Source organism: Cucumis melo, chromosome 8, assembly GCF_025177605.1.
Source record: "Cucumis melo cultivar AY chromosome 8, USDA_Cmelo_AY_1.0, whole genome shotgun sequence".
Lineage (NCBI taxonomy): Eukaryota > Viridiplantae > Streptophyta > Magnoliopsida > Cucurbitales > Cucurbitaceae > Cucumis > Cucumis melo.
The window spans coordinates 26,032,459-26,104,547 of NC_066864.1; the positions used below are offsets into that span (position 1 = coordinate 26,032,459).

At 32.4% G+C, this 72,089-nt stretch overlaps 1 protein-coding gene across 1 annotated transcript; it reads left to right on the top strand.

The window, feature by feature from the left end:
• The first annotated feature begins 20,782 nt into the window (after positions 1-20,782).
• LOC103501479 (uncharacterized) lies at positions 20,783-24,294 on the top strand. Its single transcript, XM_008465062.3, has 5 exons — positions 20,783-21,195; positions 21,375-21,480; positions 22,143-22,266; positions 22,509-23,435; positions 23,547-24,294. Exons 1-5 carry the CDS (start codon positions 21,021-21,023, stop codon positions 23,946-23,948), a joined length of 1,734 nt encoding a protein of 577 aa, XP_008463284.1. The 5' UTR covers positions 20,783-21,020; the 3' UTR covers positions 23,949-24,294.
• Positions 24,295-72,089: the final 47,795 nt, after the last annotated feature.

The following is a 72,089-nucleotide window of genomic DNA, read 5'->3' on the forward strand; positions in this document are numbered from 1 at the left end:
TCTGATATTAAAATTTTAAATTATTAATCTTGAAATCATAATTTTGTTTTATTTTGGTATCAAGGTTTCTCCGATATTTTTTATAGAAAAAGAAAATTTTATTAAGCCTTGTGAACCAAAGAGTGTTAATAATTCTTGAAGGAAGCATGAGTGATAAAATCATGAATAAACTTTAACCAAACTATTTTTCTAGCCGTTTTTGTTATGGTGTGCACGAAGTTTCTAGAGTTCTTGAATCTTTGACTTTAATGTCGATGAATTAATTTAAAATAGCTATGAAGTGAAATTTTCACATTAATTTCGATAGTATTGAAAATAGCGTGAAACTTAAATAGTTGTAATTAAAAAAAAAACTAATTAATAGATATTAACATCAAAGATTGAATAATGCAAGATTTAATAAAAATCGAAGTTAAAATGTATAAATCTTGAAATTTAAAGATCAAATTGAAACAAAATTAAAATTTAAGAAGGTAAAATTGTAACTTTTTGAAACTTATTCAATAATCGAGTAAAAAAGAAAGTGTAATATCTTAAAGAATGAAAAATATTTGGCCTCCATTTTTGCATAGCTTTCTTAAACATGGAAGAAAATGATTTTATTGTTGAAGTGAAGAAGAAGGAAGTATAATATAATATGATGGGCCTTTCCATTTTTGCATTTGTGGCAATGAAGGGGACTTTAATACCTACCTTTGTTTTTATTTATTTTTAAAAATATCCAAATAGTTAAAGACGTCTTGGAGTTTTAATTATTTAAAGGAAAACTTTAGGTTTAAGGACCAAAAGTGGTTTTTAATCTTTTAAATATCTATAACACACCTAAGTAACTTGATGAGAGTGTAAACAAAAAAAAATATTTTTTTTAGTACTACAATACAATCATGGGGATCTTAAACCTCTTGACAATTATTGTTTTACTAAACTTAATTTTTGCAACATAAAAATATTATTACTACGTAAGTGTGATCATTTTATAATATCGTGACTACATGGTATTGATCTCAACTAAACTTTACTAACAATTTTAATTTAAAAAACAGAACAACCAAGTGCATGTTTGAAAGTGACGGTTGGGCATGGTAATTTTAGAAGATATAAAAAATAGATTTAGGCATATACCAAATTTGTAGGATGAAGGGAGTAAAAGGAAGAAAATAGACTAATTTATTTTATTAGATGATTCTCGATTAATAAGCTCATTTTAACTTGTTGAAAAACCAATTCTAAGTGTGATTTTAGCTTTTTCTAGAATCTATTTATCAACGTTTACTAATACCAACTCATCAGGTAAAAATGATTTTGACAATGACAAAAGTGATTATATTTATATATATAGAAATGATTGTTTTTAGAATATTTGTTTGTTTCTTTTACCCATTTGAATTATTGGTTATTAAATCATATAAAGTAATTTACAACAAAACTTTAGGGTGCGTTTGGTGGAGGGAAAGTGTTATGGGGGAAAAGGATTATAATAATCCTAGTATTATGATAATATGTGTTTGAGGGAAATGTTATTATTGGTAGTATTATGATAATATGTGTTTAGGGGAAGAAAAATGAAAGATACTGTTATGATAGTATGAGTTTGGGGGAGGAATTATGATAATAAGGTTATAATAATATGTGTTTGGGAAAAAGGTTATGAGTGTAGTAATTTAAGAACTAATAATAAAATTTGGATTAGGTTATTTGGATAGGGTAATATAGAGTTGTAAGAAAGAAGGATAGATGAGAAAATAGGGTTTATTTGGGGATTAGGATAACTCTAATCCTCATTTATCATAACCCTTGGGCCAAATACGGTTTGACCCAATTTCCTAATTTTTTTCCCTTAAAATCCCACCCCAAACATACCTTGTATAAGTTCATAGTATGACATATAAATTGAAGATTTGGATAGATTTTAAAATTTGGTTAAATTTTATAATATTTGTTTCTCTAATTTTTCCTTATAATTATAATTATGGTGCATCTACTATACTTTTATTTAATGTTTTCTTATTAAATGCAAAGGTTTAAATTCATAAGAAAAAAATTAGTTTTTTTTAGAAGATATCATTTATAGTTGTTTTCAATATTTTACTTTTAAGTAATTAAATTTACTTCATTACATTTTGTATTTATGTAACTTATTTCAATTTGTGCACTTAAATTTCAATAGTTTTAACTATTATATTTATAAATATAGCAAATTTTATTTTCTATTGGAGATCGATCGACTTGGTAGACTATTATCTATGTCGCGATAGATAGCAATAGACTTAGATAATATTATCTATCGTTGTTATATTTGTAATTATTTAAATTAGTTTTGTCATTTAAAACAATTTCTCTTTTAATTTAAAATCTCTTATTTTGTTTTCTTTTTATCTCCTCGTTCTCATGAATAACCTATTTTTCAATATAACTTTAGAGAGAAATTGAATTACAAGTTTAAGCCAAATTGTTTTTGTTTTTAGGGAAGCTTAGAAAAAAAAATTAAATAATTTTTAAGATAATTAATTTTTTGTTTAAGTTTAAGGAAGGGAAACTTACATAGATGTAACAAAACACCAAACTATTCACGCCCGTGTAACAAGCCCATAAAGTTAGCTATTTTTAAATATTCCAAGTTTGTCCTTCTCTTCCTCGCGATTTCTTTTGTCGTCTTCCTCTTCGATTTCTTTCATTGTCTTTTTGTTTTCCTCTTCTTTTTTCTGCGATTTCTTTCCATCACCTTTCTTATTTTTCAATTGTTTTTTACGTCGCTAAATCTTTCCATCGTATTTCTTCTTTTTTCTTTTCACTGCGATTTCTTTCCATCGTTAATCCACCGTTAGGAAGCTGCTTCTGACTTAATCCACCGTTAGGAAACTGCTTATTTCTTCTTTCCTAACGATATCGTATTTCTTCTTTTCTGATTTTATGAATTTTTTCAATCGTCTTTCTTCCTTTTTGATTCATTTTTACATCGTTTAATATTTTTATCTTCTTCTTTTCTAATTCTTTTTTACGTCGTTTAATCTTTCCATCGTCTTTCTTCTTTTCTTTTCTGTTTACGCGTTTACATTTGAATAACCAAATCTAAACGACTGTGTATAAGACAAAAAATTTTGAAAAAAAATCATTTAGATTGGAGTAGCCAAATGTAAACGATCATTTAAAAAAGTAAACGATCGTGTAAAAAAATAAAAGATGGTGTATAAAAAATCTTGAAAAAAAATCATTTGGATTGGAGTAGCCAAATGTAAGCAATCGTGTAAAAAAAAGTAAACGATCGTGTAAAGAAATCTAAACGATCGTGTACAAAAGAATTAAAAAAATCGTGTACCAAATTTTTAAAAAAAGTCATTTAGATTTGGGTCCCCAAATCTAAACGATCGTGTAACAAAATTAAACGATGAAATTTAAAAGATAAATTGTAGCATATCTAAACGATCGCGGATAAATTGTAGTCATATCTAAATGAGTGTTGTAGCCATATTTAAACGATCGCGTATAAATTATAACCATATCTAAACGATCGCCTTGTAGCCATATCTAAACGATCGCGTATAAATTATAGTCATATCTAAACGATCGCGTATAAATTATAGCCATATCTAAACGATCGCGTATAAATTATAACCATATCTAAACGATTGCGTATATATTGAACAATATCTAAACGATCACGTATAAATTATATCTATATCTAAACAATCGCCTTGTAGCCATATCTAAACGATCGCGCATAAATTATGATCATATCTAAACGATGGCGTATATATTGAACCATATTTAAACGATCGCGTATAAATTATAGTCATATCTAAACGATGGCGTATATATTGAACCATATCTAAACGATCGTGTATAAATTGTAGCCATATCTAAACGATCGCAAATATATCACGAGCGCATTATTGACGGTATGGTTGATGGGACATTTTCGGTATCTTACACGGTGGGAATCTTTGAGTTTTTTCCGTTTTTGAAATTGTTCTTTACAGTGTAAATATTTTTCCACTTTTTTATATTTTTGAAAAGAACCCTTTAAGGAATCTTATTTTTTTTTGAAAAAAAAATTATAAGTTATCATCAAAGAAAAAACCAAAGTATTTACAAACAACACATTAATCTTATACAAATTTGAGCTTAAAAAAATATCTCTTCTTCTCTCTATCTTTCTATGTGGGGATGGTGGGTGGCCATGAAAGAGGAATCATAACTATAACAAAACATGCATCCCACAAATGGGTCAACATAAATTATTTAAATTTGGATACTTTGTATTTTTTTTATTTCTCCAAAACATATTGATGAAGAAGGTAGCCCCTCCTCCTCACATTGTTAAATCTTAATCATCCACTAACCTTTACGTAAAATTTTACTATACATCTAGCTTTATAATTCAAACGCACATGAGTGTATCCTTTTCTGGATGGGACACACTGTCATCTTCTATTAAATGATATATATCATGCTTAACTTTTTCTAATCAATAATTAACACTAACATTCCAAATGTTTAATGTGTATATAAAGATAGTTTAAATCTTATTCTACTCTCTATCTATATTTTTCATGTTTATTTTATTTTTTGGTCCATTAAAGTTCAAACATTCTATTTTTTCAACTCCTTTCAGTTTCTTCTACAATAAACTTTTTATTGGTCATATTGTCGTTTTATGTAATTATTTGATAGAATCACTATAGCAACATTTTTTGGGGTCCATCTATTATACATAATTGTACATACGTGACATGTCTACATACACAAACATGTGATAGAACAAATAAAGAGAGGATGGACAATTGACCGTAGGTTTATTTTAATGAAACTATAATTTCCTTGAAGTATTTTCTCTAATTCTCCCTCCCCTCCAAAAAAAAAAGGACTTTGAACATATAAAGGTAGAGATAGAAATGTTAATTAGTTGTTGAACTTTCAATAGTTTACTTTGTTTTTAATTTTTACCTACTTTTGTATCGATATATAAGTGATTTTACTTTTCATGAATTCTGTTTAAATGTCCTTGTTTCCCTTCTACGGTATTTTGAACGAGCTACATAATTTTGTTATCTTTACACAACTTTATTAATCTCTTAATATATACAATCAATGAAAACTACCAAACCAAACACTATACATCGATAAAAGGATGAGAAAAAAAAATTAATAAAGCCAAAATAGAGTATGAACTCGTGAAAAGTGTATATAAAATAATTAAAAGGATGGTAATGGGTGTGGTAGGGAGGAGAGTTTGGTGGACATATAATTGTAGGGATGGAGGGTTTGTTCAGATTAGGGGGATGTGCATGTGGGAGAGACTATGATGATGATGGAGATGCACGTGAAAGTAAAGAGAGAAAAAGGGGAAATTAAAGGCCAAAATTTGGAGATTGTGACTTTGTGAGATAGATAGAAAGAAAGAAAAGAAAAATAAAAGGCCAAAATGAACAAAATTTCAAGTGGGTGGGGGGCTCTCAAGGAGCTCCTTTCTGTCTAATCTCCAAAAACCCTACTTCCAATTACCATCTCTACTTCCTATAACTTCCTTTTTTTCTATACTCCAATTAGGGTAGCCGAAACAAATTAGGTTACTTTATAAATTTTTAATCCTACATCTATATCTGTATGTTGATGCTGTATTTTCCTTGACTTTCAATTTTTTAAAACAATTGTTTTGAGAGTGTTGTCTGGGTGCAAATTAGTTATTATATTTTAAACATTATAATATATAATTTGTGTTTGAGATGTAGAGTATTTTAGTATAGACAAAAAATAGTAAATTTGTAATCCAAAAAAGAAAAGAATACGAAGAAGAAATGGTAAATACTATAACAAATAAATAAAGAAAATAGAATTTTTAAAAATATATAATATTATAATTAATAGTAGATTATATAACCATCAGAAACACCACCTATTATAATCAAAACTATAATAATACACTCCACCTATTTAAAGTAAGGTTGAAACACTAACTTAGACTTTAAATTTTGTTTATATAATATATATATATATATATATGTTTGTTTGTTGTTAGGTTGACAATTGAGAAAAAAGTGATTTGTCATGACTAATGACTAAGAGTACTTTCCACTCAAAGTCACCACCTTAAGAAAAACATAGAAAGGTTTTCTAGTCATTTTAATTTCTTGTAAATGTGCTTTTTACCCCATTTTTATCTCATTACTATTTCAAAAACACTTTTTTTTAATAAAATTTTTTTAAAATAAACTTCAAAAACTTATTTTGGATGGTGGTCCACCACTTTAATAGTTTTAAAAATATTTTATTCTTTAAAATAAACGCTTAAAAATGTATCATAAACTAAATATATGCTCTTCTCAAAATAACTTATAGTAAAAGCACTTAATATTTTAAGTTTTATACCAAAGAAACCCAGATGAATTGATATGATTTAATATAAAGCATATGATTATGAAATGTGTGTGTTTAATAATGTTGGGGTATAGGATAAATAGGTATTGTTGTATATTAGAAGATTGAGTAGTAAGAAGTAAACTAAGAATATTGGACCACACGTAGCCTCCCTAAGTTTGAAGGGTACTGATGAGTCCCAATTCACCCGATAGACCCACGAAAGCAACCACACTATTGCAACCATATATCACTTCAATTATTATTCTCTATCTCATTCACTAAATTAAATCCGTATATATTATCTATTTTTCCTTAAACCTAATAATTTTATAAAACCAAACTCCACTCTTTAAACCAACAAACAAAAAGTGTCATTCATCTATTCGACATTTTAAAACAAATTCAAAGTTTTGAGTCTTATTAAACATGTTTAAGTTTTTACTTAGTAGGCGTAATTAAGATTAAAAAAAATATCGTTTTTCCTGGACTTGTACACCCAAAATTGAAAGCTGAGAGACATCTTTACTATTTTTATTTTTTTTTTTAGTTTAGAACCTAATAAATATTTTTAAAATTTTGGTGTTAAGACTTGTATATATTTATTAAAAAAAAAAAACCAACATGCAACATTGTATACTAATGATAGATGTGTATGAAGGAGAAATTGTAAAAATATCTCAAACATATTATTAATTAGTTTATATATATATAAAGTAACCTTAAATACTTTTTCCATTTGCACAACATAGCAACTAACAATAATCATTTTTACATAATTATTGTTAGATATTTTATAGGGAAATTACAAAAGTACAAAAGTATTTTAGTTTTAGTTTTAGTTTTGTATAATTAAACGATTATTAGTAGGCAGGAACAATTTTGAATTCATATCCAACCATTATTATAAGACCACGGTATCATCATAATATGTCTTTAAATGAAAGGAAATTAATTGAATTCCATATGATCACATTAGTTAATTATTCTTGAAACAATTAAAAATAAACAAGAAAAAAAGATTAAGTAACAATTGTAACAAAAACTCCTTTTGATACGTTGTCTCTGAGTTCCACGAGATGATCTTCCTTGCCACAACTCTGACAAGGATAAGTAATCTCAGCATGCAATTAGAGAGTGTGTTCAATGAGGGCTCCCAAGAATTCTATTTATATAATTCTAGGGTTACTCCTCAGCCTATTAGGATAACCCGTTATAGATATTTTTAAACAAAATTATTTGATTATATTCTGCGTAATCTTTCAATTTAAATCTCATCCAAATTAAATAATTAGTCTTTCATTTTTTTTACAATATTAAAATAGTTTATTTTTATTTACATAAACATAAAGATAAAAAATTTTCTTTGGTATTTAAAGAAAGATAAAAGATTCACCGTGTATCTGGAGATCTTTTTCAAATATCTTTTATCTTTAAAAAGAGATGTGTTGTGTGTAAAAGGATTTTCCAAGTATGTTAGTTTCTCTTCCGATTTTATCTTTCTCCTTATTATAAAAGGAGAAGGTCTTGGCCATCGAAGTTATTCTTTTCGCACAATTTCAGAAGTCTCATAAGTGTACGTGAAAGAGAAGGCACGTAATAGATATTTTATTAAGATTACTCGATATCTTCATTACTGGTTTCAGTGTATTATTGATAAGAGATAAAAAAGTTGATTTAAGGTTATCTACTTCAGGGGAGCCTGTTTTATCTTCGTTAGATTCAATACAATTCAGGGGAGCCTGATTATTTTTAATTTCTATTCTTAACTAAAAAGAGTACTTATACTAGGAGGAATCTCTTCTAACTTTATTGAAAGTTGTTCTAACTTTATTGAAAGTTGTTAACTCATTTGAATCTTAATAATATCTACTTATAACTCTTCAAAAGTTGGTGGAGTTCACTGAATTAGCTTAACAAAATTGTTCCTCTAGCTATTATTCCAATTGTCACTAACCAAAATAATAGCTAAAGGAAATTTACAACTATTTCAAATTTTCAATTAGTTATCCGAATACAATTCAAATTAATTAATTAATTCTCCTCCGATTATTCAACTAACTTAATTATATGGATCTCATCCAAATAATTATTTATTTGAATCTCATTCAAATAAATTAACTCTCTCATTATTTATTTAATTCAAATCTTTGTTTAAATTAAATAATTTATTTATTTATATAGATCTCATCCAAATAAATAAATAATTATTTAAATCACCTTGATATAAAATTAACTCTCCATATTATAAAATTTTTATTTGCATCTCATCCAAATAACTTGATAATAAATTATATTTAGATGGGTATATTACACGATTAGTATGTTTCCTTAAAATACGAACACGTCAAATTTCTCTTTATTAATTGATACTCGTTGGTTTATGTTGGACTAGCAAGATAACTTTATAGACCCAGAGATTATAGTTCTAATGATCCATGATTAATTAATTAAACATGATTAGTTAATTAAACTATTTAATTAAATTAACCTTCATTCATTAACTACAAGACAAACAATTATAGATCCATAGTTGAACTCTTACGCACTGTAAGACAAGTTGTGTCCATGAATATGATCTGTATAAGCAAGTTGATCTTCAACGAGTTGTTCGTAATTATAGTGGGGCCTAATGTATGTTTTACCCCTGTAATTAGCTATTTTACTTAAGTACAACTAATTTCTTTAATGAATAATTTGTTTTTATGGTTCAACAATAAACAAAGTTTTTCTTCTGTGGGAGGGTTAAAGCCTCTTATTCGAAACCTAAAGTTTTCTTAAAGAAATGTTCATCTACTTACCCTGTGAGGAAAGGAGTGAATTTTCATCTCATGAAGTTATATATGTTCACGGTTCTCCATTTAGTCCAATCCCCACAACTCGAAGCACTCTCACCCAAGCAAATCAAAAAGACTGACCTCACAGAGAAAAGAGTTCATGAAATACTCAGGATTAAGATTGAATCATGCATGATCATCCTATAAAATATTAATCTCATCAATTAATAGGCTTTCACTGGGAGTTGAGATGCGCTCAATGATTTTTCCCCATTCAATTCAGAGTTGTAACTGAAGTAAACACTTGACAAATCGACTTATAGTTGCTTCGGATGAAGCATTTTTGGGTGACCGGATGTAGACAAATATATATAGAAAGTGTGTGTGGAGAGTTCAAGATGGTTAACCACTTTTTTAACCGTAAGTAGTCTCGTTTCATTTCGAGAGCCTCCTCCAAGCATATTTTAGGAGCCTTACAAGGAATAAAGGCGATTTACAAAGATGAATTATACATTTTGTGGTTCGATTATTTGAACTCTTTGTGTAGGTTATCCCTACTCATATGTCTTTACACGATCGATTTTGATTAAAGTAGTTAGAACTATTACAAAATGGATCGTATTCATAGTGTAACCATGATGAGATATTCAACCTAATCCATATACTATAGACTTTTAGATTATTTCTTAAATATGATCCATCTTGTATGTCAACTATATATTATTCAGATCGCATGTAAAAACTTTGATTTTTTGCTGTTAATGGATAAAGTAAATATAGCATAGCTAATATTTAAATTAATAAACTACTAAATGAGGAGGTTTTAGGACTCAAATCCCAATACTAATTTCAACTTTCATCCTTATACTTTGATTAGCTAAAGATACATAAACTAAAATTAAAACATATTTAAAGTATTAGAGACAATATATATATATATATATATATATAAACCATTATATTTTCATTTTAAGCGCATTATTTTCTCTAATTCCATCTCTACAAATTCTCTCTCCTATATCTTCTAGTAAAATTTAAGGGCATTTCACTCTCTCCCCAAATTTAATGGCTTATTACGGGAGATATGGTTGTGTGGGCAATGAATGAGTAATAATTATTAATCAATGCTAACATGATTTGTGTACAAATATGGTTACTTTAATTATGAACACATTTGCATTTATTTATATATATATATATATGTGTGTGTGTCTGTGTAGAGAGAGAAGATTTTACCCTAAAATAAAATAGAAATTCCAATAACAAAATGTTGACCCAAAAATTAAAATTGAATAAGTTGTTGAAAAATATGATCGTTTTGGTGTGGTTTTAATGTTTACAAGTAAAGGTAATTGACTCAGTTCTATATTTGGTTTCATTTCTTTAAAAAATAGGTTAACATATAGTTTGTCTCTGGATGAGCTTTTTTTTTCTTTTTTTTCTTTTTAGTTAATGAATTACAAGTTTCATCTATAAAATTTGATATTTGTATCTATTTAACCTCTAAACTTTTTAAGTGTTTAATGTATTTGATTAATTAGCTTTTAATTTTGTATTTGTTCACACAAGATTTTCAAAAAAAATTGATTCGTGAAGTTGAACTTGTGTTGATGTTGTATTTATGTTAGACTTTTGATGCGATGTGGTTCGATCTTTAGATTTTGATCCTTTGATTCTCTCTTGGTTGGATGCTTACGTTCGAAAAAAAGCTTGTATTTCAAATGAGCTTCAATTTTCAATTTTCGAGGGTGGTCGACTTCAGTAGTTGGATGTCTTTTAGGTCTTGGGGAGAATTCTCTCCAGACCTTCATTTTCAACCCCCACATAATAACTCTCTATTTATAGAGTGGTCTTTTATGGACTTGAGTCTGGTCTAATCCGTGGATATATCCATGAGCTTAATCACATGAATTTGAATCATATTTAATTTTGGACTAAATTAAGCTTATTTTTTTTTTCTTAATTGAATTTTATCCCAAATAAATAATATTTAATTGAACTAAAATAATTAATTTGATCCAATTATCATAATAAAGACATTCGACATCATTAGATTGGTTCAATTTATGTTTAAATTTAATTTGGGGCATACACCAATTTTTAGTTAATCCTAAATACAATTATTTTAATAAATGATGTGACAATTTGTAATTAGTTCCAAAATTTTTGATTGAACGTGTCTAATTAAAGTCATGAAAATTTAATATTTTCTAGTTTTATTTTTTAATCATTTGATTTCTTACTTTGGAATTTATTTTATTTTAAATCGTATATTCTTCACAATGCATTTTCAATAAATCCTAATCTAAAATCTTAAAAATATATCTGAAGTTTTTATTTTGTTATTTTTTTATTTCGTTTAAAAATACTAATAAATTTTTTAAATGTTTCACATATATACTTAAACTTAAAAAGAAAAGTTAGAAAAATATCCTTACCAATTAAGTTTGGCTTAAAATAGCTCGTAAGTAAACAAAAAGAATATATTTTTGAACTTTCCAAATTTCTTTTCAACTTTTAAGAAGCTCAAACCAACTTTTAGATTTAGATTTTCTAAAAGATAAAAAGAGTCCCAATTTCAAATGTTTCATTTCATATGATATTAATATAATTTGTCCCACCTATCCTCAAATTTTAATAACAATTATTTGTTATAACATTTTAATAATTTATAAATGAAATATCCATATGAAAATAATTGAAATATTATGTGTACTTTAGTTCAAATAACTAAATTACCAAATATTTTAACTAATTATTTTTTAATTTAAAAGTAAAATTTTTGAAACAATATTTTACTTCCTTTCGTAATTAAATTTTGTAAAGCCACAACTACCAACAATCAAAATCTACGAAATTAAACTAACTTTTTTTTTTTTATATTTATAATTTTTGGTAATTATTTCCAAAAATGATGCGACATAAGAAGAAAACCAAAACAAAGAGAAAGCCTTAAATTGAGTAAGTGAGTGAACAAATATTTATGGAAAAGGAAATGAAGAAGAGAAGATGAAGAAGAGAAGAAGAGGAAGATAAGAAAATAAATTGAAAAAGAGAGAGAAATTTAAAAGGATTGGGTCAATAATCACGGCGAAGGCACGTGCTGTCCATATACCCCAACTTTGCTGGACCATTCACATGCATCTCCCTCCACGTGTCTCACCCTCCTTTCTTTTATTATTAAATTAACTTTTTTTTTAAATTCTTATACCATTTTTATATTAAAATATTGGATATTTTAAAATATATAACAAAACCGCAAAATATTTGAACAATTCCAAAAACGGATAAAGCCCACGGATCCATAATGAAAAATATAAAAATAGTCAAATCTAAACAATTTATTTTTTTAATTCTATTGTTTAATTTGGTTACACGGTTCTTTAAGATTTATTTTTTCAAAATTTGTTATATTATCATTTAGATTTGGTTAAACGATTTTTTAATTCTTTAGTTTAGATTTGTCTACACAATATGGTTTTATTTTTTTTACACGATTGTTTAGATTAGCTACCCAATTTAAACGATTTTTTTCAAGATTCTATATACACAATTCTTTATATTTGGGTATTTTTTTTGTATTTAGATTTGATTACCCAAATTAAACGACGTAAAAAAGAAGAAAATAAAAAGACGATGGAAGAAATTGCAGCGGAAAAAAAGAAGAAGAGGAAAAAAAGAAAGACAGTGTAAAGAAATTAGAGCGTAAAAGAGAAGAAAGATGAAAATGGCAAACTTGAAATATTTAAAAAATGACTAACTTCATGCATTTTGTTACACGTACCATAAATACTTTAGTGGTTTGTTATATTTATGAAAATTTTTCTTAAAATATCACTAATACAAACATAATGTATTGAGTAAGTAAATAATCTTTTTAGGATTACTATAAAATTTTATCACAAAACACGATCGATGAAAACTACTAAGGATAAATAGAGTGTAGTAAGTTGAACGACTACTTCTTTCAAGTCTTAGATGCAAGAGACTAGAGAGTACTGTGTGCAAGCACACATTTCCATATTGCAACAAATATGAAAGAAGGAGATGACTCCATGTTCACAACAACATATGTTCTCTAAGTTGATCATTTCCAAGCAGTTTGATGGTTTAACCAAGAAATTCGAGTTAATTAATAATCGAGGAAATGCTCTCCAACACAAGACGTTCACCGTTGTTGTTTCAAGAATAAATTGCGTATAACATCTGTGGATGAACTTTGTCTCGGTAATACGAAAAGAATCTAAGTTATCTCAAAGCACCCAACCCAAGCCTCCCAATTTAGATATATGACTCCAAAACATCAATAATGCTTAGCTTCCAAAAGAGCACTAAAAAAAGCTACCATCGAGTCTAGATAAATGAATTAAGAAGAATAATCTTTGCAAATGGGCACTTTCCTATCCCTAATGAGTTCCCTTGACATCTATCTGACACTTCTACTTAAGATTATAATTGATACATAGATGACCTCAACGTTGGTTGATGCAATTGGAACAACAACTTATTCCTTGACTCTCAAAGTTATCGGATTATTATATATTACAACTTTGTTGTAACACCCCAGGCTTAGGATTTAGAATTTGGATCTCGGTTGTAACACTCCAGATCTAGGATTTGAAATTTGGATCTCTGTCTTCCCCGACCTGAGGCAACATTGTTCTTAGGCTAATTAGAGTAAAAGTTGTTCTTACAAACCAACAGGCGTCCTTTCAACATGCTTTGTCCTTAGAAAATTTTCAGAAGGTCACCAAACATAGAATTGTTCCGAACTAAGCACGTTTAACTTTGGAGTTTCTATTATCGAGCCACTAAAAAGGAAAGTGTGTCTTGTTAGTATTGAAAGTAACTTTTAATTCTTTTTTAGTCTTTCTTAACCTTACTTTTATGTCTTAAAGATCCTTCTCATTGAGATATGATATCCTTTCGTCATTCATTTCCTCCTCCTAAACTTGTGGCATTATATTTATCCATTTCTTAAGAGAAAACATGTTAAAATCAATGCAATGTTAGACGTAGTTCAGATGTATTCGTAACTCTAATATTTAAACAACATAAAATGTTTATTTATTAATTTATATTTTTTATTACCTTTTTTATTCTTTATACTTTTAGTGGGTTTGTACTCTTCACTTCTTAACTTAACTATATGCTTTTTTTATTTATTATAATTTAAGTCCATCAATTTTGAGTGTCATTTTTTTTTAGTTTCTAAACTTATGAAACTTACAGATTCATCTTTAAAGCATCAGATTTTTTAAAATTCACATATTTTCCCGATACAAATAGAAATACTATTTCATTAGATATAAAGCTCAAATTTATAAAACTACTTTTCAAAAATTAAAATTTGTTAATAATCCTAACATTGTATATAATAATAAATGTCAAGATCTTTGAACTAGATGATCACTACTACAAAATCTACTTTACGTGATACTAGCTACTTTTATATACTTGACGTTTTGATTAAAAAAATATCAAATATTGACAATTTTAAATGAAAAACGTCAAGTATAATCTCAAAAAACAAAATTTTTACGAAAATTTTTGAACTATTTTACGTTAGCCTTTACTTGACATTTTTTTCCGCATCAAGTATAAAGGAGAGTTTACTTGATGTTTTATTCGTGTCAAGTATAGCAAACATTTACTTGATGCGAAAAAGGGGCAAAGAATAGTTTGAAGAAAACAAAATTTTTGAATTATTTTATGTTAGTTTTTACTTGATGTTTTGTTTCTCGTCAAGTATATAGTAGATATTTTACTTGATTGTTTTTTAACGTTAAGTATAGTGCAGAGTTTACTTGACATTTTTTTCGCGTCAAATATAGTTAACATTTTTATTTAAAAATGTTTTGAAAATGTCAAGTATAAAAAATATAAAAATAAAAAGTATAAAAATACTTTTTATTTCCGTTATTTCATTAAATAAATTTATTAAAATAAACTTAATAAAATAAGCTTAATAAAATAGATTTATTAGAATAAACTTATTAAAAAATTATTTTAATAAAAAAAATTTATTAAAATAAATTATTTTATTAAAACTTTCCCTCCAACCCCTTCATCTCCCATTTTCTCTTCGAAAAACCCTCACCATCTCCTCACGTCTCCATCATCTCCTCATGCCTCTCCACAGTTCTTTGTCTACATCGACCACCGCACCTCTCCACACTACTCTATCTACATCAGCTGCCACACCTCTCCACACTGCTTTATCTCCACCGACCGCCGCAAAACGTTCTCATCATCATAGACTCCATTCTCTATTTGTTCGACAGAATCTCCACAGCAGTCCTTATCATCCCTAACCTGATTGCTCTCTATGGCAGTTGGTCGACAGTTCTCTACAGCAGACGTGCGACCACCCAAACGCATAGCCATTCCGGACGCTGACAACACAAATGCTAAAAAACCTAAACACACGGCCATTTCGCTGGTATGTCTCTTCTTCTCTATGAACTTCGTGTTTGTCGATGGACTGGTTTAATTTTTGTATTAAATACATAATAGCTCGACTTAGGCCTTAGGTAATTTACTATTTGTTTTAATTTACTGTTTGTTTGGCTTCTGAGTGACGCTTGTTTCAAACTTCTATGGTAGAGATGCTACTGATTTACATTTGAATGTGATGTTTGACTGAAATGTTGATGGATTTTTGTTACTAATGTACATTTGAATGGGACTTGTTTGTTGATAGGATATACTAATTTGCATGAATTTCAATGTGATGTTTGACTGATATATGTGAAATTTGCAACTTTATCCAAGCCATCGACCTCATCGTCTTAAGGTTCCGACTCTCCATCGCCTCAATTGACATCCACGAGGAAATAAATGTCAAAGGATGTAATGCAGAAGGGTAAGCGTTAAAGGGCATCCATTGCCCATTCCCTAATAACTCCATTCCTCTTCGGTGAGAAACTGTGAGTATAACTGTTGAATAAACATCAAAGTTCTGTTAGGAATTTGACCTGCTAAACTTAGCTTCCACAAGATTCTTGAAGTGCTCAGAGCAATGTTGAAATTGAATCATGAAGGTTTTTTTACGGCGTAGTTGACGGGGCATTTTTAGTATTTTACATGGTGGACCTCTGGGATTTTTCTGTTTTTGGAATTGTTCTATGGAATGTAAATATTTTGCCTCTTTTTTATACTTTTGAAAAGACCCCTAAATTTAACCTTAATAATGTAACATTTATATTAAAATATCATTTTAGTCATGATATCTTCATTTTCCTCCCATTTAATTTTTTAAATTTTAAATATTCATATCACATTTTGAATTAGGAAAATAAGTTTTTGAAAGAATAATTTCAGAGAGAGGAGATAATTCGTTAAAATTGTGTTTTCAATTTAAAATAATAGAAAAACTTACTATTAACATTCTTTAGATAATTAACTCAAAGGCTTAATTTTTTCTTTCTTTTTTTGAAAACTTATAAATCAAATACATGTATTAAACTAAAATTGTTATGATTTTTAATGCAAAATTTAAGAATAGAAACAAATATTTAAAAGTTAGGATGAAAAAAGAAGAATTTAAACAGATTTAAATTATAACTACTTATGCTGTATATGTTTAAAATAAAAAAGAAAATATTGAAATGTTTGATGGATAATTAAGAACCAAAATGGAAGAAAAGGGGAAGGAGGCTGCAGCTATTTGGTTTTGGCTCAATAATTAATTATGAATGTAATTATTGAAATAATTGTTGAAGCTTCGTAACCCACAACATAAATAAAAGAGAACATATGTATCACGTTTTCTTTGAAGCTTCGTAACCGACAACGTAATTAATTTTACTCAACCTTGTTTTATAAATGAAAAAAGAAAATATAATGGTTCCACAAATCAATAATTGGAGTAAAAATGAGACACGATCCATCGAAAAATATAATATTAAAATCAACATAATATAAACTATAATTAATAAAACATTCATACATGACAGAAACAATAATGTCAAAACTCAATTATACGATCAAAAAAAAAAAAAAAAAAAAAAAAATTATTCGATAAAATGTTTGGATAATGTTAATGTTTTTTTCTTTTTTTCTTTTAAGTTTTGAGAAATACAAATATTTGGTAATAGAATTTATTTTTCATTTGTTATTTTCAAAGACAATTTTAAAATTTTGGAGGAATTTTAGTATGAACAAATCAAGTTTTCTTTTATCTTTGTTAACAATTCTTTTTCCAGACACGAAAGAAAATATCATTTTATCATTTATTAATAAATGGATAATAGATATTTGAAAATAACTATAATTTATATATATTATGATATTCTGGAAATAAATATGTGTAAATATTTTCAGAATTTTGACATTTAAAATAATTTTTTATAAAAAATTTAGATACTTCACATTAAAACTATTTTCATAATATAAAATGTAAAGAAAAATTATAAACAAAAAATAAAATAAATAAAAAATAGAAATGTTACCGAGTGTTTCTACGTTTCCTTTAAAAAAAGTTCTAAACTTATAACTTTCGAGGATTTCAAATGACTTAGGTTGTTTATTACGTAGGAAAGAAAATAGATTTTTAATCTAAAATGACTTCATGATTTTACTTAAAATCTCGTTGATCAAAATGTTGGATTTCATAAATAAAAAAGATAAATACATGATCGATCTCGTCATTTTCTAATTTTCAATTAGAACTTCCATAAACAAAGACATATGTATAAGAAAATTTTAAATACATTAATTTTAAATATATCTTTCTCGTTCCAAATAAAATAATTAATTTTAAATATTTTCTGAATTTCAAATGCGAACATTTAAATCATTCTTTCAACTTTTCTTTGGATTATAGGTCAATTAATTAATGAATTTAATAATCATTTTAACAAAAACAATAAAGAAATATAAAGTTGGAAATGCATTTCTCTAAATTAAAAAAAAAAAAAAAAAAAGAAGGAAATATGCTAATACATTTATAGCCAAGCATACTCATCATTTTATTATTCACAACCACAATCTTAACTAATCATTGACTTTTTTTACTATTCCATTTAAAACAAAATCACAATTCAATCAACTGAGTTACTCTCAAATTTATTCATAAATGGTATATTTCGATAACTAAGTTTTAAATAAACAATCAGTTTGGGTATGTACTTCTCAAATTTTACTTTTTGGTGTGTAATTTTTCTTTTTTAAGTTAACACTCTTACCTTATTATCTAATGTTTAATTACCTAATACCTATTCCAACTAACTTGCATCTCATACTCACATTCAATAGGTACACCTAAATTCAAAGATATGTTTTCATTTAAAAAATCAACTTTGAAAGAGAGAAAAAAAAGAAAGAAGAGAGAAACAAAAAATCATAGCTGTGTTTTCCCAAAGTTTAATAGTTGACTATGAATAAATTAATGAACTTGACCTTTACTTTGATAACAATTTTATTTTAACTTTTAAAATCTAAATATGCTTGTGTTTGGCTGTTTCTACTTTTTTTTTTTTGTTGATATTTATTTTTTCTTTTTCTACAAAGATTTGAATTTTTAGTTATCCATCTGAAATAAAACTTTTTAAAACTATTTTTAGTTCTTAATTTTAAAAAATAATAACTAAATAGAGTATAAAATTAAATATAATTATTGTAAATGACAAAATTATTAAAAATATGTAAAATATCGTTATTTATTTGTGATAATTAAAAATAGTTAGTAGTAAATATTTATCAATATCTATCGGATATGGAAATACTTTTGTTTATTCTACTGTATCTAAAAATAAATATTAAAATAAGATTTGAACCAATATTATATATATCTTATAAAATTGGAATCTACCTATTGCAATGCCAAAAGTTTTAACCTCAGAATGCTTCTCAAAATGGTCCAATGGATCTTTACCCCAAAAAGGAAGAAAAGAATAGAATAATGTTAATTAATAATAAAACAAATAAACATAAAAGGTGACCAATAATTGGTGATGTCTTCGTATATGTATGTGGGCATCCATCCACTACGATTGATTTTTCAATCAAACTGCCATACTAAATCAATTATGATCGGTATAGTAAATGTTTAAATCAATATATATTGTGGATGAGTATAAATTCTTTGATCAATTGGTTTAATAAATCTTTGAAATGTTTAAAAATATTTTCAATTAGATTCATCATAAACCGACACCGATCAAACTCATCCTTATATTCGACCAACCACCTTTGACTCGATTAGTTTTGGTCGATTACCTCGCTTTTTCGATCTATTGTGTTCACTTTTGCTTTTGATCAGTTTACAAACTCAAATTTATTTAGTTTCCGTCTTTATATTTTTTATATGTTTAATTTTAATCATACTTTACGTTAACTTTGTCTATTTTTTATTTTTTTTATCAAAATTTATTCACTTATTTATGATCATTTTTATAGAAAATTTTGAAGAGATAAAATCACATATGGTTTTTTTCCCCACAAAATATATAATTATTATTTAGTCAAACTTAATTTAGAGAGACTAAGTTTAAGATTTATTAAAATTATTTGGACTAACTGGATGGTTAGAAATATATGAATTACAATTCAACAAATTTTCAAAGCATTTAAAAAATTTTTTAACTTAATTTTTAAATTTCAAATTATTAAATATTTTTATATGAAAAGTAAAATTTATAAATAAATATTTAAGCATCTACCATACTCCTCTTTAAAACCAATCTCCATAGTTAATGAAAAAATCAAACTACAATCTAAAGTATAACAACTCAATTAAAATGTTTATATCATTTCCTCCCTTCAATTCTCCATTATTATAACTCAATTTGTTAAGATATTTACAAACTCATTTAAAATTTAAAAGTTCAAGTTTTCATTCGTATCATTTTACTTTGCATATATATATATATATATAAAAGTGAAATTCAATTATTAGTTTAGTTTAAAGATTGAGTTGCAAATTCTCTAAATTTTTAAATAAAAGCTTAATTCCCTAACTTGACTACTTTCTTAGATAAAAAGAAAAACTTTTTTCATGAATCCATTTAAACAGACTCTAAGTTGAAAAAAACTCGAGAGATTAGAAACTAAATTTAAATCTCAATAACAAAAGGATTTATATATTATAGGTTAAAAAATCACTTTTAGCCCTTAAACTTTCATAAAAATAAAAATTTAATACCTAAACTTTGGCTTATAATGAATTTATTTTTATACTTTCAATTTTATAACACTTTAACCTGTTAATATTGTTATATAAAATATTAATTTATGTATCCTAGAATTTGTAACAATTTAATATCCGCCGTAGAAATTATTTGTAAGATTTAAAGAAATTGCTTGCCTAAAGAAAACAAATAAACTAATTAAATTTAATATTTTTATAAAATTAAGAAGTTTCACCAACTATTAAAAAACTAACATCAATTTCTATTATTTTTTTATACGTAAAAACTAAACTGTTACCTATTAAGTTGAATGACTAAATTTGTATAAATAAAATTAAGAATAAAATCGTTACCATTTAAAATCGGAAGACAAAACAATGAGCTAAACCTCAAAAACAAAAAATGTATTGTAAAAGAGTGAAGAGTGACCTTCAATGTTATTAAAAATTAAGAAAATAATAATAATAATAATAATAATAACAATAATAACAATAATAATAGTTTAGAGTGTGAGTGTGTACTATTGAGATCGAGCCTCGGCTAAACCGGCCGTTCCCAGAACCCAAATATGGATCTGACGCTGACTCTGTCTCCTCCTTCTCTCTCTGTTTTCTTTCTCTAATATACAAACTTCCATTACTGATTTCTTCCTCTTCTCCTTCTTCCTTCATTTCCATTGCAATCTCCTTCACTTCCTCTCTCTATTGACCCTCCTTTTTCTCTCTCTCTCACCCCAACCTTCCCATTCCCCGCCCTCATGAACCGCAACTGGCGAGAGCCTCTTTCTGGCTCCCGCAATGCTCCTCTTTTGTCCCAGCACCGCCGTGGTCATAGCTTCACTGGAATCTCTAGAGATTCCGATGAGAATCTGGATCTCTTCTCCAAGAATCGCCGCAGTCTCTCCGTTACTGCCTCTGATGACTCCTCTGATGGTGAGTAAATACGGATTTCTGTCGGTTCGTGTAAATGTACGCTGGATTTTGAGATTGTTCGATTGGGTTTTTTAAAATCTGGTGGTTTTGTGATTGAATGGATGGATGAAAGTTGTGTATTATTCTTTAGCTCTCTTGATTAGTGTTTTTTAAGTGTTTGATTTTGGTTTTAATGTTAGCGTCGGTGAAATTGGGGAGGCTTTCAGTTGGATCGGTGAAATTGGCTAAGAGTGGGATTGACGATCTGCTTTCGTCGACTGAGGGAGGAAAACACGATTATGATTGGTAATTTCTTTTGTTCAATTTATCAACGGATTCAGTGATTTTAATCTTCTTCTTCTTCTTTTTTTTTTTAAATTTTTCCTGCTTTGGAGCTTGCTGCTTTTGAGGCTCGCTTCTCTTCCATCAATTATCAATGAAGTAGTCCATAAAACTATCTATGATTTCATCTGTATCCAAAGTATTTTATAGGATTATCAATTATGGAGATGGTGAAGAAGTTGAATAACATGTCAGCATTACTAAATTCTACCTCTCAAGGACCAATTAATTGAGTTTCCTAGACTACTCTATGGATTTACTTGATCTATTTATGTGATTATTTGCGGGACCCTTCTCTGCATTCTTTTAACTTTGACGTTTCTCTTTTAGAGTGATAATGACAAAGAAGTTAAACATGTATTACAATTAGAAAGATGCAAGTACATGTTGATGCTTCGTCAAAAATATGAATACTGATGCATGATGGGGGTTATTTGAAGTTGATTCCAGTTATTATGATCTTACTTTTGACCGGTAAAAGTGTGAGCCACTTTCTTTTGAATGAAAAAGAACAAAGTAGTGTAGATCTTGATTGGTGTTTGAAACTTTTAAGTATGATTTTTAGCTGTCTAAGCACAATGTGAAGAATATGATTATCTGTGGTTAAATTAAGCTTTGTGCTACAGGCTTCTCACCCCACCTGGTACTCCTCTTTTCCCTTCATCCTCTGAAAGTGAAGTTCAATCTACGGTAGCAGCACCGAGAAGCAGCACTTTGGTCAGGTCATCTTCGACAACAAAAGCTTCGAGGGTAAAACTCTGCCTTCTTTACTACCTATGATCTTCCTGAGTTGCATACATAGAGTGATCCAATATCTTCACTTAAGTTTTTTTTTCTATTTTCTGTGGTTCTTTGTACATTACCGAATGTAACTCAGAAGTACTTGCTAATTTTGCAATTCAAAAGTGTTTGTTAAGTTGGGAATCGAAATTCATGACCACGCTTTAGTTGTATGATCTAGGCTGTTATTAATTGATTTCCATGTGTTTCAGCTTTCAGTTTCACAATCAGAGTGCAACAATCCTTCAAGGCCAGTGAGGAGCAGTTCCGTGTCTCGGTCCTCTGTCTCCACTCCACAGTATAGTAGTTATTCCTCCAATAGGTCCGCTTCATCAATTCTTAACACAAGCTCAGCTTCGGTTTCCTCTTACATTAGGCCTTCCTCCCCAAGTACACGCAGTGCATCCTCTGCAAGACCTTCTACTCCATCTTCACGTTCAACACCATCGAGGTCCTCAACTCCTTCAAGAGCCCGTCCATCCCCCAACAGCCCCTCCATTGAAAAACCAAGGCCACTACAAAGTTCAAGGCCATCTACTCCTAACTCTAGGCCTCAAATTCCTGCAAATTTGAGTTCTCCTGCAGCTCGGTCAAATTCCCGTCCATCTACACCTACTCGACGAAATTCTGCTCCTTCCCTCTCTTCTGTTGTTGGCACTCCATCTTCTACGTCACGTGTTCTCTCAACAAACGGACGCAGTTCAACATCAACATCCCGACCAAGCTCCCCTAGTCCTCGGGTCCGAGCTGCACCTCAGCCAATTGTCCCCCCTGATTTTCCTCTTGATACCCCTCCAAACCTCCGAACAACATTGCCTGACCGGCCAATTTCTGCTGGTAGATCCCGTCCAACTCCTTCTGCATCGGTTAGGGGAAGTCCAGAGACTACATCAACTGTTACTGTGCCTAGAAGAGCTGCATCACCTACCGTAACAAGGGGAAGAATAACAGACACCCCAGGAAGAGGCCGATTGAATACAAATGGACACCTCAGTGACAGTCCTGAAACTAGGAGACTTTCAAGTTCTTCCGATTTGAGCGGAAGGAGACCTGTGAAGGCTTCTACAACTACAGCAGAAAGCAATGGATTTGGGAGGTCTATTTCAAAGAAATCACTCGATATGGCCATCAGACATATGGTATGCTCCAACTTCGTTCTGTTGATTATGTAAAAACCAATCCTGTCATCGAACCGTTTTCGTTTTAGGATGTCTTTTTAATGAACATTCCAATCTGCTTGTGTTGTGTAGGATATAAGAAATGGCCCTGGGAGTGTGCGCTCAGGTTCTGGCAATACTCTATTTCCACACAGCATTCGATCAGCCACTTCGAAGACTCAATCCATTGCTTTGAGTAACTCAGAGGCTACCGATACCGACTACCAAATGAGCAGTAACAACAACGTGGATAGAGGAAATCATTTCCATAGACCTTCTGCAACGATCGGAACCGAAGGAGGAGGAGAGAATGGAAGATTTTCTGCAAGCTTGAATCATTTGGACATTTATGAAAGCTCCCGTTATGATGCGATATTACTGAAAGAGGATTTGAAAAACACAAATTGGCTGCACAGCGCCGACGATAAAACGGATTTGGCTTCCATTTTGGATAATGGATTTGAAGCTCTGCCTGAGCCTTTTGGCCTCTTATAATATATAAGATGAGGATGATGAGGTTTGTATTGTATGTTTATTTTTCCTTTTTTTTTTTTTTAAAAAAAAGAAATTTAAGTTATCATCTTCATCTTCATCAGCAATTATTATTATTTTTGGCATCATTTTGGTTTTGAAAATGATGGAGAATCTGTCCAAGAGAAGATAAAAATATGGTTGTATGTGATTTATTAAGAAAAATTAGTTTGTAATGGTAGGAGGGGTGCCTGTTGTCAAAACTTTGGAGTATTTTTGTGTATCCCAAAGAATTTGTTCAGAAAATTTGTGCTCGAACTTTTATTTTGGGGTTAAAAAACACGTTGGTCCTCTCGTTTCATTCAACATTCAACTAATAATTTAGTTTGAAATGTTTAGTATGTACAATTTTAGTCTTATTAGTTTGAATTTTGTAATGATTGAGTTAATGGACTTTATTATGTATATATAACCGCTTTAAGTTTTACCATGGACAATTCTATGATAATATAGTGGGTTTCTTCTTAAATTAGATCAATTATATTGTTCAAAGGTCAAATGTATGTTTTTAAACTATAGGAATTTAGCTATTACATTTTAAAGATTGTTCTACTTGCTGAAATTATAAGAAATTGTCATGTTTAATAATTGAAAAAAAAAAGTTTTGGACAAATTTTGGATGATACACATTCGTGAAAAGTTAATTCATTAACTTTTGTAGAAAAATATAATGTTACCCTTTGTTTTGATACACATCGTATATAGCCTGTCTTATTATTATTTTTTTTAAATCATCTGATATGTACCTTCTTGCGTGTTTCGTTCTCTTCAATTTTTAGGCTCGTTTTTGTTTTCATCATAACTATCCCTTTTTTTATATGCTTTTTTTTTAAAGGTATTATATTAAAATGTGAAGTGGAAAAATCAAACGTTTATCTTCAATGTCATCAAGGGAAACAACTATCAGCTATTCTCATGGTGGCATCAAATATGTTTTTAATACCATCAAGTACCATTACCATTGTAAAATGCAGATTCACTAATCATTTTAATGTTTATAGTTTTGGTCGATTTTTTTTCAATTTTTTTTAAAATTAGTGCTTATGGTTTAATATTTGAAGTTAGGCTATGTTTATTAGAGTCCAATTAGAATGAATCAACTGTGGGCCTCATGTGATTAAGTTTGGTGTTGTTTACATGAGTTCTATATCTAAATCTATGAACAAAAGGTGTAATCGGATTGACGAGTAGAGGGTGATCAATCTGATCGCGTCCAAAAATTACGTCTTATTATTATCGATATCTTTCGGAGAAAATTATGGGCAAAATGCACTTTTGGTTTGAGAATTAAAGTTGATGTATATTTAGTATCTAAAGTTTTAAAACAAATACTTTAAACAAATATAACATTTAGATTTAAAATAATCAAGTATATAACATCATTTTGAAAAAATTGCAAATATAGCAAAAGCTGTAAAAATCTATCAATAATAGAAGTCTATGACTAATAGACAGAAGTTTATCACCGATATAGTTTGTTATATTTGCAATTTTTTTAAAATGTTACTATGTGGTCTTAATTATTATTCATAAAATTGCTAATTATTCTTTGAGAAATTGTTCTAAATGGTCCATATGGTCTTAGACCGTTAGTAAGTGATGTGAGTGTGGGTGCTAAAATGATAGGTTAACAAGTTGATTTGATAAAATCTATTAAAATAAAATTAGATGAATGACCTAATCTGACTATAACATTTTACGAATGTCTTAAATTCTCAATTATCTTCATTAATAAGATTTAGCAAATTTTATGGATAGATTTGACTTTATCATTCATATAAAGAAAAAAATATATACGAAAATTGGTATACATAAATATTTTGGATTGCATTGATTATGGATATTAAAAACTGACATATCTATACTATTAATTATTTAATATATTTTTATTTACTTAATTTGTTTGTATTTATGAGTGATCTCAACTAGTTATGGTATATATGGTATAAAATTAAGAAAGTTGTATTTTGAATTTGATGAACTAATATATTATCTACAATATTTCAACTAAACTCTCTCTCCATCCATTTTTCTTCTTCCGGTTAAATCTGGTATTCTTTTGTTGTTCATCATTGTCTCCTTCATGTTTTTTGGTGAGTTCATATTTTTTTCATCTTCTACATTCTGCTCGATTATCATTCTATATAACGTTGCTTTTTTGTTATCGAAATGGGTCTTTGGTATCAAAAGTTACACAATTGCTTTTTTGTATCAAACACCGATATGTATTCTTTAAATGTTTATTACAATGAATTTTTAGGTATTTTAATTAATTTTTTCCTACATTAGTAAAGATTAATATTGTTGATTTTGAGAGGAATATAGTTTCAATCGATAATGATAATATTACATCCATTTTGCAATTTTTTTCATATATTCAAAGATCATTTCATAATTTTACACAGTATGTAAAGTTGGTTTTGATTTACATGTTTGTTCATTATATACCAGGGGATATTATGGATATTGTGAATATGGAACTACACATTCAATATATTACAATTATTAACAACTAATTTTATTACATGGTATATTATTGGATCGAATTAATTAGATTTTCCGGATATACCATGTTTTATATAGAACATAGTTACAAAAATTTATTATATAATATGAGTAGATATATGCGATATAATTAAATGTACATATGTATATACTAGAAAGTACGTAAAATATATATCTTACTATTATGTAACTTACTAAAAATCTATAATTGTGATAATTATATTTGATATAAATATGGTATATATTTGAAACTAATAACTAAACCAAATAAGTGCACGAATATAACAATTTTACAATATATCATCTTAAATACCAAATAATATATGAGATGTATATTTTCGTTTTCAATATGTTTATCGACACAAAAATAAATCATGGTATGTTTTCAAAAAACTATAGTATTTGTAGAATAAAAAAAATAAAAATGGAAAAAACGTATGTACATGTTCAAACCTCGAGCAACATAAAAATATATGAATGAAAAAAGAAAAAAAAATCATGTAAAAACACATATAATTGTGAAATTTCTATATTATTGAATAAATCAACCATGTCTTAGGTTCTCGTATAAGATCCTGTGTGCCGGCTTAGTAGCGCGTAAACAAAAGTCTTATCCATTGATAGATGGAACTTCAACAGCAGCTAGGTCTAGAGGGAAGTTGTGAGCATTACGTTCATGCATAATTCCATACCAAGATTAGCACGGTTAATAATATCAGCCCAGGTATTAATTACACGACCTTGACTATCAACTACAGATTGGTTGAAATTGAAACCATTTAAGTTGAAAGCCATAGTGCTAATACCTAAAGCGATGAACCAGATACCTACTACAGGCCAAGCAGCTAGGCGTCACCTAAGCTAGACTCAATATTCAACCAACCTATGATCGATCCATTTATTCTTTCAACTTACTATCAATCAATCATGTCTTAGGTTCTCGTTGTGGGAGATCTTGGAACGTGCCCTGTGAATGCGCATACAAATAGGGTCAAAATCTTATGTCGCCTACTCAAAAGTGAAGTAAAGGCCGAGAGTGGATTCTAGATTATATCAGTGGGGTAGGCTGGACTGGGGTTCTGGAAAAATCTCTACTCATGAACGAGGGAAAATACGAGAAAAGAATCAAGCTGCGGGTGCTTTAGTGATGTCTCCGACAGCCTTTGCTGGGATCTCCAGATCGAAGAATTTGTTTACAAGACGCTCTTTTTGGTCTTCTTTTCTCGGATTCCAGCTTTTTTACCTAACCTCGGAGTATCCCACAGAGCGGGATGGCTAGTTTGGTAGCGAGGCCTCAGTTTCATAAGTACGATCACGAGAAGGAGAGGGGGAGTACATAATGATGTTTTGCATAGGAATGTATAGACCTCAAAGAAACCACTAAAGGAAAATTCATAAATGGAAAATACAAAAAAGAAAAATAATAATGAAAAATACTAATAATTCATAAACCGTAATTTTTCTTTAACACCCTCCCTCAAAACTCAAGGTGCTAGAATCACGAATTTGAGTTTGCTAAGAAAACGTCTGAATCAAATCAGTAGATCTAGGATAGAATCAGAAACCCACCAAGAATAAAAACACAAAGAACTTCTAGGCTAAAGGCAGACCCATGAAAAACAAAACGAAAAACTTCTGGGATACAAACATAGATTCTTGTATAGAGATCTATAACAAAACCTATGAAGAACGAAACAAAGAACTTCTGGGCAATAACAAAGATCCTTATAGAGATTATAGCAAGACCCATCGACGACTAATTTGAAAATGGAACATCAACATAAAATAGAACATAACAATTAGGCTAACTGAACCAGACTCAATGATTGAACGAACCAAAAGTAGACCAAACCGGTGAACCAAGAATGAACCAAATTGATCCAATCACGCTAGCTAATTAAACAGATCACCAAACCGGTTAAGAAAAACATGAATTTTCCATGGATAAAGGGCTTTTACTCAAATAAAATCTAGAGATAGTTGTGCGAACACAAATAGATGATGAAACCCATGATGTTGTATGGATGTGTGAACTCCCCGAGATAGATCTGGAGCAAACCGGGTAGAATTTGTATATAATGATGTTATACAAATGAACTTGTAACTTAAGAACTACAAGAAATAGAGTTAAGAACATTTGTAAGACAAAGAAGATTAATTATTTTTTATGACTATGTGATTTATTTGCATGAGTTAGAATTTGACCTTAAGTATTAATAATGATGTAGTTTCATTTTCACAAGCCATTAAAGAAGATAATTATGCCAAATGGTTAGATGCCATGAAAGAAGAGTTAAAATCAATGAATGATAATGAAATTTAAACCGTGTAGAATTGCCTATAGAAAATAAAAGAGTTAAAAGTAAATGGGTCTTTAAGACCGAACGTGACTAAAATGGAAATATCGAACGACATAAGGTTAGCCTTGACTACAAAAAGACATTTTCTTTTGTCTAAAAATAAGGACTCGTTAAGAATTATTATGGCTGTAATAGCTCATTGTGATTTAGAGTTTCATTAAATGGATGTGAAAACTGTCTTTCTAAATGAGAATTTAGATGAAGAAGTGTTAATGGATCAACTAGAAGGTTTTATGGTTGAATGAAAGGAACATACGATGTGTAAATTAAAGAGGTCAATCTATGGACGTAAACAAGCTTCCAGACAATGATATCTTAAGTGCAATGATACCATCACATCTTTTGGTTTTAAAGAAAACATTGTTGATCGATGTGTATACTTAAGGATCAGTGAGAGTAAGTTTAATTATAATACTTGTTCTATATGCTACTTACAAGAAATTTGATCATCTTGAGCTGATTGGATATTCAGATTCAGACTTTTCTAGATATGTGGATACACGAAAATCTAGTACTTTTGTCTATTTGTTCCTATTAATTGAAGGAGGAATTTTATGGAAAATTGCAAAGTAGTTTATTGTCATTGCATCCACTATAGAAGCTGAATTTGTATCATGCTTTGAGGCTACAGTTCATGGTTTATGGCTGCAGAACTTTTTCTCAGGACTTGAAATTGCTAACAGTATTGCCAAGCCACTGAGAATTTATTGTGATAATTTTACAGTAGTTTTTGTCTTAAGAAAAATAAGTATTCTAAAGGTGCTAAACATATGGAATTAAAATACTTTGTTGTTAAAGAAGAATTTTAGAAACAAAGAGTGTCAATCAAACACATTAGCATAAACTTATGATTGTAGATTTACTAACTAAAGGATTGCCACCAAAGACATTCAATGATCATGTTAAATGTATGGGCATTAATAGATATCATTATTGAAATCAAGATCATGTTATTTGACACTTTAAGCTCATATATTTATTGTTTTTGATTCTATCTTATAGTTATGTTCTTATGATTAGTATATACATAAAGGAATCATGTAAATCAAACAGAACATCGTCGTTGATTAAAATATTTATTGTTGGACCGTTATTGTTTATCTTTATTATAGATCATGTTAATAGAAGAACTATTTTAGTAATACATGGAAGGGAGTATGTTAATGCAATGATGTATGACCGCCATGATTCTTTAGTAGTTTCTTTTGACTTGACATGATATGTTATGAAGTTTAATTTTGTGCATTATGTCTATAAACGTATATGGTAAATAATGTTAATGGACCAAGTAGGAGAATGTTAGATTTATTTTAAATATAATATTATTATTAATGTGGCCCATATGCACTATATACTATTTTATCTCTGTCGGACCTATTATTTTATTAGATCCATTAGGTAAAAAAATAATGCCCTAATTAAACACCATGGTGGGTAGTGTTCCTCTCACAGCTTCATTCAAGTAGTTCACTCTTTCCCATCAAGAAACTTAATTAAGCTAAGCGAGATCAAGTGAGAGAAACACAATCCCTTAGAAGACTATTCATAGATCATGATATGTGATTCTCTAAGTTTAATTTGTGAAAATCATGTAGTTCAAAGATCTTGGTATTTATTATTTTATACAATGTTATGGTTTTATTGTATAGCCATGAAAATAAAACTTACAATTTACTCCTTTGTAATATGTATAAATGTTGTTACATATCAATGAGAATAAATCAAGCAATACAAATTTTATTTAAAAACTTTACATGGTATCAGAGAGCATTCCTTAAACTAATTTTACATACCTCACATATCTCTTCAATGGCCACCTCCAGCTCCCAATCTGATCCTATTTCTGCAGAACCCCTTACCAATCTCATTCTCCTCACCATCAGGAAATCCATATGTTCCCACCTTTACTCTCTTCTTACTATCCAACATTTGCAATCTCGTGCCTCTTTTTTTGCAATCCACTAATTATGTTCTCTAAAAATATCAAGTCTCTTCCATCCTCTAAGCCCATACCCTTTTTGGCCATATTGATGATTCCCTTTCCTGTCCTCCAAAGCATCTACCATCATCAAGTTAGAACCATCCTTAAAATCAATCCTGAGCATCTCCAATGGCTTTCTCGTAGCCAAGCTCTCATCACCTTAATAAATGCCACATTGTCATTCTCTGCCCTTATCCATGTTGTCGGCTCAGTTTTTTTCAAAGAATTGTGGCTTTCTTTAGAAAAATGGTACTCCTCCAATACCAGATCCAACATTCTTGATCTAAGGTCTGTACTTTATACCATCAAGAAAACCCCTTTTGAAACCATTGAGCAATATACTTCTCGCATTAAGGCCCTCGTCGATATCTTAGTCCACATTTTAAATGGTCTTCCTCTACCTTCAATGCCTTTTGTACATCCATTCGAACTCACAGCGTACTATCTCTCATGAAGAACTCTACACTCTACTCATTTTAGAAGAATCAACCATAGCCAATACGTCCGCCATTGAAACCATTCCCACAGCAATGGCCGCATTTCACCTCTCTGAGAACCATGATAACTAGGGGATATATTCTCAATCCAACCCATATTTTCGGGTTGGTTGTGTTGGCAACCTGAATAACCTAAGTTGTTGAGTTGTATTATTATTATTTTTCGTCTCTAAATTCTAAATTTTGTAAAATTCAAAATTGTTCCTTTTTTTAAAAAAAATTCAAAATTATTGAACATTCAAATATCAAACATACATAAATTCAAAGTTCCATACATACATAAATTCAAAGTTTCAAGAGTTACGAACATACGTAAATTCAAAGTTCTTAAACATACATAAATCCAAACATTTGTCCTAAATTCAAAGTTCTTAATCATGCATCAATCTAAACATACCCATAAATGTTCATGAAGTACAACTTTAATAATAATAAGAAAGTTCTTAAGCATAAGTTGAGAAGCCAAATATAAAATTCTAAAGATCCAATAAGCATCCCAAGCATTCAATTTTGTTTTGAAAATTCAAAAACATACCAAGTAGATTAAATATATAAAACAAAAGAAATGAAAAAAAATACGAGTATTCAACTTTTAAGTAGATTAAATATATAAAACAAACGAAATGACAAATATACGAGTATTCAACTTACCATAAAAATTGTCAACTCATAGGTCATGTTTGTGATATGACTAAGGACTTGATATTATCTAAAAACACAAAATAAAATTATAAAGTGTCATATAACTATATAAGAATACAATGTTCAATAAAAATAAAAGTTGAAGACAACAATTAGCGTTCTCAAATATTTCACAAATTTCCATTTCTTCAAGTTCTCGACAAAGTTCCAATAAGTTTTACCACGAACCCTATTTTGTGTACAAATCAAAGCTTCCACTGTTTTAGGTGATAAGGAACTTCTAAAAGAATCCATAATCCTTCCTTTAGTACTAAATGCAGATTTAGAAGCCATAGTAGACACCGGAACAGAAAAAAAATATCTTGAGCAATTTTTTATAGAATTCAGTATTTAACCTCGTTTAATTTTCACCAAGTCAAAACATCAAACTAATCATTTAGCTCCTCACAAGGGTTAGATAGATATCGATCAACATCATTCTTCAATTCTAAAGTATTTAGTTATTGTCTTCTTCTCTTGTAATGTGATAATACTCTACAACTCGCATTAGTTTCTGCTGTAGTTCCCAAACTCAATAGTCTTAAACTATATATCACTCGATTTTACTTGTTCACAAACAAGATCTTGACCACTCAAATCATTACGAAAGGAAAAACCATCAACTTGTGATTTGTAACAATTATACAAACGCATCAAATAAGCTTCAATCCCATCAACAAAAACTTTAACCATAGCATCATCATGTATACTTTCAAAACAAAAACCAACATAGTCCAATTTATATCGAGGGTCAAGCACCATAGCTAGAAATACAAGCTTGTTAATTTTCTCAATTGACCCTCAATGCTTGTCATATTTTGACTTCATATTTATAGCCATATTATGTAAAATAGAGTTATGTTCGTTGCTCCAACCAATTAAAAGATCATTAATCCTCCACATCTCATGAAACAAATAATTGGCAGTCACATATAAGGAATCACTGATCTTATGAGTGACATTATAGAACACCTTAAAAAACATGACAAACAGTTTAACATTTTTTCAATCAGAATTACTTGGTGGCCCAATTTTCTTCTTCCCATGTTCTTTTTCTGCAAAATAGTCTTGATAATCCAACTCTTCTTCTTTCAAATATTAAGTGCATGCTCAAGCATAAGATATGTGGAATTCCATCTTGTTGGAATATCCAAACAAACAAGAGCTTTGTAATCAATTTTTTCTTGCTCCACATAAGTTCTAAACTTTGTCAATCTTTTAGGAGATGATCTAAAATACCGTACAACCTTACGAACACAAGCAATTGAATCATGCATTTCTTTCAATCCCACATCTATAATCAAGTTAATTACGTGAGCACAACACCTCATGTATAATAGTTCTCCTTCCAAGATTAGGGTTTTTCAACTCCTAAGTCTTTTCTTAATGTACGAAATTGCCCTATCGTTCAAACTTGCTTTATCAACAGTTATAGAAAAGACTTTATTGATCCCCCATTTCAATAAACAACTCTTAATGAGCTTTCCAATAGTCTCATCCCTGTGGTTTGCAACTTGACAAAAGTTTAAAATTTTTTATGCAGAACTCAATATGAATCAATGAAGTGTGCAATGAGAACCATGTAGTTAACATTTTGCAAAGAATGTCCATGAGTCAATTGTCAAACATACCCTTTGAGAATTGCTAACTAAGAAAGGTTTCGACTTCTTATTTCCATTAAGGTACAATTGATATATATCTTTAGTAATTGTTACTCTTGAAAGAGGGTCAAACTTAGGACATACCACTCTATAAAAATGTCTAAATCCCTCATTTTCGATAAACTTGAATGGCAACTCATCAACAACTATCATTTTAGCATATGCTTCCCTACATAATTGTTGACTAAAATAGTAGTCACAAAATAAGGTTAAAGAGTCAAAATGGTTTGTCCTATTTCTACTTCCTTATATGGGTACTTCTTACACTGATTTTTTAAGTGCTTCCATAATGTGCTAGTTTCTCATGAGGCAGTATCACGACAATAATCTTTATCACAATAATTACATGTACACCTAGAACTATTTTCTTCCAACTTTGTGAAGTGATCCTATACAATGGAAGTTGTTTTCTTAGTGACTCTAGCTCTCTTCTTATCGGGTATTGGTGGTTTACTTGAACTCAGGACTAGGACCAAGACTCGGGCTAGTTTCACTATGTTGTTCACTACTTGTCTCCATGGTCTAAATGAGTATAAAAATTAAAGTCAGGTCACCTATACAATCACCCACAATCACCCTAACAACAACAGAATGTAAACAGACCAACAATGAAATCTAAAAATAAATTACTTTAGCAACCAACAATAATTTAAACAATCAAGGTAACCAACAAAAAAATATGATATAATACAATTGCTTAATTTCCTCAACAATGTAAACAGTCAACAACCAACAAAAAATAATGATATACTAAAATTGATAATTGCTCAGTGATCACTATAAGAAGAATGTGTCGGGAGAGGCTAGGCTGACACAGAAACGGACATCGGCAAGAGTGTCATGAGAGACGCATCGTGAAAGGCACTCTCGATGCACGAACTGGACGACTTCGACAAAAGAGTTACTGTCAATGCACTGTTCACCGATATGGTCAAGACGTCGACAGTGGAGAACTGTCGACCTTTTGTACCGATATTGCAAATAGGCTATCGTCAATGTCAATAAGTATGTTATCGTATATGAACCACCGACACAGCGTCGACAAACCTTCTAACAACGCTAGTAGAACGACCATTTATGACGCATAATGTGCATCGCAAAATTCTTATTATATATTTTTTATTTAATTTTAATGTTTTTTTTGCAAATCAGAATCAATTTTGATTTAAATTCATTCAAATAATAAGAAAATTAATGTAAATTTAATAAAGTACCAACTGAAATTTATATTAGAATAATTCAAAAATACCAACTGAAATTTATATTAAAATAATTCAAAAATACACATTCGTAGTTCATATTACATACAAAATGAAAACTAAAAATTACGTACCTCAATGAACCCATACTGCAGGTAGTACTTATATGCCCAAAAGAATTGAACCCATCAGAAGTTAATTCTAAACGAACATTTCATGGATCTAAAGCGAACTCAGGAAATTCAAAATCAAAATGCTTCCATTCCTCTGCATCAATTGGATGTCTTAATACGTCATCCATTTTGGCTCGTTTATCCTTATTCCATTTCATTTCAATCAAGCCCTATTGTGATACAAATAATCTCTGTAATCTCGATTAAACAGAAAGTGTCGCAATATCTTATGTGGGATTTCCCTCTGATATGACTGGCCTTGTACTGAGACTTACCACAAGTTGGACAATGTGACAAATCAGTGAACTCCTTCAAATATGACACACAATCATACTTATATGCACGAATAGTCTCGTATCCTAAGCCCAAGTCATTGGAAACACGTTTAACAATTGTAAAAACATGTCAAATGACTTGCTACTGCAACCGTTAATAACCTCAATATGTATGAATGTAACCAAAAAGTTGAGGGATGAAAATTCTGAACAGCTGGGGTATAGCTCATGACGAGCTTGGTTTAATAACTTCTGAAATATATTTGTCGTCTCCTCTTCTACACTACTATTGAATGACATGTCATTCTCAAAATCTTCCTTCATTGTTTCTTCTTCGTGTTCAATTGGAGCTTGTAAATCATACAACATTCCCAACATTTCATTATCTTTAGAAAACAGATTACTACTGGTTCCTTCAATATGGAATGGGCCACTGCTAGTTCCTCCATGGAAAGGGTTATTACTAGTTCCTTCATCAAATCTTTCTATACCTCTATACAAGTTCACCAGCTCTCCATGATACACCTATTTTGTGTAGGAGGAGCACATTCCAATGGTTAATAAATATCTTTCCACACTCCTTAATAAGTCCTAATTCAAGTTCATACATCTCTTGCATGGATACCTTATCCGTCTGTACTTATCGACGTGATACTTCATAACGTCTAAGAATTTGAAAACTCTCTCTCTATACTCAACCGATAACTTATTTCTAATGTTCATCCCACTCTTGTCCATCGTTAAAGACTTAGAACATAAATACGTGTAATTATCTTACATTAAGGGTAACCATAATTCTAAATAAATAAACGCACCCTTACTTTTAACAAACAACTCGTGTTCACAAACAATAAACTATAGGTTATGTACCATAACTGCAGGACAACCACAACACATCAATAAAAAGTTTTAAATTCTTCAATTTCATAAATATCATAAATTTAAAAATTCATAAATATCACAATTTCAATAATTATTATCCCAGTTTCAATAATAATTATTCCATAACATATTACAATTGTTAAAATTTCATTCACACGTATAATTTAATTCTTGAACAATTAAATATACATTACAACTAAAAAACTCAATTTCAGTTTGCAATCTAAATTATAAAGATATTTACTTATTCAATTTACAAAATTTCATACAATATACAATATACATTATTCCCTAACATACACATACAAAATTTATACAATATATAATATACAAATTATACATACAATCTAATTTATACATACAATATACTATATACAGTATGCAATTTACAATTTACAATTTACAATTTATAAATACAACACATTTTATACAGACAATATGCAATATATTATTTATACACAAAATCTAATATATATTTTTTAGAAACGAAAAAAAGAACAAGACACACTATTTTTACCGATAGAGACGATGAACTAAATAGACAAGGGCACGATGATGGTGGCCGACGGAAGGGGACGACGGCGACGAACAACGATGCAGTGGACCATGCCTTCCTCTCCTTTATTTTCTTTCTTTCTCTTTTCTCTTTTTTCTTTTTTTCGGTGTGAATCACAGAACTAAAATGAGAGGGGATCTCTCGATGTCGTCCAAAAATGTTGTTAGAATGCCCTACTCGCGACGTTGTCACTTATGGTGTCGTCGATTCTCCAAGAATTGTCGATGCAGTTACTTATGACGTCGTGAGAACCTTGTCAAAAGCAGTCAAAACATCACATATCTCGCGACTTACCTACCCCATGTTGGTAGAGGTTCGACCTCTTATGATGCCATGTAATTTGGCATTGTGATATGGTTATCAGAATTTTTAAAATGTTCAACCTTTGCCGATGCGGTCAAAGCAATGTCGGTAATGAAGGGATAAAAAGCCCTTTACAGCGGAACAATTACATGCCTAATTTTAATTGGAACCTTAAAAAATACCAATACATTGGCAAATTAAATTACGAAATTTTATGGCTAAGCATGCTTTCAAGAAAATACAGAGAAGAAAAACTTACGCTCGTTGACAACTATAAATCTACCAATCACCAAATTAGGCACCACCAATCACCAAATTAGGCACCACCACTTGGAAACCTTCCTATTCTCAATTAAGATGGTTTGTGGGAACCAAAATTGGATTGAGGGAATTTTTCCAGAGAGAAAAAAATTTGTAGAGAGAATGCGATGATCAAAACAAAATCATAGAACTCTTTCTGTTTTGCTATGCAAAGAATTCCCTCTTCTTCAGACGGAAGAAGTGAGAAGTTGAGAGAATAAATGTGAATGTGGAAAAATCACCGACGTCCCCTATTAACTTAATAATTATTAATTAATTAATTAATTAAATTAAATAATTAAACAATTAAACAATTAATTAATTTAATAATTAATTAAATCATATTTAATTAATATTTTCATCTAAATCATATTTAAATGAATATCTCTTGCTAACCTATAGCTTTAATTAAATTAAATTAAACTAAACTATTAATTAATTCTCCAATTAATTAATTTCTAAATTAAATATCTTATATTTAATTTAACCCAAAATTTGAATCATATTCAAATGTAAATTTCTCTCATAACCTATAGTTTTAATATGTATCACATACAAATTAAATTTTAACCTATAGTTTTAACATGAATCTAATTCACATTAAATTAATATTTGAACTCATTCAAATATTTTATTCTCTCATAATATAATTTTGAATCATATCCAAAATTAAATTTATATAATAAAGTTTAATTAAAATATAAACTTTATGTTATAATGTACCAACATTCATTATATTAATTCCCAAAGTAAATTTGAACATTTCAAATTAAAACCAATATAAATAAATCTCATTACTCTTTATGAGCTAGGAAGGGGGCCTAATGAACCTACATATAAGAAGCTACAACGATATGAGATTAATTGGCTAAACTCATTAACCACATTAATCAATATTTGTTAACTATGTGTACACTCTACTAAAGACTCACAGCTGAACTCTTCTCACTTTAGATATATTTCTGTGTCCACGGATATAGACCAATACCAGTAAGTTAGTCCTTCACAAGTGTTCGTAAAACCAGCTGGGTCAAATTACCGTTTTACCTCTGGGTTACTTCTAGTCCTTAAATACCAATGCTCCTCTAATGAACAACCTGTTTATGGTCCAACCATTAAACAGAAACCCCTCTCGTGCCATAGAGAGGATAGGACCCTTTGTTCAAGTCCCGAAGACACCATTTAAGGGCACACTTATCTACTTACCCTAAAGGTGGGAATAAGTGAATTCCATCTTGTGTTATTATGTTCCTAGCTCCCAACTCGATCTTGTCCCTAAAATGATAAGCATATTGAGTCGAAAATCTGATCACTCTCACCCGTACGAATCAAAGGACAATCCCTCGTAAACAGGAGTTCATAATACACTTAGGATTAAGACTAAGTTACCTAGGTCATCCTAATGAAATAGAAACCCAACTAGTTAACGAAGTTACATCTAGTGATTACTATTTCGTGGTCCGGTTTTATGCAAACTCATTGCATAGGATATCCTCACTTGCATGTCGCATACATGAACGCATTGGATCAATGTGTTTGTATCAAATACAAAGTGAGCCGTATCTATAGTGTTAATAGGATAAGGTACTCAACCTTAACCCATTACTATACACCCTTTAAGCTGATCTTGAACATTGATCCCCATATGTCTCTACATACTATTCAAGACTCATCATATAGCTTAGAATGTTAGCTTATGAGATTTAGATTATTAAGATAAAACTAATAATATAATCAATAACACTTATTGAAATTATAATAATAAAATACTTTATTAATAACGGTAAATTGATTATATTTACTATCTACGAGTTTTAGGACATAAAACCCAAAAGGTAAAAGATCGATCTCTCACGATGTCTTGCATGCAACGTCGGCAGTTATTGGGGGCAATGACGACGTGTACATGCATGGCATTGCAAAAAGTCTATATTATTATTTAAATTAAACGTTTTTGCAACGTCTCCTCGCTCGGCGTCGTGAAGCCTTACACTCAGCCGATGTTATTTGTTCGGCGTCGCCAGAACTTCGATTTTGCAAAAAGGTTCTTCTTATGAAGTCCCTTTACTTAATGCCTATTTCGGCATCGACAGACCTCCGATTTTTTGTAGTTGATGGGTTATTAAGTCATATGTGTGTAACGTTTCATGTATTACTCAAATTGAATATTGTTTCAGTGTTGTATCATTGTTATTCTAAATTTATATATTTCTTCGACTAGAATCTTATGTTATAATTATAAAATAAAACAATATCACTCTTTCAGACAAACATTCGAGTTCTTCAAGTTTTACTTTCTGATAATCATATTACAAGTCATATGTGTGTAACGTTTCATGTATTACTCAAATTGAATATTGTTTCAGTGTTGTATCATTGTTATTCTAAATTTATATATTTCTTCAACTAGAATCTTATGTTATAATTATAGAATAAAACAATATCACTCTTTGAGACAAACATTCGAGTTCTTCAAGGTTTACTTTATGATAATCTTATTACAAGTGAACACACTAAGGTAATGATTTTTATTTATTTATTTTGAATTTTATACATTTATTTAAAACTTCATTATTTTTATTTTAATTTATTTTGTAATTACAGTATTTCAAATTCTGATGGTATCACAAAATCAAGGTTGTACAGTCAGCCAAACTACAATGACTTGATTTCTACTAACCTTTTGTAACTAAAGACGAAGAGATTGCAAAGAGGGAGATGAAGGTGAGGGCCAAGGAGGAACTGACGGTGGGGAGGAGACTGATGACGTCATGGCTAGGATGAGATCGATGACGAGAATGAGAAGACGAACTTGAAGGTTGAATAGACAATCGAGGAAGGAAAAGGTGTGACGAACAGATGAAGGAATGGCGTGATTCGTGAACTTGAAGGTTGAAGTGAAGCGACATGGGCGTGTTTTTAGTTTAACCTAGGTTTTAACTTTATATTTTATTTAAAAGATAATATAATATATAATATAAATAATATATATTAATTCGGGTTGGGTTGAGTTGAACCGAATTTTTCAACCCTCCAACGAAAGACTCAACCCAGTACTTCTAGTCTATCCAGGTCTACCATGCATTCCAAAACTTTTAATTTTCATGCAAAATAGGAGAATTCATCATTATGACATTTTCATTTGAGTCATCCTACTCCAAAGACTCTTAGTTCTATTTTATCTCGCATTGGTCTATCTATGTCTTCTTCTCTTTCTAATTGCAATTGCATTAGTTGTTTATTAAAAGAAAAAATGACAAAATTACCTTTTCCTATGTATTTATCTACTTCTCTTACACCTCTTGAACTTGTTCATAGCGATGTATGGGGACCCTCTCCAATAATCTCTTCTAATGGAAATCAATATTATGTTAGTTTTATTGACAATTTTAGCAAATTTATTTGGCTATTTCCTATTACATACAAACAAGATGTTCCATCTTTTATTCAAAAATTTGTTCCCTTTATTGAAAATCAAATATCTCACAAAAATAAAATTTTTTCGATCAGATGGTGGTGGCAAATTTTGCAACACTTCTTTACAATCCTTTTTTTGATTCCAAAGGTATTTCTCATAAAAAATCATGTCCTTATACACCTAAACAAAACGACATTTCAAACGTAAACATCGTCACATAGTTGAAACTGCAATGTCTCTAATTTTTTATTCTTCTGTTCCTCTTGAATTTTGGCCTTACACTTTCTCTACTGCAGTTTTTCTTATTAACTGAATGTCTTCTTCCTCACTTAAAATGTTTTCACCATTTGAAATGCTTTTTGGTTGCACTCTTGATTTGTATCATTTAAAAGTTTTTAGGTGTGCATGCATGTATCCCCTTCTTAAGCCTTACACCAAACACAAACTTGAACAAAAAACCACGCAACACATATTTTTAGGCTATCCTCACAATTTTAAAGGCTATATTTGTTATAATCCATTAACCAAACAAACCATTGTTTCACGACATGTTATATTTCATGAAACAATTTTTTCCTTTGCAAACTCCTCAACTCCTTCTCCATCCCAATCTCAATCCATTCATAATCCCAGCATACTACTCACCTTACTAAACATTCCACATCATACACATCCTTAAACTTTGCCTCCATTCCCAATATACAATCTCCAACTCTTAACTCTTTCGTTGTTGACACTACTTACTCATCTTTTATGGATACTAATGTCACTTGTTCGTCTTTGCATGTTTCATCTACTATTGATAGAGAAAATTGAAGGAATGAAATTCCTAAAGCGGAAGCGTATGAACGCCGTGCAAGTGAAATTCAATTTATGAAACCAATAAATTCAAAGAAAAATAATAAACATGCTTCTCATGGAGGAAAAGGTGAAAAATAAACTAACCTTTTTGTAGAACCAATTCTTCTTCCAAGCTTCAAGACACCACAAAATCTTCCTTGTTATTCTCCAAGTAAAGAATCACAGAGAGTTGTGAGCTTCTGTAATTTTGGTGCGGGAAGAAATTTTTTGGAAGAATTTTGTTTCCTTTGAAATACAGAGAGATCGTAAGATCGTTTTTTTTTCTTTTTAAAACAAATCTTAACCATGGAGGGGAAAGTTATCAAAATAACTTCCCCTTCTTTCCCACGTAAAATAACTCCCAAGGGAGTTATTCAATCTATTTAATATATATATATATATATATTAATTAAATTAAATAAAATCAATATACATTTAATTAATATATATTATATCTCATATAATATAAAATCAATATAAATTTAATTAAAATATATTATATCTCATATAATATAAACTTTATATTATATCATATATAATATAACCAATGGTTTAGATCTCTCATATAATCTATAGTTCTAATATGAATCGAATTCAATTTTAACCTATAGTTTATTTATGAATCTTATTCATATTATTATTATTATTTGAATCATATTCAAATATTAACTTCTCTCATAAAAACTTTACATTATAATGTATCAAATACATTATATTAATTGTATCATATACAATTTATTCCCTTTAATCAATTTGAACAATAAATTTGATTCTCATTTATCCTTATTGAGCTAACAAGGGGACCTTATGGACCTACAGATTGAAGCTCCAATGAAATGAGATTAATTAATTAAACTCTTTAATTAAATTAATCTCTATTCATTAACTATTAGTCATTCCACTAAAGACTAATAGGTGCACTCTTCTTACTGTAGATATATTTTTGTATTCATTAGATATAACCAATCAACAGTGCAATGACCCTTCACAAATTGCTCGTAAGTACAGCTAGGCCAAAAATTACCGTTTTACCCCTGTAGTTACATCTAACTCCTTAAGTACCACTGATTCCTCTAATGAACAATAATTATAGTCCTACTATAACTGAACTCCTCTCAGACCAAGAGAGGGTGTGGTGCCACATTGTTCAAGCCCTGAAATCAACCCTTAAAAGAGCAATTTCTCTACTTACTCTATCTATAGAGAAGGAGTGAAATCCTTCTTGTGTAGCTGTGTTTCCAGCTCCCGAATCAGACAAATCCCCAAAATGGTAGGCATATTGAGTCGGCTACATAGGCCACTCTCACCCATACAAATCAAAGGATCGCCTTCATAGACAGGAGTTTACAACTCACTCAGAATTCAGGTTAAGTCACCTATAGTCATCCTGGTGAAATGTAGTCTCAACTAGTAACGATGTTAATAAGAGAGACTATTCATTTCATGGTCCTGTCTTATACAAACTCTTTGTATAGAATACCCCTGCTCTAATGTCTCTACATGAATGATTAGGATCAAATCATTTGTGGCACTTTAGAATAATTGTAACAACTACAAAGCAGGCCGTATTCGTAGTGTCACCAGGATAAGGTATCCAGTCTTATCCATTTACTACAGACCATTTAGGTTATCACTTAAACATGATCCACTTGTATGTCTCCACATACATGTTTAGGTTACAGAAGATAACCTTGGATGTTAGTTTATTGGTTTTGTGAGTTAATGCAACTAAATGTCAAATAAAATAAAACACTTTATTTTATTAGATAAATAAAAAGTATGTATAATATATACAATTACAAACTACAAGACCACGAGATTTAGGGCATCAACCCTAACAGAAATGAGATAGATGTTGTCGCGAACAACATTACCAGTTCCACCTCCTCCTTGTAACACTCATGCTATGCAAACTCGAGCGAAATCATGTATTTTTAAACTAAAGGCCTTCCATATCACAACGACTCTCCAGATTCCCACATCATAAACTAAAGCCTCTAAATATCCTGAATGGCGAGCTGCAATGTGTGAAAAATTCAATGCTCTTCAAGCACAAGGTACTTGGTCCTTAGTACCTCGACATCCATCTATGAATGTTATTGTTGTAAATGGATTTGTCGAACAAAATATAATCGTGATGGCTCTGTTGCTCATCACAAATTGCGACTAGTTGCTAAATGGCTCTATTGCTCAACCTACTAGCTTCAAGGATAAAACATGTCCAAATCACGTGTTCCTCCTACACAAGAGTCTTTATGGCCTCAAACAGGCCTCTCGCGCTTGGTTCGAACACTTTACATCTTATTTATTTACTCGGGGTTTTGTTGGTTCTACCGCCGATCCCTCATTATTCATACGATCAGTTGGATCTTCTCTTACTTACTTACTTTTGTATGTAGATGACATCATTGTCACTCGTTCTGACTCTTCATATATTTCTCTTCTAAAAACCTAATTGGTCATTGAATTCAAAATATCTGACATTGGTCCTTTAAAGTACTTTCTTGATCTCAAAATACATTCCTCCATTGATGGAATGTTTGCTAACCAGACCAAATGTCTCAATGACCTTCTTCACACATCAAGAATGACCTTTACAAAACCTTGTGCCACACCAATGTCTACTTTATTGATCTTTATACCACTGAAGACCCAAAATGGAAACTAACTGTCCAAATGCAACAACTGTAGTGCCAAAACAACCTAAATAGCGTCCAAAAGGTGCATAAGCTGTAAAGACAACCAAAGAATGCTTAAGTGTGAGCTTTCCCTACTTATATCCTACCAAAAACTGAGAAAAATAGACTTAACAACCTAAAATGACAACCAAGAGGCAAAGTGCAACAATAATGGTGCCAAACCAATCTAAGTAGTGTTGCAAAGGAGCTTAAGCTGTAAAGACAACCAAACAATGCTTAAGTGTGAGTTTTCCAAACTCATAAGCTACCAAAAAGTGAAAAAAAGACTTAACGATCCGAAATAGAAACCAACTGCCCAGTTGTGCCAAACCAACCTTTATAGCATTCAAAAGGTGCATAAACTGTAAAGACAACAAAAGAATGCTTAAGTTTGAGCTTTCCCTACACATAACCTACCAAAAAGTGAGAAAAAAGAACTTAAGAACCAAAAATGGCAACCAAGGGCCCAAGTGCAACAAAAATAGTGCCAAACAAACCTAAGTAGTGTCCAAGAGGTGCCTAAGCTGTAAAGAAAACTAAAGAATGCTTAAATGTGAGCTTTTCCTATTCATAATCTACCAAAAAGTGTAGAAAAGAACTTAACGGCTAGTAATGGCAACCAAGTGTCTAACTGCAATAAGCCTAGTGCAAAACCAATCCATATGCACTAAGTATCAATATATGCATGATTGGTTATCGTAGCTGTAGGATAGCCTTAACATAGTAGAACTCAAAGTATACAATAAGTGTGTAATATTTGCATGATTTCAATATGAGAAATGATGTATACATACCTCAACCATATTCACCATTTAATGATCCATCCCTCTATCGCAAACTAGTTGGTTCCTTGCAATATCTTACATTCACTCGTCCTGATATTGCATTCTCTGTAAATCGTGTTAATCAATTCATGCACAAACCAACTGTCATTCATTTCTTGGTAGTCAAATGCATTCTCAAATATCTATGTGGCACTCCAACCCTTGAAATAAATTTTCGCAAAGGTTCGTTCTTTCTACAGACCTTTTGTGACTTTGATTGGGCAGGTGATACTTTTGATCGACACTCCACCTCCAGATTCATCACCTTCCTCGATTCTAATCCAATCTCTTGATCTTCTAAAAAACAACATACAATCACACATTTTCCTTGAGCAGAATATCGCTCACTCACCACTACTACAGTCGATCTTTACTAGATCCGACAACTTCTTTGTGATCTCCATGTTCCTCTTAAGACCTCACCAACATTATCGTGTGATAATGTTTCTGCTATATCCCTGGCTCATAATCCAATTTTTCATGCTTGAACCAAACACATTGAAATCGATACCACTTTGAATGAACTTTGCATATTTTGGAATTTGTTGCACCATACTAAGTAAAGGTTTATCTCCACCTTCTTGAAGATTTCAAGAAGTTCTTCGTTTTTGACTTTGTCCTTCCTTGGTGGATTTAACCTGATGGAAAAGGAGCATTAGCAACATTGTTCAAAGGTTTTAAAGAAGAAGAAGTTGGATGTGAATCTACCTTATCCTTTTTAATAAGAAAGGGGTTGCTAGACTTATGCAAAGTAGTGTTTGAATTAGGAGCGTCTACAACTTTACCGGTACAAAGAGTAAGGGAACTTACATTTGCAACATTTCCTTCATTAACACATGCATGTTCATATTCACAAAAAGAATCCTTAAAAGAATCATATTAATCATATAATAGATTCTCAAAAGAATCAAATTCATCAGTATGGTCCTCAAAATGGCTTCTAAACAAGCTATCACAGGCCATGGGAATAGTTTTGAAAGAATCAAGGTAGTTGAGAGAAAAGTTCTCTATAGTTTCATAAACTCATTAATGTTAACTGATACCCTATCTCCAACAAGTTCTATAGATAAGCTACCTTTATCGACATCAATTATGGCCTTGGCGGTTTTCAAGAATTGCCTACCTAACAAGATATTAGGTGTTCTAGGTGTGCATGTCTTATAGGCATCTAGGGTGTAAAAATCAATGGGAAAAATATTCTCTCCTACCTAAATAAGGACATCCTCAACTATGGCTAAGGGGCTAAAACAGAACCTATTCGCTAATTGGATGTTTACATTGGTCTTTTGCAAATTATTAGCCCTAATTCTCTAAAAACATGCATAGGCGTAACATTTATTGAGGTCCTGAGGTCTAACATGGCATAGTTAATTTGTCTATTCGTTGTCACACAAGGAAGGATGAACTTTCAATCTGACTCGAGCTGTTGAATTCAATATTTATTCTACGTTATATGCTCTACTTAGAAAGAGGCGCTTTCCTCGATTTGATTCTTCTCTGTTGCTATCAATTAATCTCCAATTTGAATAAACTTAGTGTCCAAAGACAATTGTCTTTTTCCTTTTCTAGTACAGAATCTCTAATTTTATTTTGTCATATTAATCTCTATGGCAATCCATTGATAATTTCAAAAATAGTCTTTGTGCATTATCTTAACACTTCATCTACTTTGCTAATCTTTCATCCAAAGAATGACAAGAACTCTTTAATAAAAAAGCTAATCCAAACTGACAATGGCTAAAGTGTGTGCAAAGTGTGATGCAAACTGGTAAGGTTGTTTAGTGTACTCTATATGGAACAAAATCAAATCAAAGGAGACAAAGTTAATCATAAAGTTGTAAATTCAAAGAGAGAGTTCAAGTAAAGGAAGTTCTTACTGTTAGCTCCAATAAAAAAAATTTATTAAATCATTTACTTTTTACTGTAGAAAGTGGAAGTAAAGGGTAGAACCCAAGGGATTCCGGAGGAATAGGGATTCTAATTGAAAACTAAACAAATCTCAACCAAGTGGTTAGATGACCAAACGAAGCATCAAAAGGAGTGCACAAGAGTGTTAAGAGAGAGAGACCTTGCTAGAACTGGTGGGCATCCTTGTCTAGGGTTCTTGACTTAGTTCTAGTTTCATTGTGGCTAGACAAGGAACTCCTAACTCATGGTTTAACTGGAAAAGAAAGCTATGACCGTCTTTAACTTCTAAAAAGCTTTCCTATCATTTTGAAATCTACCTAGGCTAGATTTAGACAAGTGCATCATAAACACATTCTAGTTAAGCAACAAAGAAGACTAGCTAAGAAAAGGCATCGATGCATTTATTCTTTTATACAAGAAATCAAGCATTAATTAATAGTCATACTTGGCATTCAAACAATCATATGCAAGTGGGTATGGGCAAAAGAGGGGTATTAATAGCAGCACATGTTTTCAACACATATTATCAAGTATGTACAGAATTCACAATTTTCAGAAAATGGACAGCATGTGTTCTACATATTTCTAAGCTATCAAAGTATGCATTTTTAACATATTCAAGATATTCAAATAACAAACACAATTACAAACCCGAGCTCCATCCTCAAGGGTAGGGCAAACATGCTTTCCTAAGCTAGAAAGCAAAGTAGACATGGTATTTATTCTAAGAATAGAGCATTTGAAATTTTTTAATATTTGGGCACTTTTGGCAAAATAAAAATTTTCCAAATGACATGGAACATGCAAAGCTACAACCCCACCCCCACTTAAAAATTTGCTTTGTCCTCAAAGCACTTTAAGAAAAAGTTTAAGGATGGAAAAGAAAGAGATGGGGAACAAAAAAACTCCCCTTGTAATCTAGTCCTTCGTGGAAGCTTGCTTGCAAAGGTTCCAAGTTTGGTTATACTTCATTTCTCTTTATTCATACAAAAAGAAAACAAAAATTTCTATAAAAAAATTGATCTTTATTCGACTGATATACCATGGAGAAGTCTTTGGGATGCTTATTTGGATCCTCCACACTACATCCTCTAAAAATTGGCAAATGACTAAGGATATTAGATTTTAACTCAAAAGGATGGGTGGTAGGTGGAACTATAATGCTAGATGGTTTTTGATTAATATTGCCTCAAAGAGTTCTCTTAAAGTTTTATCTCTAGCTTCCTCCCCCATTCTAAGTTGTTTTAAGTTTTGCTCAAAGTGGGGTTTTTAAGGTTGGATCTTCTTGAGGATTGATTGGTCCTAAAGTATTTTCTTCTAAGTTTATTTCTCTCCTCTCTCTTCTTAATCTATGTTCTATTGATCCTACGTCTTCAAAGGTTTGTATGTTATTCTATGTTACTTAAAGAAGAAGACATGCATCAAAAAGCAAGAAGAGTAAAGATCATGCATATACTATAAGTAACAAGAGGAAAAGAGAGCATGCAATTTCATCTTTTGCACGACTATTCACTCCTTTTGGTAGGCTTTCCTTCAACTCCGTGGGCTTTTAACTAGCTTTGCATCTTCCTCTTCAATAACCAGCATCTGGACAAAAGAGGTAAGAGCTCCTTCTATGTCTACTATTTAGAGGAAAGCCTAGCCTCCAAAAAGCCTATCCTCCGTCTGCAATAATCAGGCTTCCACTGGATCGTAAGTAGTATGATCAGTTTAGGCAGCGATCAGTCACTTATTTTGGTCACATGTAAGAACAAGATTAACTCGGATGGATCTCTCTCAGTTGAGTCATAAATGGGAAATAAAGAAGTGGCATAAGCTACAACCTCGATCGAGAATACAAGGGTCATTCTTTATTCCGGTATTTTAAAGTTAAGTGAGAAAGGAAGATCAACTTGTTCATATTGAATAAACTTCGAGAAAAGAAGCCATTTGAAGATGCAAACTATAATGGGGTCTTTCTCTCTTAAGTAAGCTAGATGGACCACGTCTGTTACACCCCCTTCCGAACTACCTGCTAGCTTAGACCGAAAGATGGCGTGAAGCCGACGAACAACGCTTTTCTTTACCTGTATCTATCGACTCTGCTTAAAACTTTAATGTGATGAACTTGTAAATCTAGTATATAAACTATTATACATGCAACAAAACACAGCGGATCCTAGGCTAATCAAACACATACATGAAGTGTACCTCGGAATTAACTGATTTCATGAGTAAACCTAATGACACCTTAATCAAAATATAACCAACAAAAAAAATTTACACAACTGCAACTTCTAAACCTTATACAAACTGTTGAGTATCTATAACATACAAGGGTGTATATACATCATAACACAACAGACTCTATGCCCAACTCAAAACAAGTACTGGCAATCGATAACGAAGCTTCAGCAGACTAAGGCAGTCTATCAGGCACTGGGAACTCGATCTCTACCTGGAAAATGGGTAAAACATTTTGGAAAGGGGGAGCTATGAAGCTCAGTGAGTGACTCAGTTTAAAACTATGAATTTAAAGATAAGAGCACGTGAAAACTTTACACATATAAATCTGTTTATACAAGTCGTAAATGTAAACGTGTAGTAGCAAGAATAGCTTCCTCAAATACTCAGCATGTTCGTCATTGAATTCTAGCAAGGCATATCAAGTATATCGAAGCATTTTAATTAACATGACAAATCTACGTTGTGTAGGGTACACCCAGTACAACAACGTTTACAAGCTCTACGATGTAGTGGTACCCGCCCAGCACTCCCATCGTCTTTGTCGTAGTGGGGTTTGCCCAGCACTCACGACAGCATCGTTGTTACGGAGTACACTCAACATCAACAACGGAATCTAACCAGTGTGCACACGGTAATCTCTAGCCTCAGGCTCAAGATCTCTGTCATGTAGTTAATGAACATTTCATAAATCATCTAAAAATATTAAAACATGCCTGCTTATAAATTTTACACAAAGCTCGAACTTTACTCAGCTCTTTCGTGGAAAACTGTAGTTCTTAAAACAAAACTTCTTACTAATTCATGCTTTGCTTAAAACATTGTGGTTTAAATACTTTCCAAACATTTAATATCTACGTGCTAGCATAAATTTCTTTAAGAAATCTAGTCTCCAAATGTATACTTGAAAATAGTCATGAAATTCAAATACCTTTCATGGCTTCGTAAATAAACATTTATTGCATTTAATCATAATAACAGTTATGAAAAATATTTCAAAGTTGGTTTTGTCACTCACTGTATTGGACTAGATCCTTGGTTTATAAGCTTGGTTAAATTCTTCTCGACCTGCCAACAACCCAACCGAGTATTAGAACTCTAAACATTCTGGTTTTCCAAAGATATACATAACATGTCGCACCAAAGATGACGCTCACGAAAACAAAGCTTAAGAAATAAAATCCTATTTCAACAACTCTCTGAAATTTCCAGATTTCTAACATAAACTTCAAATGACTATAACTTTCTCAATACTTAACCACAACGAGTGCTCTTTATATCAAAATCTTCATTTTGTGGTCCTCTAAAACTTACTTGAAGACATGTAAATCTGATTCCCTATGAATTAACTCAGATAACCTTCGAAACAGAACAACTTTCAGAATCGCGTGCATACGACCCCTTTAACTTGTCCCTACAATTTAACTTATTTTTAGTCATTTTTGGTTAATGATTTCTTTATAAAAAGTGTAGTAAATGGAATAAGCTTTCCAACCATACCAAATAGAGATCCTAAATCCACCGATACACTCTGAAATACAAGAAAAACCAGAGACCTCCGGAATTCGCGTGAATACCAACTGCCCTGTTTTCTTCATCAAAAAGCACCCAATGAATACAAGAATTTGCTCCTAACTTCCTTCATAAAATTTGTTTGAAAATGAGTTAACTTTCAGTAAATGTAAACCTCACCTCTTAATTCCTTTCGAAGAGTTCAAATCGAATTAAAAACCAGTGATGTGCAGAATGAACCAAGATTCAGCCATGGATACACTTTGCTTGAGTTCTCCTTCTCTTCTTCAACCTCAAAATTCTAGTAAAATTTCTCTTCTTCTTCCAAAATCTCTCTTAAATGTTCTCTGCAAATTGAAGAAGAAAAAGAATGGAAGATGGATGAGAATGTTTCTTTAAAAAAATGTTTGGCGGTGAAGGGAAAAGAAGAAGAAAAGAAAAAGTGAAGTTTTCTTCTTATTTTTTTTTCCTTTTATCCTTTCTTTTCTTTCTTTTCTTTATTTTGCTTAACAAACCATTAAATATATAAATATATATATATATATTTACACTTAATTCCCATTTTCTTTTCTTTTCTTTTTTTTCCACATTTAAAGAAATTAAACCAAGAAAATATCGGGTTTACAACATCAGCTAAGAAGGCAACCCACGTCAGAGTGAAAAGAAATGGATGTTTCTGAAGTGGTAGTCGCTGTTCTCATCCCCGTTTCGTAAAGCTATTATCGAGACGAAGAGGTATTCAACAGCTTGACCTATAAAGAATAGGAGGAATCGGGAGCACTAGCTCCCCTTATGAAAAGAGAAGAAGAAGAAAGCCTAGGCTCGTACAAAGGTTGAGGAAGAAGTAGCTTTAGTTCTTGTTGATCCCAAGAAATAATAGAAAGAACAAGCGAAATGAGATTTTGAAATTACATAAGTCAATCTATATGATGAAGATAGTTGTGGTGAAGAATATCGATCTTCTTGTTCACTTTCTGCCTTTCGAAGGCTAGAGCCTAAAGTGCTTAGTCCCGAGGCTCTCGCTTTCAATCTGACTCAAGCAGTTGTATTTAGTTTTTATTCTACGTTATATGCTCTAATTAGAAAGAGGCGTTTTCCTCGACCTGATTCTTCTCTGTTGCTTTCTACTAACTGTACAAGATCGGCTTCGTGAGCGCCTATCGATTTATTCTAATATTCTTATATCCAAACTTACTTTCCTCCTATCATATCCAAAATCATCATACGTCCAAACTTGTAGACCAATAAAACCCACTTTTCTCTAGCACCAATTATTCAAATATCTTTTATTAAGGTGCTTCCGTTATTTAAAATTCGATCCAACCCATTTTCACTATAGCCCCTTCAATTTTTTCCGTTTAGACAAATGAGTTTCTTCACTAATCATCTAAAAACTTATAGAAACAAAAAAAAACTATATACTAATGAATATTCAGTTCTGAAATTTTGTTTCCAAGAAAAATCGCGCCAACAATGAAAAATTAAATTTGAAATTAACTTGTCCTACTGCTTCTTGGTTCAATCCTATTCGTCCCTATCGATCCTACTTGTTGGTCAAGCTCAGTATCCTTTCCTCCTCACATACATAACCACTAAACACAACAAACCCAAAGATTGTTTATTATCCAGCATACTCACCAATATCTAGCTTATGTCCATTACAAGGCAACTTCTCTCTATCATCATTTACGCAAAGAGCTTTTATTCTTGTGCTTCCTTTATCTAGAATTCTTCCAAACAACTTTTCATCACCACTCCAATTATTCCTTTTTGATTTGTGAGTTTGTCCACTAATTCTCCAAAAACTAATAAAACTCAAAACCATATAAAATTTAATCTCCAATTTGAATAAACTTAGTGTCTAAAGGAAATTGTCTTTTTCCTTTTCTAGTACATAATCCCTAATTTTATCTTGTCATATCAATCTCTATGGCAAACAATTGGTAATTTCAAAAATAGTCTATGTGCATTATCTTAACACTTCATCTACTTTGCTAATCTTTCATCCAAAGAATGACAAGAACTCTTCAATAGAAAAGCTAATCCAAACTGTCGAAGGCTAAAGTGTGTGCAAAGTGTGACGCAAACGGGTAATGTCGTCTTAGTGTACTCAATATGCAACAAAATCAAATCAAAAGAGACAAAGTTAATCATAAAGTTGCAAATTCAAAGAGTGAGTTCAAGTAAAGGAAGTTCTTACCGTTAGCTCCAGTAAAAAAGAATTTATAAAATCCTTTACTTTTTATTGTAGAAAGTGGAAGTAAAGGGTCAAACCCATGGGATTCCGGAGGAATAGGGATTCTAATTGAAGACTAAACAAATCTCAACCAAGTGGTTAGATGACCAAACAAAGAATTAAAAGGAGTGCGCAAGATTGTAAAGAGAGAGACCTTGCTAGAACCGGCGGGTTATCCTCGTCTAGGGTTCTTGACTTAGTTCTAGGTGCTTAGCGAGACTGGTCGGAAGTATCTTTCTTTGTTAGCATCCATACTATGAGGAGTCTCACGGAGTACAGGAAATAAAGAAGACTTGGTCTTTCCCTGGTGTCAAGCGAGAACCTGCACTTCAGTCCTTCAACCCAAAGTATGAAATAAGCAATGTGATGTGAAAGAGAAAAGACGTAGTAAATCGAGTCCATTTTGAACACCAAACTTCCTTCTCCCAGGGCCTAGTCCATTGTGCATTATTTGACCTAGGAGTGGGTGGAGAAATGAGTAAGCTCGCCCCGCCAAGAGAACTCTTGTTATTAGGCTCGATGTAGGATCAGGAAGAAACTCCCCTACATGTTACCCAAAGATCAATCTGAGGGTAGAGGTTGCCATCCAATTCATTATGTGGTTTCACTTACCTTTAATAAGGAACTGAACCTGCAACGAGAAGAACCGAAACAGATAGAACCTTCGCTTCAACAGCTGCCACAATGACAGACTCTTGAGATCCCGCCAATCCAAGTTTTTGAGATAGGAGCTTTGAGAGTACCGTGTGCGAAAGGAAAAGGTTTCATTTCCGGGTTGGGGTCATAGGGTTCAAAGTGACTACTGGTAATTCTCATTCATGAAAGCAGAAATAAAGAGACCACTTTCAGGCTTGTTCCCTACGTGTGGGAGTTCCCTTTCTTTTTGAGTTCTTGTGTCGGATGCATCATCTTTGAACACAAAAACAAAGGTCCAGGTGACTCATTCATTCCACTAAAAAGGCCAACCTTTCTTTCAACGAGATTTCCTAAATCATTACAAATGAAGAAATAAATAAGCCAGCTAATGAATGATCCATGGAGCGGTGCAAGCGAAACACCTGCTGAAACAACAACATCTCAGGTTAAAGCAACTACAAAAGAAAGAATGTCACCAAGAGCCAATCAAAGAATTAGGCTCCAAATAACCTACGGCAAGGCGCGAAGCGAAGAAGACTAGAAAGTCGAAACTTAAGGAAGAAAAGAATGAGAGAGAAGATGATAAAGCAGGAGGCAAGAAATATCCTTCGGAGGAGTCCTACGTAGTTTAATATAAGGCAACGAACCTACGACAACTCATATTGCATTGTTTCTCCAGAGTCCTACGTAGTTTAATAGAGCTGCGAAAGCCAAGCGACAGTATATATATAAGAGATAAAGACAACTCCTACTACGGGTGAAACCTACTGAAACGAATATGAATTCAGCCTACTACGGGAGTCCTCCTATGTTGTTTTGAGCGCTCCTACGTCATCTTATTTGCGCTCCTTTTGAGTCTGATCATATTACATTGAACCTTGGTAGGTTTCAAAGACTCTTACAAACATTAGTATCTCCTACGTCCTACGCGGCTAGGGTTCTTTCTTCATTGAGTTGGCATTCCTTATATGAAGCAAGGCCAGGAAGACGACTTACAGAACTAAGAAAGGTAGCGCACGTAGAAGATCTACGAAAGCCACCGAGTTAGTCACAGTACCCAAGGATAGGAATGAACTTGCAATTAAACTACCACGTACTGGATAGGAACCCCATGCCATGGATTTGAGCTTTATAGAGTTGACAGGAGAAATGCAGGCTAATAGACTGAGAATGAGATCTCTCTTTCATTCCCCGTTGCTAAATCAGAAGCCTAATTAGATAAGAAAGACAGAACTATGAAGGAGCTCGCTTGAATTGAAGCTCGTTAGGGAATCAAGGGAATCTATCCAGTCAAGGTTGAGTGAGTGTGCCTCATCTCTTTCATTCTCAGGAAAGGGAGTCAAGGCCTGGTTAGGGCTCATCCAACTGAGAAGAATGAGAGTAGGGACAGGTATAAAGTTGGTGAAGCCTCAATCTGTAGGAAAAGCGCAATAACTAAGAAGATTGATGTTACTATGATCATCAATCTTGTCTCTTGAACGAGTCACTTTAGAAGTATCCATCACGATCAGTTAGCCTTATTAGCTTTCTTCCCGAGAAGGGTCTTGGGCCGACAGAAGGAGATCATTCGACAGAGGTTGTGGATGTTCTTGTTAGTAGGTAGGACATTACCCCTCACGGGGCCTCAAACAATAATGAAGATAGGAATATGATTGACTTTGAAATGAGTTACTTCACTCTTAGACGAGACACAACCTTCCCAAGTACGATATCTGGGTATGACTCTTTAGCTATCCCTTTCAGAAGGAAGATATAGAGAAGATCAGAATTGCTTGATCAAGTGAAAAGGTATAGCATTAAAAAGTACAAAGCTTGGGACTGGGACTAATAGGATCGATCGGGTCTTTGGTTGTCTGGTCAAGGCTCAATTCAATTGAGAAGCGAGAGGGTCAAAGCCCTCAATAAAAAATAAAGTGTAAAAAAAGATCTTTTATTGGTCCAGAGGCTCAAAGAATTTGAGACGAGACTGTAAGGCTCCGGTAGAAGTTGAAAGCGAAGTCCTGATCCCTTCATTATTTGAAGGAGCCCTTAGATTAATAACTCGACTGACTAATTAAGCTACCATGGACTGGTACGAAGCAACTCGACTGAGAAGGAGTCAATGAACAAAGGCGACTTAAAAGGAGCCCTTAGATATCGAGACAACTCCGTCTGCAATAATCAGCATACGGCTAGGTAGAGGCTATTTCTTTTGTTTCAAAACTAGCTTTTGTTCTTTCTCTTCCAGATGCCGAAGTCACTGAGTCTGTATTTTCTTCTTATCTATAAAGAAGTTCATTTTCTCGGAAGAATGGAATGACGGAAGGTAGGGTCGAATCTTTCTACCCGTTCAAAGTCTTTATTTGTGCCTTAGGGAAATAACAAGATCTACAGCAAGCAACTTATACTTCTACAGTAAATTAAACAAGAGCCTGTACTTCTCGGCTGAGACGACCTATTAATTCAGGGGAATTCCCTCGATTCTAACGTCTGTATGAGATGCTTAATCCAATGATGTGAGCGACCCGTGGGACATGATTTCACTCTTTCTAAGGAAGTTGTCTTCTTTCTGTATAAAAGCAGATTGACTGCTACGTGGGCTACTCTATGAGAATAGTTCATGCTTCCGGCGTCTTTTAACTCCTTCCCCAAGGCACGGTGTGCCGCAGCCACTGATGAGTGAGTCATTCTTATTATATTCATTCCATTATGGAATCAAATCCAACCCCAGTCTCAATATTCTAACAATGCCTTTGCAACACAAGACTCCTATCCCTATGGATAAGCTGATGATATCCTTTCTCCCTGCAAGATCACATTCGAGAATAGACTCGGCCGGATTTAACTTCTTTCTTCTTGCTTTTAGTTAGAAACTCTTAGTTATTCATTCACTGACCTAATAAGATAATAATCAGTCGATAACCTCTCCCGGTCCGTGGTTTAATTCTTATATCTCTAATTATAGAGTTCTTTGTTCTACATAGGCTCTAAAAGCAAGGGTCCTTTCTTCATGTATGAAGGTTAGGCCTCTCTCTCCTGAGAATGAATACTCTTCCAAGACAGATGCTTATGAAAGAGATCATACATGAGGTCCCAAGCTACCGACTCTGATTCAAGATCTCATGACTCTAGAAATTGAGCTCCTTTATACCGATATGAGCCCCTTGGATAGACTTTTGAGTCCTTTGAAACTGAGTGAGACTTGTACTTATTCCGATCCGAGATGCTACCACTATATGGGCTTATTAAACGAATACCTCTGTAGTTTAGGGTAAGTCGTTTCACCCTAGCTTTTCTTACTTATTTTGATCATTCCTTTTTTGAAATAATTCTCTTCCCTCAACTAATACTCGAAGAATACACTTGGCTGGGAGCTTACTTTCTTCCTATCCCAAATGGGGAATACGAGAAGCAGCAATCGAGGGTTCCGACCTTTGAAACTCCTTTTTCTGATACTAACTTCTTTCTACCCAATTTGGGAAATTCGAGTTAGCTGGCCCCTCTTGATCTGGGTCTTACCTTGAGTCCCTAGCTTCCGAGACACATGATTCTTGACGACCGAAGCAAGCATAAGAAGGTGTGGACTTTCTCTTTCATCGTCACATAGAAAGCAAAAGAAGAATCCAATCCATCCGTCAGAAGTCTGCGAGACCAGGAAGATTCTCCCTTTTGGCAATTGAATCTGTTGATGAATCGGTCGAGACTGATAACAGGGGTCAATCAGAATGAGAGTTAAAGATGCTAGGGAATGAGAATATGAAGAGGATGTTTGAGGAGAATCAAGGTGGTTAGACGATGTTTCCGTAGCGAGATACAGCTAAGAGGCAGAAAGTAACCCGTGGGAGGAAGGCAGTGATCCCTACTTTCTTTGGGGTTGGAAGCTAGGCGAGATGAAATTGAGTTGAGCATGCTTTCTAGATGAAACTACGGAGGGCACTGAGATATGGATGAAACAAGATAAAAAAAAAAGAGAAGCTATTTGATAGATTGTGGTCAATGATTTCTCATATGAAATGTGAATAAAGACAAGCGTCAGAGAAAGGGAAAAGAAAGGAGTGCACTGATATGGAGATAGAAATTGGAAAGGATCAGGCAAAGGAGTGCAAGTTCTTCATCACTGTCTTTCTTTCCTTGTTCATATCAACTAATTCTTAGTCGCCATTCGCGGAGAAGGAGTCATCCTGATTCTCGTATTAGATTCTTTTGCTCTTCTTATCTTCTTATTAGCTCAAATTCAGAAAATGCAAGGCACAAAGAATTTGCGTAAGATGAGAGTTGAGAAGAATTTGAGAAGCAAGTTTGAATGTCTTTTCAGTTCCAAATGGAGTCCTACATAGTTTAATATAAGGAATCTCAAAAGTCAGAACTCAAACTAAAGAAAGAAACTAAAAGGAAAAAGAAGAAAATCAATGAACTCCTTATCAATGGGACGACTCAAAGTTGCAGACGAAGGACTTGTTTTTTATTCCACTGATTTTATGGGACTGATTTTGACATATTCAATTTCTTCTTTTTCTATTCACACCCGTCCGAAGGACTATCAACCTATTACAATTCTTTAAGCCTTTGTTTTGCTTGTTTTCATAAGAAGTCGAGGTTGTCATAAATGCAATGAAAAGTGTCAGTGGTCCACATGAATACATAGAGGCTGAATCCTAATCTGTTTTCGTTGAGGGAAAGGTTATCTAATCACTATGGGTAGGGTTAGTGGGATCGATGCAGCTCTCCTAATAGCGATAGGGAACCACGGAGCGATGTGAAATAATGCTTTCTCTTTTGAAGAGGAAGAAATTTTCTCATAGGAATCGGGACGACAAGGTAGACCTACTACATCCTGTCCTATTTGCTTTACATAATGCTTTCTATAAAGATACCTCTACACCCCTTGTTCATTGGCTTTCCACTCCTTCTCATGAAAGATCGAATTCTTGCACCACATAATGGGGCTTCGCACCTTTCCTTCCTTTTCTCTTGAGAGTAGTCCTCTTCGGGATAAGACTTATGAAAGATAGACTTTATATGATGAATCTGATTCAATTTCAGACCTACTGGTATAGTTGTTCCACTCCCTAACTATGGAGACAGATTCCCAAGAAAAAGAACTTCATAAACGGAAACTGATCATGAGCGAGAGGACTCTCTTATTCATGAAAGGCGTCCTACTCTCTAGAAGTGACTCATGAAAGAAGGGATGGGGATGCTCTCAATCCTGATCTTATCCGGTCCTCCGGACCCATATAAGAATGTATAAAAGATTCCACAGGCTCAAAGTATGTTCAAAGGACTTCGGATGGTTCCCACTCCTTTCTTTTGATAGCTTTTAGTTTCATCTTTGACTTATCCCTTATCAATGAGACGAACAGGTTTATTTAGCATTAAAATAGAAGCTTGCTTTTCTTGTATTACATCCTTTCTCTCTCTTCGAAATCTCTCTTTGATTCTCTATTCTCATTTCAGGTCAAAATCGGCCAACAAAGGCAAACCGACCACAAGCCGAATCGCAGGCATCAGCTGCTCGTACACTAGGGTCCCCACCAGAGCATATAGACATAGAATGAGGAGAAGAATCGATGAAATTGAGTGAAAGTGAGTTTAGAGAAGGGAAACGACTTTAGTCTATGCTCGACTTCCATGAACTTTAGCTCCCCGGATTATGGTCTTATGGATTGTTCCCCCATTTTCTAGTAAGCTAGACTTTCCAATCAGTAGGGGTCCGAGAGGTGTGAAGAACCCCACACCAATTGCATCTGTCTTCCTTGTCCTTGAATAAGACTTTCAGCCGTAGGATGATCCTAAGGATTGAATCACCCACTCAGTGGTTCTTCCTGCAGATTTTGGAGTTACTTAGCTTAAAATCGGCAGATTGAAGAATATAGTAGAATGAATGAACTTTTAGGATGAAATAGCTAGAAAAAGAGGTCCTAGTACAAGTTCCTAAGAGGCGAAAGCAAAGACCAAAGGATCTACGAGACCAGCGTAATAGTAGGGTTTACGAAAGAATATAGATCAAAATAGAAGCTTGCTTTTCTTGTTAGTAAGTTTAAAGACGGAGAAGGCGTAGAAGGCCTTTGAGTCATCTGCATCTCTGGGTCCGACCGATCACCTGGACCTTTGTTTTTGCACTGAGAAAGTAGCGGAGTCTTATTCCAAATAGTAGGTTTGGAAGGAAAGCCTAGACTGATTGATGTTCTTGGTAGGAACATCCACAAATCAGGGGAGGGAACCTTTAGCATTATTAGTAAGCAAAAGCCTACCCTCAAAAGTGGAAAAAGAAGTAGTCAGAAAGATCAAGCCTAGATTTTTCAGTGACTTACTCAAGAATAAAAGAACTAGCGAAGATTAATTGAGAAGCGACTGCCCACTCCATTTCGATGATTGTCAAGACTATAGAAAACTCGAAAGATCAGAGAAAGAAGAGCTTTAAGATCAGCAGACTTGTTCAAAGTATGAAAGAGAAGATCATAACTTGAATGACTATTTCTTAGAAAAGGTGGGACTCACATTGATTTCAAGTTTAAGGAGTCTGAAGAAAAAAGCCTAGGCAGAGTAGGGAAGAACTCGACTCCCACGAGGTGGTTCGAAGAAACTCGACTGATAAGGAGTCAATGAACAAGGGCGACTGAAAAGGTTCTTAGAAGGAGTGCATTATAAAATGGCTCGACTCCAAATGATGTAGAGGGGCGAAGTAACTTAAAAGGTTCTTAGAAGGAGTGCATTATGAAAGAACTCGACTCCAAACATAAAGGATCAAAAAATTATCTCAGAATTTGAAAGCGAATTCCTTATTCTTCCACTTGGAAGGAGCCCTTAGATTAATAGAAGAGGCGAGGCTTAATGTAATATGAGAGACTTCTTTGAAAGGTTTTTTATTCTATTAAGGGAGCGTTCTCCGTAGTTTAATTATTCAAGTCCAAGAAAATATAGGTCTATCCATCAAACATAAAAAATAAAATAATCAAAAGTTTATTCATTTAATACGAAGAAGTATCGATGCACGAATAAAAATAATAACATAAACATAAAATTATATTTATCATTCAAATGTTTCCAAATTCGATTGGCAATATCATCTCTTACTCGGGCCATTTCACTTAGATGATGTCAATTCACTTCTTAATCATCAATTTCAACAACCTCATCATTATTTCGTGACATCTAGAATTTAATACTAATTTTAAAGTAAGTTATTATGTCTTCAATATTTAGAATTGAAAGAAACAAAACAAAATGTAACCTTTAACTCTACTACCTATGATGCTTTAGAGAAAAACCAACAACGAAAACCCAGATTCGCACAAAGAGGAAGACAAAAACTATGGATCTGACAAAGAGGAACAATCAGGCAAAAACTATGGATCAGACGAAGAGGAACAGTCTAGTGAAGAGGAAGAGTTCGGGCTGTCGAGGATGACGATGAGAGGTGAAGAGGAAGACGGTGTGTAGAGAAAAACAATGAGCGAAAGAGGAATATGATGATTATTTGAGGAGACGATGGAGATAAGAGGAAAAGGAAACCAATAAAAATAATTAAGAAAAAGGAAAAGGAAACAAATAAAATAATTAAGAGGAAAAGGAAACCAATAAAAATAATTTAGAAAAAGGAAAAGGAAACAAATAAAAATAATTGAGAAAAATGAAAAGAAAACCAATAAAAATAATTGAAGAAAGGAAAATAAACCAATAAAAATAATTGAAAAAAGGAAAAGGAAATCAATAAAAATAATTGAAAAACAGGAAAATGAAACCAATAAAAATAATTGAGAAAAAGGAAAAGAAAAGAAATAAAAATAATTGAGAAAAAGGAAAAGGAAATCAATAAAAATAATTGAGAAAAAGAAAAAAACCAATAAAAATAATTGAGAAAAATGAAAGGAAACAAATAAAAATAATTAAGAAAAAGGAAAAAGAAACAAATAGAAATAAATTGAAAAAAAGGAAACTAATAGAAGCAATTGAGAAACGGAACCAAAGAAACTACTTTTTTTTGTTCCCAATAATTCCTTATAAAATGAGAAACGTTTCTACTTTTTTTTAGAAGAAGAAACAAGGAACATTATCAAACACCTCTATTTCTTAAAAAATGGAAACGAAAACAGGAAACATGGAACAAGAACGTTACCAAACGGGCCCTAAAAGGCTAGTCCTATGGAAACTGAGAATGAGAAGAGTTATTGCTTGACTTCTTACTAATCCTCACCTTGAAAATCTCAGAAATTACCTCCCGAAACTAAGTAGAAAAGAGATATTCCAACCTATCCTCTCCAGTCTCTACCTCGTCAAGCTGCAAAAGGTAAAGCTGCTTTCTTCCCCTTTCTCTTCCCTTTCTTCCGAGATGATAGGGTCGGGCCTATATCTATCCTCGTCATCTAACCAATACCGTTACATGGGCTGTCGAGATGGATGAAACTTCTTGCTTCTTGGCAACCTCTGTCGAAACTGGTGGACTTGCTTAACGAAAGGGATGATTCTGCCTCGAGCGACTTCTCTTTCACTCTAGCCTTGCCCCTATTAAATCGAGTAGCTTCCTCGCTCCTCTTTCTTCTTGCCCTCGATCTTTGTCTTATCTTTCTCCCCTAGCCTAACTATAGAGATACTTCTAACCACTAGGCTGAAGACTCAGAGAATAGTATTGATCTCACTTCTCTTGGGATAGCGATCCCGATCGTTCTACCCTGAACTCAGTCGGTAAAGCCTGTCCTTTCTATCTATGCTGCTTCGCCATTCCCCTCTTCAGAAGAGAGATTCTCAAACTCGTTCTACCCGCAACTAAAACTACACTTCTTCTTTCTCATGCGAAGCGGAAGTCTGTCTCCTTTTCCCTTGAACATAGTGATGATCACTCTGATTCTATAAGAAACTCCCTCTAAAATCAGTCCTATTCTACCTGCGTACTCCATCCTATCTTTGAGGTTTCCAATCAGGTCAATTCGAGAGAGCTCAATCTAGATCTACCCCATTGGGGTATCCATCCTCTTTAGTTAGTATTTGGTCAAGACTAATACCTCTCTTCCGACTTTCGAGATTGCGATACGGTTCCGCCGCTGGCATGAGGTCAACTTAGAATGAAAGAAGTCAGATTTTCCTTAAGATCTAGAACTCTGTCAATGAGCCAAAAGGGATAGCTCCGTCGGCCTCTCTCCTTATCAGCTGGCCATATCCAATTTCCTGACTATTGAGCTTTGAGTTAGATAGCCGCACCCAAACTAAAGGGGTTAGCTCCTTATCCCTCGCCTCAATGAACAAGTCAATGAACAAAGGGCTCATTGATCATTTTCTTCCAGGAGAGATCATGAGATTCCGAAACCTCTCCATAATATATATAGTAACGTTTTTTTTTTAAAATACAAATACAACAAAAATTTGCAAAATCTATATATCAATGATAGAAGTCTATCACTAATAAATCATATTGTAAATATTAGTCACTAATAAACCATAAGAATCTATCAACGATAATCTTCGACAAATTTTGCTATATTTAAAATATTTTCAAATATTGCTATATACTTAATTATTATTCTAAAAATTGATACCTATTATAATCAACCAATATTGTATATACCTATTATAATCAAGCATTCACTAACAATCATACTTGGCATTCAAACAATCATATACAAGTGAGTATGACCAAAAAAGGGGTATTAATATAAAAGAAAAACAACAACACATGTTTTCAGCACATATTATCAAGTATGTACAAAATTCACAATATTCAGAAAATGGACAACATGTGTTCTACTCAGTTCTAAGCTTTCAAAGTATGCATTTTCATTGGCCTTAACCCATCAATCATATGCTTCACGAACATTTTGGTTAGCATTTGAGACTGGGGCTCGTGGACGTTCCTCCGTTAAGCAAACTTTAAATCATCTACAACTAGTATTGTATTGATTTTCAAGTCGAATAATTATCGTCGTTAAGTTTCTCAGAAGCTAAAAGTTGTACTATTGAGCTATTCATGCTAAAAAACAAAACACACTCTCTTTAGTAAAAAAGCTACAATCCTTTAAGAACCATTTATTTAGTAAATGTTAAGAACATACCAATCATTATTAAATTTTGCAACGATATTTCAAAGGTTCAGAATAATCTCTACTGAAGGGTAGTCGATTACTCCTCCTTTGAACCAACACAATCTTCAACAAATTCTAACTCTTGAAGTCCTCATATTCGCTTAGCACTTAGTTACCACTAGTTCGATAAAAAATATACTAACAACTTTGTAATTCTTGTAAGTGTAATCCTCTATTTTTAGATTTCATAGATAAGAATCATCATTCTCCCGAAAGTGGAAAGACAATATGAAAACTGATATAAGAGACCCTATCCATGTATGGAGTCCCAGATTTTTGAATCTTATAATACAACCCTCCGAAGGGAACGTCGCTCTAGGGCAGACAAGCATGTGCATTATAGGATTCTCATGGTTGGACACAATGGAAGAGATTGTGGGATGTGTTGTCACATATCCCTTACCCACTTACTATGAACTACTTCCCCTATTCACCTTGATATCGATCCATGCAAACACTCTCTAAAAGGAGTTCGATCTTATGAACGACCCAAAGCCCTGCATGGACCTCACAATGTAAAATCCTAGGGACATTGAAGCTCAAAGTATGCTACTTTTCTCTAGCTGAAGTGTTCTAAGATTGTTTTAAAGGGTACTTAGAAAAATACGATCATATTTAGGCTAACTTAAACATATCCTAAGCCTAAAATCCAACATAACCATTATATCAAATTTAAACCTACGATGTCTAGGTGATAAACCAATTTTATTACCTCACATCTCTCATGCATACTCATAAAACTAGGTTAACTAGGCTCAAGAACTGATTGCGATCTCCAGGTAGCAGGTGTTCTGTAAACCGTTAACTTAAGAACCTCCAACCTTAGTCATTTTATCTGATTTGTTGACAAGATTGAATCAGGTGAGCCTCTTGTAACCAGTTTTACAAGACATTGACCTAATTCTATTAAATTTAGGAGATATGTTTTTAACCTAGGTCAGCATGTAACTTATCTTTGTTATAGATTTTAAATGTCTAATTTATTTTATAACACTCATAAAAACTTTAGACAAACCTATAACATTCATCTAACAATATATAACCATTATATAAACCAATTTATTAATATCGATTTTTGATTTATTTAACTTTTAATTAAATTAAATTAAATAAATCAATAATTAATTAATTAATGTCATTAAATCATATCAATCAATATTAACTTAATTAATTGAAAAATTAATGAATCATATTAATTAATTTCCACATTAATTAATTAACATGCATACTATAAATTATAACCATTATAACATACTTTCAATACATGAACATGTTAACCTATGGTGGGATTTTAAATCTATATGACATACTATATGCACATATAATTTAAACATAATCAAAACATATATCACATGCATATTTAATTAAAGCACCCTAAATTGGATTAGTTTTGGGTCCTAAATTAAGCTAAAAACTAAATTATTACAATAATAATTTTGTAAAGTACATAAACCGCTATCGGACAACACGAACCGATTGGAAAACCACTGAAACTGCACTGAACCGACCCAAAACCCAACACTTGGGTTTGAACCGACCTAAAACCTTACAGACACGTGGGCCACTGGATCGGGTCGAATAAAAGGGCGGGTCGGGCCCTCGGTCGCGAGAGAATCTGGATGGGTGCATGGATTGTAGGTAACCAGAAGAGACATAAAGTCCTACACATAATGGGTCGGGCTGATGCACTTATGGGCTACTACACGATCACTGAGAGGGGACTAAATGATGGGTCACTGGTTGGGTCTTGGGTCAGAAACTGGGTCTGTCTTTCATTTTCATCAATTTTTTAGCTTTTCTCTCTCCCGGTTGAAGCAATTACAACCAAATTTCAACTCTAATGTCTCAAATAAAATTACATACCCTTTGCAAAATTAAGTTAAACAATAAATCGAGCGAATTATAATAATTATTAAAAATTTAAACCTATTTAGGGCCGAAACCACAATATATCTATTTTAGTTCATACCACAATAATTTATCAAATAAATTGAAACCCACCATATGCAAATGAGTAAAATTAAACATGCTCTGATACCACATGATGGATAAATGAGACATGCGTAGTGGAAGAACAAATCAAAATTACTCTAGATGCATCTAAATCAATTTATAAGTTAACATGCTTAGGAAGCGCTAATTAAAACAAATTAGGGTTAAGGAAACTACTTACCTACGTAGCTTTCCATTCCTTAAAATCTCCTTACAATCACAAACCGGAACCACAATCAGTGTTGACCCATTATTCTTCGAGCTTGGAATTAGCTCGGGGCTTTTCACAAAGGATAACTCTGCTCCGTGGCTCCCTAACTAGAAGGAAAGGTCTAAATCATCTGCCATCTTATTCTCCACTAAAGGGGGTACGCTACTAACTTCCTCTAACTAAACCTATGAAGACCTCAACGGAAAGAGCTCTCTTGACTTGTTTCCATTTATGACTCTTTTAGTTATTTTTCATATTTCTTCTGCTTATGGTGAGTTATTGAATTCCTCTTCCCTCGAGTTGAGTTGTGTCTCGCTTGGTATGAGTAACTGCCAGAGAAAGGGAGAAAAAGTCTATCTGCTCGAGAGGGACAAAGCTAGAAGACGAGTGTGAACCGCATAAAGAAGTGATTAGGAGTCTGATCATGGAATATCTTTCTTCTTATCATTTAGTGGCTAAAGCTCTTTTACTTCTAGAAGACCTTGAAGCATACCTTTCCGTAGTTCTTGTTGTGTAACCTACCTTAAAATAGGATCTAGGCTCGAGAAGATGTCCTACTTTTTTCATGGGTGGATGAAGCGTCCTCTTTCCCCCAACCCTGCTAGGGTTTGGGTTGGGATGTACGGGGATCTATCTGTCTTTCCAAACCTCAAGGCTCGAAGCGAAGCTCCTAATCTCTTCTTTATGGGACTTCTAATGCATCAAAATTCAATGCTTCATTAATGCTTAAGAATATCTTTTGTATCTCTTTCCTTCCTTTTAGCTGCTCTTCTAATCTTATTTGTTATGTTCTTCCGATCTGAAGGCTCACTTCTTTTTATTTTTTGGTGTACTGGTTTGGAACCTGGGCTTTTCCTTTCAAATTTGATAAACCTCTTACTATTATGAGGGCCTCGAAAGCAACCCTTAGCCCGATCAAGTACCTCTTGCTTTGCTCTTTTGCATCTTCTTATATCATTCAGATCCATCTTCTTATATTGTGAATTAGGATTAAGGGAAGAGAAGAAGAAGATTCAGTGGAATTAACAAGTCCTTCGGGCCTTTCTTCCCTTGAATGTTCATGATCCAATGTTGGTAGGGAGTTTCTACCTCGTGAACGAGTCCTTTGATTTTCGAATTTGTAGAGTTTACTCATTCATTATACATAATATGAATAATAATAGCTTTTCATGTTTGCAAGACCAATCACTAAATAACCAACAACTAAACCAAAAATTGAACTCGGGTGAGAGGTTTGGAATATGCAACTCTTGTCCTAGTGACGTCTGAGGGAATGAGAGCTCCTAATGAAGTGGTGGTATGGTCTCGATTGGATCAGACAAATATAGCAAGTGTGAAGCGAGAGTGAGCTTTCTCTTTAGGTTGGAATCAGTACATCCTCATTATGTGAGGGGATGGTCTGGTCATATTGCCTTTTGCAACCACAACTAAAAGGGATGCCTATCCTATTACAACCTCTGATCTTCTTTATCTTATTACAAGGAGGAAACCTCCTCTTTTTTGGTTTTTTTTGTTCTCAAATTTCTTACGTATCCTTAACTAAGTTTAGTCTCATCGTAAAAGCAAAGGGGCGGAGATATGAGGAATGAAAAAGGAAGAAGTTTCTGCCTATTACCTCAAGGCTGAATCTATCTAACTAATTCATACTAGGCCATGCCTTAGCATATTGATTCCCTGCCCCTCGGATCCTCTTGAAATGAGAAATGTTCTACTTTCGTTTCTATTATTTCATCTTGAACTATTCTCTTAGGTGAAACTCGTTAGCTTCTCAAATTCTTTGAACCTCTCATTCTCTTTCTCCTTGCTCGATTCTGATCCTTCTCGTTCTTGGAATTTATGTCCTAAAACTCGTACTTTGTTATTTGATTCAATAAAATTTATTATTGAATGCTATAATCTTAAAACCAATAAATTAAGGTCTCGAGGCTATTTTAATGAGTTTGTCAATGTACTTGAACTTTATGTAGAGACATAAACATGGATTAAGTTCGAGTTAATAGCCCAAATAGTCTATAGTGTATGAATAAGGTTGGGTGCCTTATTATGGAAAAACACTATAGATGCGGCCTGCTTCGTAGTTAGTACAAATAATGTAATCCTGAATCGTTCATGTAGAGACATAAGAGTGAGGGCATCCTTTAGTGGAATGACTCATTAGTTAACGAATGTTGATTAAGCTTGGTCTAAAAGAGTTTAGCCAGTTAATCTCGAATCATTGGAGCTCGTGATCTATAGGTCCATTAGGTTCCCTTACTAGTTCATATGGATTCAACTAAGAACAAGAATGTAGAAGTAACTCGAATTGTTCGAACTAAGAAAAGAGAGAGAAACTGACAAATATATAAGATATAAGTCGGTAGATAAAAACTTTAAGCTTTGTGTTTAAATATGATTTAAATAAATATGAATATAGATTCATATTTAGAAGATTGGAAAGTTTTGAAACTGTGAAAGTTGTAAAAGTCAACATGTTGATTTTTGACGTTAAAAATTAAAACTTTAACCGGAATTTATATTCAAATATGATTTGAATTTTAGAAAAATCAATGTAGATTCACACTCAGGAGGTTAGAATTAGTTAAGATGGGTAAAATAGCGAAAAGTCAAAAAATTGACTTTTGACTAAGAAAAGTCAAAGTTTGACTTTGACTTAATTGGTCAAATGACCAAATTGCCCCTTTGGCTAATTTCTTAATTAAAAGTTAGTGGGAAATATGACAGCTTATTGTGAATTAGAAGCCACTAATTTCATTAAATAGTTAATGGATTAATAAGGTGTTGAGATTATATGAAATAATTTGCATGAACTTTGCATGTAAGTTTAATATATAAACTTCTTATTACAGAATGAGAAGATGATGATCATTCATATAAAAACAACCTAAACGATAGACCTTTTTCCATCTTTCTCTCAAAAGATTGACTTCACAAAAATGAGTCCCACAACTCGGTTCTTAATCCTGAGATTAGTAGGTCAACTTAGTGGTTATCCGTTGCTTGTGATCTTTAGGCAGAGAAGTTTTCTGGAACGAAGAAGAAGTTGTGAACTACAAAGGTAAGCTCATCGTTTACCTTTTATACTCTTCGTTTAGGCCTATCTTGTAGTAATTGCATGTTAATTTCTAAATCGTTTAGATGCATATAGATTAAAGCTTGATCTTTTCTTCCGTTGCTGCATGCTCTCGTGTTTTTTTTTCTAGCATGTGATATCAAAGCATGTTTTTTTTTTACTCTATGCATATGGTGGGTTCTAACAAGTTATATGATAAATTGCTATGATTAAACTAAAATGGATTAGTTATGAATTTGGCTCTAAATTAAGTTGTTTATTTGCATTATTTATTGTAATTAACCCTGTTGGTGGCTTAATTTATTTTTTGCAAAGAGTCTGTAAGTTACTAGAGTCATTAAAGCTGAATTTAGGTTGTATTTCCTTCATTCGGGATGGAGAAGTGTTGTTTTGAAGCTCAGACCCGAGAAGAAATTGTTTCAGACCTATCGTTCACTATCTCAACGATCGCGTATGGTAAGCGCATCGCTTGTGCCAGTGGACGTCGCTCTTACCAGCTAAACGATTGCGTATGGTACGCGTATCATTTGAATAAGACCCCATCGTTTACTTGCTAAACGATCGCGTATGGTACACGCATCGTTTGCATAAGAATCGATCGTTTACCCGCTAAGCGATCGCGTAAAGTACGCGTATTGCTAGCACTTGAAGGATCCTTTACCAGCTCGGCGATCACGTAAGGTACGCGTGTTGCTAGCGCTTGAACGATCGTTTACCAGCTCGGCGATCGCGTAAGGTACGCGTAACGCTAGCACTTGAACGATCGTTTACATGCTTAGTGATTGCGTATGGTACGTGTATCGTTGGCACCTATAAACGGTTGTTCACCTAAAACCCTGTCGTTCACCCGCTTAGCGATTGCGTATGGTATGCGCATCGCTTATGCCCGTGAATACCATCTTTCTGCCCAACGATCGTGTAAAGATATCAAGCGGTTATTGTACTCCATCAAATTATTATTGTGATAATCTAGTTTTAACTTAATTTAGAGAGCCAAAATCAATCCATTTTAGGGTGTTTTTATTAATCTTGCATGTGATGTTTGATTTAATTATTACTAAAATTGTATGTGCATATTGTATGACATATAGTTTTAAAATCCGCTGCTGCATGCTCTTGTGTTTTTTTTCTAGCATGTGGTATCAGAGCATGTTTTGTTTTACTCATATGCATATGGTGGGTTCTTACAATTTATATGATAAATTGCTATATTTAAACTAAAATGGATTAGTTATGGATTTGGCTCTAAATTAAGTTGTTTATTTGCATTATTTATTGTAATTAGCCCTGTAGGTGGCTTAATTTATTTTTTGCAAAGAGTCTGTAATTTATTGGAGTCATTAGAGTTGAATTTAGGTTGTACTTGCTTCATTCGGGATGAAGAAGTGTTGTTTTGAAGCTCAGACCCGAGAAGAAATTGTTTCAGACCTATCGTTCACTATATCAAGGATCGCGTATTGTAAGCGCATCGCATGTGTCAGTGAACGTCACTCTTACTAACTAAATGATTGTGTATGGTAGTATCATTTGAATAAGACCCCATCGTTTACTTGCTAAACGATCGCGTATGGTACGCACATCGTTTGCATAAGAATTGATCATTTACCTACTAAGCGAGCGCATAAGGTACGCGTATTGCTAGCGCTTGAAGGATCGTTTACCAGCTCGACGATCACGTAAGGTACACGTGTTGCTAGTGCTTGAACGATCGTTTACTAGCTTTGCGATCGCGTAAGGTACGCGTAACGCTAGCGCTTGAACGATCATTTACATGCTTAGCGATCGTGTATGGTATGCGTATCATTGGCACCTATAAACAATCGCTCACCTAAAACCCTGTCGTTCACCCGCTTGGCGATTGTGTATGGTATGCACATCGCTTATGCCTGTGAATACCATCTTCCTACTCAACAATCGTGTAAAGAATATCAAGCGGTTATTGTACTCCATCAAATTATTATTGTAATAATCTAGTTTTAACTTAATTTAGAGAGCCAAAATCAATCCATTTTAGGGTGTTTTTATTAATCTTGCATGTGATGTATGATTTAATTATTACTAAAATTGTATGTGCATATTGTGTGACATATAGTTTTAAAATCCCACCATAGGTTAACATGTTCATGCATGTTGACAAAATAATATGGAAATTAATTAATATGATTAATTAGTTGTTAAAAGTTAAATTAATATGATTAATTTAAATATTAATTGGATTAATTTTATTAAATATGATTTAACAAAATTAATCAATTATTGATTTATTTAAAAGTTAAATAAATAAAAAATACCATAGTAATTGTTGAATTCCTAGATGAATGTTATAAGTTTATCTAAGAGTTTTATAAGTGTTATAAAATAAATTAGATTTTAAAATCTATAATAAAGATAAAGTGCATGTTCACTTAGGTTAATACCTTATCTTCCAAAATTAGATTTAGGTCGGTATCTTGTAAAACTAGGTTAAAAGAGGCACACCTAATTTGATCTTGTCAAAAAGTTAGATAAGATGACTAAGGAGTGGAGGTTTTTAAGTTGGTGGTTTACGGAACACCTCCTACCTGGAGATCGTAATCAGTTCTTGAGCCTAGTTAACCTAATTTTATGAGCACGCTGAGAGATGTAAGGTAATAAAATTGGTTTATCACCTAGACATCGTAGGTTAAAATCCACTATAAAAGTTATGCTTGGATGTTTTACCTAAATTTAGGATTTGTTTAAGTTAGCCTAAATAAAATCTTAAATAATTTACCCAAAATTTTTTTAGAACACTTCAGCTAGAGAAAAGTATTGTACTTTTAGCTCTAGCGTTCCTAAGAGTTTACACCATGACGTTCATGTAGGGCTTTGGGTCGTGCATAGGAGCGGACTCCCTTCGAAGAGTGTTTGTATGAGCTATGAACAAGGTGAACGGGGGAAGTAGTTCATAGTAAGTGGGGGAGGGATATATGACAATACATCCCACGGTCTCTTCCATTGGTTCGCACCGTGAGATTCTTATAATGCGCCTGCTTGTCTACCCTGGAGCGACGTACCTTCTGGAGGGTTGTATTATAAGATTCGGAATACCGCAAACTCCATATTTGGATAGGGTCTCTTAGATAAGTTTTTATATTGTCTCTCCACTTT

Coding starts and splice junctions, on each gene's coding strand:
- LOC103501479 (XM_008465062.3), top strand. CDS start 21,021: ATGAACCGCAACTGGCGAGAGCCTCTTTCTGGCTCCCGCAATGCTCCT. Junction 21,481..22,142: donor GGAAAACACGATTATGATTG/GTAATTTCTTTT, acceptor TTTGTGCTACAG/GCTTCTCACCCCACCTGGTA. Junction 23,436..23,546: donor ATATGGCCATCAGACATATG/GTATGCTCCAAC, acceptor TGTGTTGTGTAG/GATATAAGAAATGGCCCTGG.